The sequence below is a fragment of the Mytilus trossulus genome, chromosome 6, assembly GCF_036588685.1.
Source record: "Mytilus trossulus isolate FHL-02 chromosome 6, PNRI_Mtr1.1.1.hap1, whole genome shotgun sequence".
Lineage (NCBI taxonomy): Eukaryota > Metazoa > Mollusca > Bivalvia > Mytilida > Mytilidae > Mytilus > Mytilus trossulus.
In genome coordinates, this window is record NC_086378.1 from 44595300 (window position 1) to 44667388 (window position 72089).

At 31.4% G+C, this 72089-nt stretch overlaps 3 protein-coding genes across 3 annotated transcripts; 1 reads left to right on the forward strand and 2 right to left on the reverse strand.

Annotated features, from left to right (window-relative positions):
- Positions 1–11410: 11410 nt before the first annotated feature.
- Positions 11411–13673, reverse strand: LOC134722730 (GTP-binding protein GEM-like). The gene is made up of 4 exons (XM_063586352.1): positions 13160–13673; positions 12658–12740; positions 12045–12222; positions 11411–11676 (listed from the first exon to the last, which is right to left on the reverse strand). Exons 1-4 carry the CDS (start codon positions 13671–13673, stop codon positions 11411–11413), a joined length of 1041 nt encoding a protein of 346 aa, XP_063442422.1.
- Positions 13674–31702: 18029 nt separating this feature from the next.
- On the reverse strand, positions 31703–43673 carry LOC134722731 (uncharacterized). Its single transcript, XM_063586353.1, has 10 exons — positions 42962–43673; positions 42404–42486; positions 41802–41979; positions 41100–41363; positions 35305–35390; positions 34585–34695; positions 33321–33549; positions 33033–33115; positions 32443–32620; positions 31703–31984 (listed from the first exon to the last, which is right to left on the reverse strand). The coding sequence occupies exons 1-10, from the start codon at positions 43671–43673 to the stop codon at positions 31719–31721; spliced, it is 2190 nt and encodes a 729-aa protein (XP_063442423.1). The 3' UTR covers positions 31703–31718.
- Positions 43674–50557: 6884 nt separating this feature from the next.
- On the forward strand, positions 50558–51965 carry LOC134722732 (uncharacterized). The gene is made up of 2 exons (XM_063586355.1): positions 50558–51331; positions 51847–51965. The coding sequence occupies exons 1-2, from the start codon at positions 50872–50874 to the stop codon at positions 51963–51965; spliced, it is 579 nt and encodes a 192-aa protein (XP_063442425.1). The 5' UTR covers positions 50558–50871.
- The last annotated feature ends 20124 nt before the right edge of the window (positions 51966–72089 follow it).

Genomic DNA, 72089 nt, shown 5'->3' on the forward strand with positions numbered 1-72089 from the left:
CCTTTTTATCGAAGTAAATCCTTATCTAAATGTGGTTTATATATAGAGTGCGGCTTGGTAGGGAACGTTTTCATTTCGGTATATAACCGTGATTATTACCGTGATTTTTATTATTGCAAGAATAACATTTAAGGCATTAATTTTATCATAATTGCTGCAAATAGAACTTCCACTAAATATTCGGTTTAAATGAGCAACGCCATTTGCAAACTGTTTAAAGCTTAATAATTTTATCTAAATATACCAACTAGAACGTCGACCTTGCTATCGACCTTTGATGTATGGGTAAACTAACTTTGGTTAATATATTAATAAAAAAATAAAAGTTGTTCTTTATCAAATACCGTAATAATCAACAAATACTTGTACTAAATTACTCAAAACTCACCGAAAGCTTTCCTTTTTAAAAAAACACAATACCAAAAGAAGGAGATGTGGTATGATTGTCAACTATCAACCAGAATTCAAATGAAGTGGATCTCAATAAAAAAAATTATGTCGGGTCCTTTGATAGCCATCCATACGATATTGGTTTTACTCATTTATGTAGGCTGTACGGTGACTATAAATGCTTGCAACTATTGTATTTGAATTTTGGTGGCTTATCACACCACATCTCCTAATCTTTAAAAAAATCTGTGTACCACCTTCAACGACAAAACAGGCCCAACATAACAGTATAAGCGGATACATCAAGCGTCAAATAGAATATGTGAAATATTAAGGTATTAACGGCCACAATTACAACAACACAATTTTACATCATTAGTTTGAGATGATTTTAACAAAATTCCAAAATTAGGCTTATTATATCATTCTATGTTTTTATTTTGCATTTTAAAGGAGTGGGTCCAGTAAGATCCCTTTTTGCCCCCAAAATATAGCAGTTTTACAAATTGTTCAAATGTAAACTTTTAGTTATTTATTGGATAGAAGAATGCTTCTGCTACATAAATATGCTCTGTTTTTGACAAAACAATTCACATATATCGAGTACTAACATCATTAAGTCATAATACATGTAAGTTATTGAAATTTTTACAATTCTAGTATTTTAGTTAAATTTTAGACGGTTTCCGTGTAAAACGAAAGTGGCCACATTCGTGTTCATTCTTAATATTGAAGTGTAAGTTGTATTTGATGATAAAACATAACATATATAAAGGTTGAGGATGAACACGGATGCGGCCACTTTCATTTTTGACAAAAACCATCAATACATGTACAAACAACCAATTAGATGGATGTATTCTATCACCAATAAAACGAAGTACCAAAGTAGTCCGGAGGTAGTATGGGAGTTTACATTAAAAATGTATACTCGTTCAGTGATAATGGATGGCATACTTAACTAAAAAAAAATACAAAAAAACTAGAATTGAAAATTATGCAAGACTTACAAAAAAAACAGAGGCTTTGGACAGACTAAAAAATACAGCGGGGTTAAATGTGATTTTGCTATCTCAAACCACCCCTGTACCTCTAACAAATGTAAGAAAAAGCAAACACACAACAATACACAGTTAAACTATGCTCAAAAGAAGTCAATTTGAAACCAGTAGATGTTTGCTATTTTGTTTTATGTTTACCTATTATCAAATCAAGATAGATCATAAGCAAACATGCAATTTTCAGCCAGATCGGTTATGTTTGTCAGCAGTCAAGTTCCATGGACATAGTTTTGTGACTACATAATCCATCAATGACTGCAGATTGATTTTTTGAATTTCCCCCAATATATGTAGTTTCAGAGGAGATGATATTTGAACAACGTAACTGACGATGTACGAAGACGGACGACGACGATCGATGGCCAGTGATCGTGAAAAGTTCACGAAGGCCGAACAGACTAGGTGAGCTAAAATGGTTTATATAGTAGAGAATTGATAAAAAGTAGTGGATTCGTAAACGATAATCAACGAGCGACTTTATGAAAAAAAATCATTGATAGAACAAAAATCTCACGTCAGAGGAATGGGTTAAAATATTTTTTGTTTGACACTATGATATCTTTCAAAGAAGAGCAATATGTGAAAGAACACTAGAATACCTCAGTCTCACTATTACATTAAGAAAATTGATGACAACGATTGAAATGAAATTAATTGGTATGAATGAAAAAAAAAACAGATAGCGTTTGAATAGAAACATAGTCAACATTATTTGTTTTTCCTTTCTTGACTGAAGACATTTCTATTTATCTTTGAAATCAGATATTCGTGGCGTCCTGAATAAAAAGAAGTACTGCAATATATTTTGAAACTACATGATGGTCATTAAAAAAATATATATTAAGAATACCATCATTCATCATAATATTGTCAATACGTAAGCAATAAGTTAATAGATTGATGTCACATCTAAGTTATTTCATAAAGTTCTTTATTAAATGCATATAAATGTCAAAAATAAACAACACCATTCATGATACCAAATTATTATATTAATGTTCATTGTTCCCCAAATAAATAATATTGCAGAATACTTATTAGAAACAAATGACGTGTTCATTAATATATAAGCTATTTAATTGGAAAATACGATAATGTCAACATCTGTTTTTTTTTACTATTTATTAAAAGTATTTTGCACCGGTAGGGTATTGTCAAATTAAAAAATGGTTGCTCCTAGTATTATCATTATTATAAAACTCCTTTTGGTTATAAGTGATGTATTCAAACTCTATTTGAGTATGTGCTTGCAGAACTGTCAAACATGTAACACATAACCAACATATGAAATGTTTTGACATCTATCTGTTCTGACTTGCTCTAACAAATGACCTGTATCAAATTACGACAACAGTAGTATACTAGTGTTCAATAGTAATAAGTCGGTTGAAAGAATGCAAACCTGGGTTACAAACGTAAATCGAGTGAAACAAATCAACTATAAGAGGAAAACAAAAGACCAACAGAAACATTGACGTGCAAAAACAACAAACGCTAACATACATAGAAACGAACTATTTGATATTAACTGAAATGCTTGTGACTTTGTACAAAAGAAGTTAAGCAACAATGATGGGTTGATCGTGGTTACATGACTAGTCAATCCTCCTGCTTACATTACATTGTTAGATAAATTTTGCCAACATGACAACATTATTACGTAGGGGTATTAATCATATGTGGATTCTTAAAAATTCTAAAGAATTTCTGGATAATTTTAAATCTCTGTCTGTTACTGCAATTAGTTCTAACAAACTTTTGATTTTAACACTGTAAACCACCATTTCCCATGTGATATTATAATGTTTTTGAAAAAATAATTGAATGGCAAAATTATTTTATCAAACTTATTCATGACGGAGGTAAATCAAACTGCATATTATTAAAAACAATTATTCTAATGTACATGTTCAAAGTCATATTTCAAAATACTTATTATCAACAAATGAGGTGTTCAATAATAAAATATTGAATTTGAAATATTGTTAACAACAGCATCTGTCCTTTGATAATATATAATTTTATCAAATATTTATCACCGCTGGGGTATTGTCAAATTAGCAAATATTTTCAAGCTGTTTTTCATATCAGTAATTAATGACGAACATCAGCTATATTCATGCTTGTGCTTGCAGAACATTCTTGGATGTTATGTTAAGAGTCCATCGGTCAATTTCTACCCCCCTCCTTTCCAATGTATTCTGCTCTCATTCTAGTTGTTTGTTTAGAATCAACATATGTATTTTGAATAACGGTTGTTCGCTCGACATATGTAGCCATGCATTGTTTGATTTTAAAGATGATATAGAAAAGAAGAGGGACGAAAGATACCAGAGGTACATTCAAACTCATCAAAAATAAACTGACAACGCCATGGCTACAAAAGAAGAGGCATAGAGACAAAAAGAAAAACAGAAAGAAAAAAATCGAATCTCACCAAAATAAGAGGTGATATCCGGTGCTTCAGAAGAGTAAGCAGATCCTAATCCAAATATTGCACCCGTCGTGTTTCTAATGTTATTACAAACTCAGTTAAAAGTCTTGTTCTTTAGGTCATAATAAGTGTACCAGAATTCTTTCTCATATACAATCATTATACAAATGACGTGTTAAGAATATTAATAGCTACACAAACTTTGCACAAACCTAAAACTAATTACATATATAGTTAGAAGAAAATGATTCTTTCTATACTGGTGATTTTCCGAATGTTGCTGAAAATAACAACGAAGAATAACTATAATACATTGTACATGTTGTATGCGTGTATGTTTTTCGTAATTCTGTACTGGAATTTTCAATGTGGAAAAATACATATTAAATGTATGATATTCAAATTTGACAATACACAATATATATTTAATCAGAAGAAGAAAACAAGCTAGACAGAAAGTAAAAAGTTAGATTGTTTGTTTCGTCAAGTTATAACCAGTTGTATAATGATACAGCTAATTACAGATATGAACTATTTTATATTTCTAGTAACAGTCATGTAGTCAAGGATTAGATGCTATCAATAACAACATTGAGATTTCAAAATTTATATATCAATGAACACGTTATTTATTTACATCAATGATTTTGTAATATGTCAAATACTTTGTTTAGTATATATATTATTTGTATTTCTCGTTCAGATACATCAATACATTAATAAAACTTATTTTGATATTGATAATGTTACGACATGTACAACAGATGGTCTATTTTGCAGACCAAATGGTTATACATTTAAAAAAAGTTATACTTTAAGGCCTTGATACTTTTCACACGCTTCAAACACAAACACGGACAAGCAGTCTGTGACCTTGACTTTGGAGATATTTCATTACCTTTTTCAGGATATCTTCGTATTCAGAATACCAAATATTTTCTAGAAAATGCAAGTTTCTTTTTCGGATTTTGATAAATAAACTACCGTAAATTGGGAAATTTTGGCTTCGGGATATTTGGGCTGTTTTCTCTCGAAAGGCATGTGTTTTATTGTTGAATGTGTAATTTTGGTGCTTTGTCCAAAAGCTATGTTTGATTTTGCGACAATAGAAGTGTCAAGCTCATTCCTATTTGCTTTTATCTAACCATTTATTGAAAAAATATCATTGAATTTCTGAAACTAGAAACGGGAAAAGTAATTGTAGTTAAGGTAGTTCGGGGGGTTTAAATTTTCTGGCCGAATGCGCATAAAGTAGCGCATTGATATCGTAAGTCATGCATATTGTCGTAGTTTGCAATAACAATTACATTTTATCATTAAAATAATCCTTTTTATTCAAATACATTGAGAATGAGTTGAAAAACTATTAACTGCACTTTCAAAACATATTAAAGTTTATTGCTCCAATTGTCATTGTAGAAATAGTACTACCGTTCTAAAAAATATTGAACAGGTTCTTGACGTCGGAGAAGACTGAAGAGAGAATAACTCATGATAATTGAACACGTGAACTGCTTTTCATGAATACTGTAATGCAGATCGAAATTATAGATAACGATCTTCAAGTTAGAAGCAGTTTAACCCTTGTCTTACGCTAGAAAATGTCCCGAAAATATGGGAAAGATAGATGTAAACAAATCATAAAAAGAGGGAAAACTGATACATTGTAAGTAAGTACTAATGAATTGAATATAAGGCTCAACGCGCGATTCACGACTCCTGAAAATAATGTGTAAGCTAAAAATTAGCGGAACTAATTTCAAAACAGTATCCGTGGCGAACAACAAAACAATGACCCCCCTTTTTTAAAGCCTGAAATATACATGTAACTAAAAGGCAATGTATAGGCATAGCTCATGGTACTTCTATTATTCATGTAATTGATTTGAAAATGTGTGTGAAAGAGTTTATGTGTGTATAGGTCATCTGCATAGGGGTTGGACCATTTGGGTTTCTGGGAGAAAAGCCAAAGGTCGTGAAAGTAGAAGATTTATATAATATAATATAATATTAATCCGAGATAAATCTGAAATGAGGGACAGTCCCAGCTTGTTTGGAAAAACAGCCGTTGGACGAACTAATATAATATATGAAAACACAATTTTCTTGTTGTAAACCTAGCATATTTGAATGCGAATGCTGGTGATTTTGTCAAGCAGGCACACTTAAAATTTAGAACATTTCCCGTCTAGACAGTATTTTTAATAAATGAATCATTTCAAAAAACAAACTTTCTTACTGATGCATGATGATCGGGATGGAGTGTCCTTCATTTCTTTCTTATCTAATTCTTTATACCATTTATCTCTATTAAGCTTTTTTTTTCATTTTCCATATTTCTTATAATTCAAAACTCCATTATACTTCATTGTTATGTCTGTTTTCTTTATTTACAATGATGTTAGTGAACCGGTTTTCGATTTTGGCGTTTCAATTTTTATTGTTTCAATGATTTGTTGTCGTGTGTTGGTTTTTTTTTGGCATAGTTATAGATATATATGTAGGACTCGGAATCGCGATGATACTCCGAACCATGATGCTCACGCTGATGTGCGATGGTCCATGCTGAGGTACGATTGTTAATACGCTGAAGTGCGATCATGGTGACATTGTGACGTTTACTTGTTGATATCTTCGCTGATGTGCGATGTTTATTAGGCTATAGTGCGATGATCTACCTGTGACACTGAGTCAAAGGCAAGTGTGCATGATCTGTTAAAATGAAAACATATTATTAAGATTTGAAAACAGTATCTCATAGCCTCGCATTTGGAAGATCTTTTAATTTCTGTTTAAAAAACCGGAGACTTTAAATTTTGATTTTTTTAATATAATTTTGATTTTGTCAATTCTCCGATTACCACGCAGTAGCATAGAGTCAGACATAGGGTGTTCAAGGGCGAAACGAAAAACAATCTTTAGCGTGTATGTCTGTACGATAACACTTTAAAGGGTTCATTTCATTTTATCAAATGTTATGACAAAACTTAGAAATAATTGATCAAAACAATTATTCTTATTTATTATTTTAGGAAGCACACGTAGGGAGCAGTCAGGTTAACTTCGGCCTACCATGTTGCAGACAATTAACACTGTAAGCGTAATCAAATAAGACTAGAGTGACGATATTCTTACAGATTAGGATTTATCTCGGGATTAAACACAATTATCAGTTTTATTAACAAAAACATTTCTAATACTTTCAATAATTATTTTTTCTATTAAATTTTCCTCATACATAACGTAAAGCTTCCTTCAAGATAAATTAACATAAATATTTAAATTATATCATTATACTTCATTTCAGTTGTATTTATCGTGCAATTAGTTTGCGGCATAATTCAGAACACTGTATAGCCCATTTGCTGACCAAGTTCATCAAATTTCAGCCTCTTTGCTTTCCCTAAGTTGTTGCCAGAGATGGTTAAACATATTTATGTAACTTCCACCTGCAATGCTCAAAATTGTTATGGACTAAAATGGTTGTTTTCTTTTCCTTTGTGCGCATGAAAATTTCATTTATAAACCCTATCTTCCTGCTTGCAGATCAATATTGTATTGAAACGTTATTTTGGAAAACGTCACAATATTCGAACGTCGTACAAAACCATCGCATTTCGTCGAAAGGACCATCGCACTTCGGCTTAGACCATCGCATCTCCGAGTCCTATATATACATGATATATATATATATCAACAAAATTGTTTTTTGATCTATAAAATAAGTTAGTTGTGTCCCTGAAAACTTAGAATGTTTCCTTGATATAAAACATTCTTAAATAACAGAACAACCAATGTCATATTGGAAAAATCATTGAGTTTCAATGCAATTTTAATTAAAACTATATATGTTTTGAAGTGACGCTGATAACTCTTATTTATACGAAACATGCACCCGTAGTAAATTATATTACAGATATAAGAAGATGTGGATGAGTTCTGATAATTTCTATATATACGAAACACGCACCCGTAGCAAATCATACTATAGATATAAGAAGATGTAGACGAGTGCCAATGAGACAACTCTCAATCCAAGTCACAATTGTAAAAAGTTAACCATTAAAAGTCAAAGTACGGTCTTCAACACGGAATATTGGCTCACACTGAACAACAAGATATAAAGGGCCACAAAATTGACCAGGTGAAAAAAGTAGTTTTTAAAACGTCAAGGCTACAATTTACACCAAGACTTGAATATTTGAAAACCAGAAATGCGGAATAGACGCTTATGAAACATATTTAACATGATAAACCGCCTTTGCTTGGTGCAGTATTTCTATTTGTATCGATCTGATGAGTTAAGTATTTTTAAGGGTTGGAATCGCGCTAACATGTTTAAACCCGACACATTCTTTATGTATGTGTCTATCCCAAGCCAGAAGGCTGTTATTCAGTGGTTGTCGTATGTTGTTGTGTTACATATTTGTTTTTGTTCTCTTTTGTAAAATTGAGAATGGAAATGGGGAATGTGTCAAAGAGACAACAACCCGACCAAATAAAAAACAACAGCAGAAGGTCACCAACAGGTCTTCAATGTAGCGAGAAATTCCCGCACCCGGAGGCGTCCTTCAGCTGGCCCCTAAACAAATATATACTAGTTCAGTGATAATGAACGCCATACTAATTTCCAAATTGTACACAAGAAACTGTTAGTTTTCTCCTATGAATTTTGTACATTTGTGTCCTTGCAAACTGAGAAAATTTTCTATATATAAATCGTTCTTACTTTTCAAGGCAACACTGAATGTTAAATAGATGAATCATTTAAAAGTGGACAAGGCATTTTGTGTTCTAAAATTTTGAATGTGAGCAGCGCTTAGCAGCCTTATATAGACTACATGCTCGTATGGAGCATTACTTCAAAAGTATGGTAGCTATTTGGTTGCAACATAGAGTATCGCAATTGTTCAATATTTATTTTTATAAGAAAATATATTTAACCGTTAGAGCAATTACACCAAAAATGGAATACAACATTTAAAAAGCCATGAGGAAATGTGGGCGCCAATTGTGGTCAATATGATGTCAGCTTTTCAAATTCCACAATATGCAAAAAAAAACCATGGCTGCTTAATAGAATAAAATTGAGAATGGAAATGGGGAATGTGTCAAAGAGACAACAACCCGACCATAGAAAAAAACAACAGCAAATGGTCACCAACAGGTCTTAAATGTAGCGAAAAATTCCAGCACCCAGAGGCGTCCTTCAGCTGGCCCCTAAACAAATATATACTAGTTCAGTGACAATGAACGCCATACAGAAAACCATTTGACAATAAAACAAAATACATTACCGAGTTGATCCTGTGTTAAACGAAATCCACGTAAACCGATCTTTCATTATTAAATCCTCCGTTAGTAAGAATTCACAAATATTGGATATTAATAAAAATTCACAATGGAAAGTTTCTACTCAAATTGCAAAATCAAAAGCTGCAAAATATTGAACGAAGGGACAACAGCTGTCATATTTCTGACTAGATATAGTAATTTTCCTATGTAGAAGTTGTGGATTAAATCCGGATTGATAGCTAGCTAAACCGCCCACTGGTATGACAGTTTCATTATGCTGACACCAACAAGTGAACAAAACCATAAGACATAAAAAATAAAAAATGTAGTAAATTCATCGTTTAAACTCATTCAACAACTTCGTTTAGTTAGTTACCACACACAACGTCAGTGTTTTATAGTTTCTCATTCATTAAATGAATATCAAAATTAGGCAACTTTCGATAGAAATGAAAATATGTTAAAATCAAAACATTTCGTTTTTACCCAAAGTAAAATAAGTCGGTATTGAAGATGTCGACAAGTACACATAAATCGATCTAAACCTTGTCACACACTGTTACTCTTTATAACGTGTCTTGGATACCAGGCGTACATTATATGTTATTCAGGTCTCAGACAGGGTATATACTGTGACATTCCCGGCTTAGAGTTTATATCCCCTGAGCCGAAGGAGAAGGGGATATAAGCCTTAAGCCGGGAATGTCACAGTATATACCCTTTCTGAGACCTGAATTACACATATATTACGGATTACCCCTGACTTAATTTTCCAGTGCATGTTTTTGTTCACAACACATATATAAGTTAAAACCCCTGATATGTTCGGCATACGTGAAGGATTTTCTAATTTGCTGTGATCATAATTTTATCGTGTATGTAATAATTTATAATAACACTTTTAACATTAAATTTGAGTATTAAAAGTGTAATTTGGGTGTTTTTATATCAAAAATGTAGTATTGACTGAAGCACGTCATTATTTTCCCTCTGTGAGCCTCTGACAATCTAATAGCTTTTGACTACGTCACATAGTAACCGGTTTTATGATGACATTTTTGAGGTTCCAGTTGGTGATAAAAACGTCGTATATACCCCGGCAGTTTCCTGAATATACACTGACATCTCTGTGTTGTTATCCAATCACAAACCTCGACACATTTGTTATCCGTAATATAAAAATATATGGCACATGTACTTTACGTATGAATAAAAGTAATGCAAAAGATATTAGACGTCCATTCAATTTCATTAGTCGAAAACAAAAGAGGGACGAAAGATACCAAAGGGACAGTCAAACTCATAAATCTAAAACAAACTGACAACGCCATGGCTAAAAATGAAAAAGACAAACAGAAATACAATAGTACACATGACACAACATAGAAAACTAAAGAATAAACAACACGAACCCCACCAAAACTAGGGGTGATCTCAGGTGCTCCGGAAGGGTAGGCAGATCCTGTCAATGCCATGGCTAATAAAAATACAAAAAGACAAATAAACAAAACAAAAACATACAAGACTAAAGACTGAGAAACACGAACCCCACCAAAAACTCAGGGTGATCTTAAGTGATCCGGCAGGGAAAGCATATACTGCTCCAGATGTGTCACTCTCCGTGTTGTTACCCAGAAACAAGTCTAATTCGGTAGATCATTTCAGGTAACTAAGTTATATCTTTAAAAAAAAACAAGCACATGATCTAGTTTGTTTTTTATTTGATTTTTAATATTTGCATTCGTAATAATGTAACAATATAGGAAACAGCATAACAATATTTTATAAAAAAAATATAATGGTTAACAATAAAATAATATTGCACTACTATTGCCAAAGTTGCATAGATATGATAATAACAAGAGTGTACAAATCACTAAAGGACATTGTTTTAAAGTAATAACAAATTTTGCGTTTTATAAGTAGTTCGATCAAAACATGAGGTACATGTGAGATGAAATAAGGAAAATAAATATTGCGAGTCACGTTCAAGTTAACACAAATGAGGGTGAAATACCTGACCAACAAATATCTATAAAAATAGATCGCACAAAGAAGGCACTTCTATGTAACTTTTTTAGCTTGTTTCATATTTTTTTACTACAAATCTCAAAACATAATATTCTCAAACTTATTTGCATCCTAATTCAAAATTGATGATTTAATTATATGTTTCTTTTAACAATGCTGCTTAATTAAAATAACGATATATACATTTTGATAACACAAATCATAGGTCAAATAGATTTTCACATTGTGAAAACGGTTTTGATGAACGTCTTAAGATTTTACTGAACAGTCTTTTTGCTCCTTTAAAAAGAGAATGCCTTTTTCCTGAGCCTTGTGTCAAAGTAGCTGCTTTTTGAATTGCGTCTGGATTCAGCTTCAGTTTTATTTGTTTTAACAATCCAACTAGTAGCTCGTCAACTTTGTGGTTTAACACAGCTGATGTTTCGATGTATTTACATTCAAATTCTTCTGCTAGCTCACGTGCTTCTAAAAAGAAAATAAGTATTAGACTTTATGTTAATATTGTAGAAAAAATAGTCTATCGTCTTTATTGCATGTTATTTATGAATGCCCATTATGTTCAATTAGTCGATATTTACTGATTTAAAATATGCATATTTGTTTGAAAGTATTATTGACCTTTAAAAAAATTAAACTATAGTGGAGATAACTCATGTTATTATGATAAACAAAACATAGTCAGTGCTAGATGTCTTTAGATGATTGTTTTGGCTCATTTTCTTTCTTTTTTTCAAATACTCGGCTTTAAGCCATCTTATGAAGGAACATCCGTAGAGCGTCGAACTTATGAAATTTATAACGTTTTATTTTTCATTGTTTTAATGACATCTTACCTTCTTTGGTGACCTGTCGTTTCCTGACTAAATCTATCTTATTGGCCACTAATATTATTGGTCTATCACTATCAATTTCATTCCGTAGATATTGTAGAAAACCCTCTGCTAGTAAGAAAGAATCGCTATCGTGGACGGAAAACACAACAACATAGGCATCTGCTGGTAAATCATCATCCTAAATCGAATAATTCACAAATATAAGTTTCAACATTTTGGTTTTGATGAAATTAAAGTTTTTCACTGAATAAATTGTCTTTCTTTAAATTCGTACATGTTTTGAGGGTTTAACCCAGTTTTTTTTATATCGGTTTTGATATAATTGAAAAATAAAGACTGAAAATATCGCTTTTATGTGTTTTTTAAGACACTTAAAGTGAACGTCATATTACATGTATTATATATAACGCAATAAAGTGTTGTGAATTTCTTAAAGTTCATGAAAAAGAATCACTTTCGTGCTAGTTTCTAGAACATAATTCTTTTGTCATTCGATCAGTAAATATTGATATATTCCTGTAATTATAAACATTACAGAAAGTCACGGTTAATCGGAAATGAAAATAAAAAACACAAATAAAAATGAAAAACAAAATATTAGCAATATACTTACATCAGTGGATAGAAAATTTATAAATTCAATTGTTGATTCCTCATTGTTGACAACAACGGTCAGTTTTCTCTCGTCAAACTCATCTACAAATGAAATATAAAATTGTAAGACGAGGGGAGATTATATGTTGTTACTTTCAATGATGTGTTTGTACAATGTGCTGTCATTTGAGATTGAGTAATTTCTTCGTCACTTTTGAAGATTCAGGATGATTGAAAATATTGACGCATTGCATTGAAATATGTCTTTTAGTGACGATTCTGATTTTTTATTGATGGCTTTCAAAATATTTGTTATATGTTGCTGTCTCGTTGGCATCTCTTCCATATTTCCTTTTTATTCGTAGTTATGTGCTCTACATATAATGTAAATTTTTTCTAATGCTATTGACAACTCAGTTTTCTTTTTAAATATTTAAACTAAAGTACAGCTATAGATGTTGATTTAAAAAAAAGGTTCGTTGATACTTTGTTTTCTGATTTTAGTAAATAAAATCACTTACCAATATTTGATTCATTAGGCGACATGTACTCTGAGCTCATAAATCGGTTCTCTAAAGCTGTTTTACCGACACCTTGAGCTCCCATAATTGGTACCCTGTAGTATCCAGTTGAACAAGATGATGCACAACTCCAAGAAGACGAGTTCGAACTTGCGTTAGAAGCATTACTTGTTAGTCTTGATCTATAGCTAGATGACACTGACGAACCACTGCTCTGTCTACGACGGAATGGAAGACTGTCATTTAAAAGTTCATCTGATGTCATTTCAAAAGACCGTCTTTTAAAATGCTGTGTTGTGCCATTCACATGTAAGTCATTAGAATATCTTGGTAATGTGTCCATAGGAAGATTAAAACTTATATTCCGCAAATCTTTGTTTATATCATCATATGCATGCTTCTTCTTTTTCTTTAAAGAAGTTGTATGAGAATCCGGTTCCGATAGTCGTTCATTCCTTACAACTGATGATAACTCTCCCGAGTAGACACATCTAGTTGTATCGATAAAATGCATGCCGTTGTTATCTCGCTTCTCTATATATATATCTTTTATCATAACTTAACACAATTAAAATGTTGCACTATAGCAAAGTTTCCAAACAATCAAAAGGACTTTTTATTTGACAATAATAAACAAACCTTCTTCAATGACATACAAAACACTGATGTTCACGATTTCGAATATCATGCGATATTTATACTTTTTCATTGAGAAGGTTAAGTGAGCACGTGATCTTACGTTCTTAAAGATGTTCATGTCAGTCATCGATTGGTTAATCGGATTTCTTTCTTAATAAACTGATTCCATGCAGCATAGAGTATATTGAGTTGAATAATATATGATGATCTGTTTGGATGACGAAATAAGAACAAATGTTAACGCCATGTAATATAAAGAAATATATTTTTATGTATAGCTTTGTTTAACATAGGTGGTGTCAGAATAAAATGATATATGAAATAAATCGATTGTGTATCGAATTTCATAATGTTTTATTCATTCTAAACATGCAAATGGTTATCAAAAAAATATAGAATCAATAAAATAAGGCAAACGTATAGTAATTCACAACAAACTATTAAATGAAAAAAGATTGAAATAACAAGTGACACTGAAAAAAATCATGTTGCATTAGTTTGTGTGTGTAAGTTTACGGGTACATAAAACTGTCAAACCTGAATGTTTCCTTTTTTTATTCTCTTTTTTTTTTTGGAATGTTTTTTTTTATTTGATTGACATTATAGCTGTTGTCAATTTTGCGGAAAACCACAAAGTCTTTCTAGTGTAGTCATGTACAAGGAAAAAAATGAGTTGCAGAGTTTTTTTTAGTCTCTGTTAGATCGTTTTACATTTGTGTCAGAGAAAAGGCGTCTAAGATGGATCAGCGGTATATGATATCTTAGATAGAATTTTCCTATACTATCCCGATTTAACTACTGTTTATTTTCAAACATATGAAAAACAATTGCAGGTCACCGTGCTATTATTCAAGCTTAATACCAGCAAAATTGCCAAAATTTACTTAGAATATTGATGAAAAAACACATTTTTGTGCATGAAGCGATCCATGAGATAGATTTTTGAGATAAAATTCAACTTTTGATCTTGAGTGCTGTACAACTTTTTACTTTTTATCACTTTCGATCTTTTATATCTGGGCGTCACTGGTGAGTCTGGTGTGGACGAGGCGCGTTTTTGGCGTATTGAATTTAAACCTGATGTTTTTTGTTATCTATTAATCATGTGTTTCTTTGTCTACATGTAATACGTTCTCCTATTTATTTGTATTGTATTTCTTTAATATTATGTTGTCATTTCAATGTTATATTTAACATTGCAATTAAAGTGCGAGGTTTGGCATGCCACAAAACCAGCTTCAACCCACCATTTTTTTGTCTTGTACCAAGTCAGGAATATGGCCATTGTTATAATATTGTTCGTTTCTGTGTGTGTTACATTTCAACGTTGTGTCGTTTGTTTTCTCTTATTTTTGAGTGAAATTCTCATTGCGATAAGACATTTCACGGTACTTGTCTATCCCAAATTCATGTATTTGGTTTTGATGTTTATTTGTTATTCTCGTCAAGGATGAATCTTTTAAGACCGACCATTGCAAACCAAGTAAAAAGTAAACAGGAGGAAATGTGTGACCGAAGAAAAACTTACCAAAGTGAATTTAAGGATGAACAATCAGTTGTAGTCCGTATTACCGTGACAAAAAATAAATGGACACCAGGGACGATATCAACAAAAACTGGACCTGTTTAGCGAGTTTAAGTCGATCCTACAACGATATGGAGGAGACATGCCGATCAAATTATTGATTCAAACATTTCTAGCACTGAGCAATCGATTTCAGAACAAACTACATTGGACAATCATACAAGTAGTGGACATGTCAACCCAACGGAAAATGAGCACCGTCCACAAAAACCTGAAGAACTTAAATGAAATCAACCAACAACACTAGTAAAGCGTTATCCAACCAGGGAAAGAAATTCCAACAAGTTGAAAGATTTTATATATAATTGACGCACAGTGATGTGGGCATAATAATCCCACGTGCATCAAATGAAACGTTTAGGGTTCCGTATTTTAGTGTTGTGTTAATTATATGTCAAAGTAAACGCAGTTAATGAATTAGTGACTTAGAATAGACAATACCGAACAGTATTCGCATAAGACAGTATTCATTTTATTTGCATAAGGTGCTATATGAACATTAATTAATACTCAGAAACTATTAAAGTGATGATAATGATATCAGACTTTTAAAGATAACTTGTTTCAATTTCTATTTTATTTTATATCTAGTCAAATTTAAAGTATTCATTTGAAAAAAATCTAGGGAAGAGCCTAATATCAAGTACTTAGTGTGAACGCCAATAATGTATGAACGTTGTTACTAAATAGTTGAACAATTTAAGCCATGTGAATATTTTGACTGAATTAATACCAACAAAGATGTTGAGAAAAAAGTTTCTATTTCGATAAATCAAGCACTTCTTTATGGTAACGACTGAGAAAATGTCATATTTTGGATTGGATGGTTTATGATTTACTAGTCAAAAATGATGTCAAGGTTAAAGTATAATTATTTATAACGCTTTCCATAGATCAAAGCATGTGAATATTCCTTATATTCATTTACAATAAAACAACAATATATGAAGCTGTTTCAATAATTTATTTGTTAAGGTCGGCTTGAATTCATGAATTGTAAGGAATAAATAAGGGGAATTATTCAGTAAACGTTTAAAAATAAGTCAGTGTAAAATTTATATAAAACATGTGTCTCATACTTTTTAAAATGAAGTGAAAGTGAAACAATTTTATTTTCTCAGTAAACAAAGTAAAAATATATGCTAACTTTAAATCCTTTTGACTTTCTAGAGTACATGTAACGGCATCATCGATATCTGAAGTGGTTACGTGTCAACAATCGCAGTAAACCTTGTGTGAATATATAGAAAAGATCTAACTGTTTAATCAGATTATTTAAAGCAAGAAAACAGCACTTTGCACTTTGGTTTGTTTTTAGCATTACCATGACGTTTAAAAGATCAGACATTGAATCCCGAAATGTAGACATTTTTCGATCAGTATAATTGTATGGTTGATGTTGTAACTCTAAATGAAGGTATTTTCTTTCTAAACAAGAATACTCATGTCAATAAACGTAAGGCAGGTTGTATACATATTATATATTTCAATTCCCATCAATTGATATGATGTTCTGAAAGATATTGAAATTTTACGTTTTGATATTGTTATTGTCTTTTATAAACCTTTGATATCTTTCCCTACACGTTCGTTTTTTTACTGATAAACGATATTCATATTGAAACCAACGATGTCCCTTTATTGTCGACTTGTTACTTTCATTATATGACATTTGCTTCATTTTTAATTTTTTTTCAAAATACAAGTATAAGTATTTTCTACCACAGGAATAGATGTTTTAAAGAAACATACGCCAATCAAGAATCTAATTAATAGTAATCATAGGTACCAGGATTATAATTAAGGTTGTCTTTTCCCTGAAAGTAGAAACACTAAGATACAGACAATGAACAAAACCTTGTTACCTCTACTGACGAGGCAATAAAATATTCAATGTCAAAATATGCATTGACAAGTAGTTGTTAGAATTAAAAATGATACCAAGCTAATATGTCTTCCCCAGGCACGCATTGTGTCTACTAAAGATTTATCAGTGGCACTCAAATTGTTACAAAAAATCTTAAATCTAAAACATTCCTTTGTGACCAATGTGTTATCGGAATTTGTTGAAAAGTTATGATTAGAAATTATCTATACTTATATCGTTAAGACGTCACAATTTAACGTGAAACCTGAAATAACAAGTTTTTAAATAAATATTCACTTTGTACTTGTTTTCTACCTGGAATTGTATTTTGGGCTTTGCTGAAGATGTTAATTTTAACAAAAACAATATATTGATGTCAGAGTAATATTTCTAGACTAATCTGGATTTGTCTTGATTCACCTACCTTATGAACATTTTACTGTTTAGTGCATCCAAACAAAAACATTTTGCATACGTTAAATGTGAAAATAAAGTGTAACGTTGAATGTCGGAGGTATTTGGAGAAAAATAGGATTTTGCTAAATATGAAAACATGTTTTCTGGTAAAGGTGAATGCATATCATTGATTTATTATTAGTTAATTATGACCTAACACAGAGACACCTGTAGGTATGAAACTGTTGACGGTTGACATATCAATTGGGTGGGTTTTTTTTTCAGATACGGAACATATGACGTATTTTATTTTAGATTACCTATGTATTACTGGTAAACTATTTAGCCAGGGATTTCGGTACCACAAATTACCTAAAACCTTTACTTAATTTTTCCATAGATTTGGTTTTGAAGTTTGTTTGTACCTGAAGAAAACAAGGATAAAACAACGCAACAATAATACAATTTGTTAAAAAAAAATATGCAAAATAGTAAAAAATTGTACAGGAAAAGGAAAAGTGACAGAAATAGATACCTTTGTGCGAAAATTCAACAGCAAAGTTCGTGAGTCCTTCATATGAAATTCATAATATTAATCAAAATCCTGAAGGGAAACCATTATGTTTATTCAAACGCATATGATTAATTGCCTTTTAAGTCCCAGAATTCTTTATTAGTTTGATTTCGTAATTCTACCAAATAGTTTGATTTCACATTAAAACAAAACAAGTCTGTCAATCTAAATTCTTATATTGAACTCATGTATTTGCTGGGTAATCCTTAAATCATAATCGTAAATCAAAGAGGAATTCCTTCGATAAAGATGACAATAATAAAATTAACGGTACCAATTGTCTTGCACCAGATGCAAATATGACACGATGATCGATCTTTCACTTGATAAAAGTATATTCTTTTTTTCACGATTTTGCAAAACTTTCTGTCCTATTTTACCGATCATTAAACTGTGAGATTCTGCTTAATAAATTCGTTTATAGCCACGCCTTACATTTTAGTAATAATGTATATGCAAACAAGGTGAACATATTTCACTAAAAAAACTCACTCATGAAGATATAAAAGCGTGTTATCATTGTTCAGTTATATAAAAAAAACATTCTCATTTCCACCATGGAGGATATAGATTTGTTACAGTGGGGCCCGATTTTAATTACGCAAAGTTCGAATTCTGAAGTAAGTGATAAAAGGGAAAGCGATATTCTAAGTAATTTCAATTTAAAACAAAGCGATGATGATTTTGAAAATATCCATTATCAATTTATACATGGTTAATCACACAGCAAAATTCCTCCAAAAGATACAGAGTCAGAACAAGAAAATTCAAGTCAAAAAATATAAATGGGGTTATAATGTGTTCATTAAAACTCGGCAAGCCAAGCGCCTTTTACGTCCAATATCAGAAAATTTAGGGAATCCTCCGAATTGTTTGCAAAGGTATTTGTTACGCATGGACAACAAAACAATGTCCACTTCGTGATAATGATTCATTCCCGAGGCAAAAATAATAAATGGAGGTAAAAATTCGTTCAAAAGTATTTATGATCTGTTTTTCTTAATACGGAAATATGTTCATTATCAAAAGTCATCTAGTATAAACTTCTTAACGGATCCCAAATTTCTTCCGCCTAGACGAGTGTTAGATGCTGTAATGAAAAAACGGGCAACTAAATGTTACGGTGCAAACACGAGTAAGCAGGCTGATGTGATATCGGTATATGAAGAAAGGGCATTATATGGTAAGGATATTCAAGGCGTGGCTTATCTCCAACATCTTTTAAAGACGTTGTTTTTTGTGGGCATTTGAAAACCCAGAAAATAGAAATAAATATATTGTTACAGTATATGAAAAATTCAATTCACTTTGGTTAGTCCAAGGTAACTTTCTTAAATAGGGCGGAGTACATAATTTTAACGCGTTAGAGCTATTTATCATTTAGTTTAAAGATTTCGTTGGCTTGATTGCTTTTTTTGTATAAATATGTACAGGCAGGAGCCACACTCATCTATTGATATCAATTTTAGTCAAAATTCTAGAGCAAACGTTTATATAAACAAAACAAGCAAGCCTACCAAACCTTTTAACTACATGAAATAGGATAATACACCTAATGCAGTTTATTTTTCAATACTTACAAAAAGAAACTTGACAAATGGTATTCTTAAAACGTGAAAATGACAATAGAGGAGGGACAAAAGATACATGTCACAGGGACATTCAAAATTATAGATCGAAAATAAACTGACAACGCCAAAGGTATCCATCTCCCCAAATTTTAAATACGAATCCCTCTCTGGGTCGTTTTCTTCATAACGGTAATGAAAATTTAATCTTGTTAAGAATGTACGGTACAAACAATGTAAAGAAAACAAACACAGACAGCAGAAAATCGGTGCAATGTTGTGTTATGTTATTACCTATTCTACTATAACTTCGATTTAATTTTCGGGAATTAAAGTCCTCTCTGAGTTTGCTCATGCGCATACATTTTTAAGGTCACATTATATTTCGCTAAAGAAACGGACAACGACCCTATGTGGGGTCATGTAACGAAGTCAATGTTTGTAAAAGTTTAAGATTTATTAATCTGATCAAACAATAGAAGCTTATACCGTTGTCATAGAGGTTGAATGATGTTATTGACCAAAGCTTGTTTTAAGTTTTAAGGCAATCTTTTGAAAGCAAAAGGTGTATGAATTTTATCATTCAAAATCAGCATACCAAATACACACAAAAGAGTGCGTTTCCTTGTATCTACAAAGACCTCATATATTTGTTTATATTTGTTGATGGTTTTATTTATTGATCTTCATGGTGTTAAAACTACAGTGCATACATACATTTTCACAATACATAAGTGAATGACATGATATCTATGGCATTGTTATACTATTGATATTTTCCGATAAGACGTATTAAAAATTTACCAGTAAAGGATACTTTGGAATACATAAAATACATATGATCATATCAAAAATAAATTTAATTAGATAACCTCCATTGTTAATGTTTTCGTATAATTCTCAAATCGAGTATATGCTTATAATATTTACATTATTAAGTGTTAGGCAAAATTCGTCCTGGTAGATTACATTGCAAATTATCTACATGTCGTCTGTCTTTATAAAGAGGAAGATCATAAAGAGGTCACTACAAAAGACTATAATTTGAAAAGTATTAACATAATAATTGACAAAACACTACACACAATTTATGATTACACATCAAGAACCTTACCAGCACAAACTAAGGTAATCAAAAGAAATAAAAACAAAGATAAATGAGTTGTATCGACGGACTAACCGCCTCCTGCTCAAAATGCAACACTCGCCCTACAATTTTGTACTTAGGCAAAACGTCACAATTGTGAATAGGACACACTAAATAAAATATGTCATTCAGTTGACGTTGAGACACCATACATTGAATCGGTCAACCAATCCATGATGATCACAGAATTGAAATTGAATTAGATTAATCGACCATTTTACAATTGTTTAGGAAAAAATTTCTTGCTTTAATTTCAGAATTATTTTAATAGCACTAGTCCAAAACGTATTAACATGATTAAAAGGACATTTATTTTATCCTTAATAACAAAACAGAGTTAATACCAACGAAGAAATTTTCAATCTCAGTGTGTTTGTCAAAACGTTCGACTCTTAGTGTTCCTTTTAGACATTGACAAAAGTTTCAAAGAACTATAAATGTTGCTCCGTTTGTTATTGTGGATTTTTGTCAAGAAATATATGTGAAACACAGTATCTTAACCTTTACTTATATGGTTTTCACCGTTGAATGGCTGTCACACTTGTAAATATCAAACATTTATAATTCGTTTCAATTAAGAAAGGGTTTTAAAATTTGTAATTTTATTCAAGCGTTGTTATAACTGTTCAAAGTGATACCCTTTAAAAGCTATATTTTTCTATTTGTGTTTATACATTACGAGTATTGATCAGAAATGCATTCTAATACATGTGATCCTCTGAGCAAAGACATTGCAGTTACTATCTTTGAAATCTTATATGATCTCTAACTAGATCTAACAAGAATCACTGTATCAAAACAAAAAAGAAATTAAACAGCTGTATCTTAGAAACCACAAAGTGCAAATGCTAAAATAGACTGTATGAATTGAATGCTGTTGTATTGTCTGTTCACATGAAAATGTATTGAAACTCCTACCATCTCCGCTCTTTAGGCGGTTTTGTCTTAAATATAGTTCGATGAAATAAAAGACTTCTTAAAGATCTTTTTTCATTCTTGTAATAATTTACGTCATTCTAATGCATACGTTTTTTACACAGTACATCATCGGAAACAAAGAAAAAATCAATATTTAGATTAAAGATGAATGAGTAGAACAACCCTTTATCTTTCTTTAGCAAAAATATTAAACATTTAACGGACATATAAAGCATTTCTATATCTTTTATTAAAATTATTAATGCGCAGCTGTGCGTTATATCATTATGTTAGTATTATATGTTTTTTTGCACAAAACACATGTTGAGAGTGAACGACGATAATGTCACAGTCTGAAAAAAACAAGCAAACTACTCTTAACTCCTATTATTGTAAATCTGAATATGTCTTTTGATTTTTCAATTTGATTATGAACTTTCCGTTTTGAATTTCAGTATTTTTGTGATTTGACTTTTTTTCTACAGTTAACCTGATTTGCATACATGTTGCGTTACCATAGATTGATTTAAACCTTGACTAAATTCTTTCAAAGATTCACCGATTCAGTTTAAAAGTTTTGAAGTATGTATCTAGAATTCATATAAAAAACGAGATATCACTTACTAAATTGCAAGGTATTATATTTTGAAAAGCACGTTAGTTTTTGTATTTGGTGGCATTTGATGTTAATGGTAGGTTTTTTTTCATATAATTTTCTATCATCAGCAGATGATAGACCCACGGCAGCCCTCGATGGGTCGGCTACGTACGCACCGCGGTAGAGACCCGCTTGAGACCCGCGGTAGTCCTCGATGGGTTGCCTGTTGAAAAGCTTGACATATTGTAGAGACGCACTTATTTGGCAAATAAGACTTACACAATGCTTTATTAAAGGCAAACAAGACATATACACCACTGTGGTTGCAACTGGCAAAGCAGGATACTCTTAACCATCTGGAGCACCCGATATAATGCCCGGTGTTTGATTTCTTTCATTTTTCTATGTATTGTTAAGAAAACTGCTGTTTGTCTACATTGCATCTTGAAATTAGTTTGCTTTATATTGTCGGTTTTGCTTAGGTATCTTTTTTTAATGATTATCCGTTAAACTTAAGAAGCTGTATTTTATTACTTAGTTCTGCAAAAAATACTAATCTTCTGAAATATAAGATTTTAAAGCGTGTGTTTAAATTTCTGTTCAGAAAAAAATGGTAATATCAAGTAACAGTACCCCGTGTAAAACTGTTATTGTTGGCGCTAATTTCAAACTGTTAAAGCACGATAATCATTCGGCATTATCGATACACATGATAAATGTCACAGCTAAATTTGTTTATATATGATCAAATATATTGAAAAGTGACGACACCTTGTACAAACTGAGTAACGTTAGCGCTGGATTCGAACAGACAAACTACGATAATAATTAAACATTGGATGACAGATTTACTTGTTAAAGATTTTAAATACAATCGCCGGTATTCGAATTTGATATTCGCACTATATTTAACTGTGAAATTGTTGGACAATGACCAATTGTAGCATTTCTTAATGCCACTTTTTAGGGAGGAATTATGGCAAACCTTTTACACTTATCTCCTTTCTCCAAATGTTACCATACACTTTTTATCATTATTCTTTATGTATTGTCCATTACAATATGATGGCGCCCGTAACACATTCGAAAGGACTATTTTAAATTCACAACTTGGAATAAAGGGTGAAGTACACGTTTTTTTCAAAAATAACCCTCTATCAAGAAGATTCTATAGGATCGCATGCCCTTGAATATCGTAGCAACAAGGATATATATACTCCATATGCCGGCGTTTTGAGTATCTTACAATTACATCATTGTTCAATTTTTTTTTATGTTTTACCCATTTTGTATATGTTAACAGTTCTGATGCTGAGGTTAAATGGCATTGCGTGAAATGAAAGCACATTTGAAATCGGTCATATATGCTTCACAATTGCATTAACTCTTGGGAAGTGAGTGAACTTTAAATTCATATGCAGCTTACTTTGTTTGCAACAATTAAAGACAGGTCACTGACATTATGTCGAGCTAAACTGATATGTGTAAAACACGATCTTCTTTGCAAAAAAGCAACGTTGCATCCTTCTTCCTTCGATCTATGTGTTTACAATTTCGGATTTTTTATACAAAAATATGATGAACTTATAACATAAGGAAGTTGACTCTCTGTGTTAAGTTGATTCTTCGTTCAACGATCTATATCAGGACATTTTTAGATATAATTTAAAGCCGTTCGCATATGGTATTCAAAATGTTAATCTGATTATGCAGAGGACGTTTATTATGATTTCAGATTGTTGACGTTCATTTCGTGAAACAAAACTTGTCTAACAAGGATTTTGGTCAATTATGCTTATGTCTACACTTTCAACTATAAACAGTTGTCAGTTTAACAAATTCCTAGTGAATATAAAATTACAGATAACTGTTTCTATATTTGGTGTGTAGTAGATGATTTAAATATCTTCATCCTGAATATTGGTATAACTTCAGATTTCTCTCTCGATATCAATACTTATAAATTACCGAATTCGGACAACGTACGGGCAACTGGTGAATGTTGTCTATACGAAACAAACAACCATTCCAATAGACTAGTTCAATTTCTTTATCGTACATTTTAGTAAATTAAATGCATACAAAATAATAAATGTATTACTTGTATTTAGCACCACTGGGTTTTGTTAAATTAAAACTGTGTTGCACCTGGTAGTCGCTGTTTGATTTAACTAATATCGGTAATCAATGACACTCCAAAACTCTATTTGAGTAAGTGCTAACTGAACTGTCGAATCATTGAATGACGGTTGCCACATGAAGTGCAGGATTTTTCTCCCCTTCAGGAACACCTGATATCACCTCTAAATTTTGGTGGGTTTCTGGTTGCTTAGTCTTAAATTTTCTATGTTGTTTTTTTAACTATTGTGTGTCTGTTTGTCTTTTTCTTTTTTAGCCACGGCGATGTCTGTTTGTTTTTTTTATCTATGAGTTTGAAGGTTCATCTGGTATTTCTCAACACATTACCGATAAGCATGTACAATGTACAATGCATCGACAACTGGCTGTTTACTTGCTTTTAGTATTGACCTGTACCAAGCAGGAATTAAATAGTTGTTATTTGTTCATTTTTAAAATATGTTGGAGATTTCGAGATGACGAATGTAAATCCAAACCAATTGCATATACTTAACAACAATTATATTAGTGTACATGTACCAAGTCATATTGCAAAATCCTTATTATCAACAAACGAAGCGTTCATTTATATGAAATTTATTAAATTTGAACAGCATGTGTCCTTTGATACTATGAACCATATTTAAAGTATTTGGCACCGCTGGGGTTTTGTCAAATTAGCAAATATTTTCCACCTGTTTTTACTAGTATGTTTTTTTATCTATTATCTGTAATTAATGAAAAACATTAACTATATTCATGCGGGTGCTTGCAAATCTGTCCAAACATTCAAGTCATGAACCATACATGTAAAAGATAATAGTTCCTCTTAGATTTTATGTTTAACGTAAATTTGTCAAATACTTGCCAGAAAATATCAATGTGTTTTATTCTCAATCTCGTTTTACTTATTGATGATGATGAACTAAATTTGTATTTTGATTGTAGTGTGTTTGTTTTTTCTACATTTGCTATAGCAGATATCTAAGAAAAAAAGTTTAACCCCGTCGCATGTTTGAGTCTGTCATAAGTCAGCAGCCTCTGGCCTTTTTTAGTCTGGTTTGATTTTTTTTATTTTAGAGGTTTTTTTTAGGCCCCACTTACGATAGTAGAGGGGCATTATGTTTTCTGGTCTGTGGGTCCATTTGTCCGTCCGTTCGTTCGTCTGTTCGTCCGTTCGTTCGTTCGTCTCACTTCAGGTTAAAGTTTTTGGTCGAGGTTGTTTTTGAAGACGTTGAAGTCTAATCCACTTGAAACTTAATACACATGTTCCATCTGATATGATCTTTCTAATTTTAATGCCAAATTAGAGTTTTTACCCTAATTTTACGGTCCACTGAACGTAGTAAATGATAGTGCGAGTGGTGCATCCGTGTACTTGGGACACATTCTTGTTCTATATATTTCAGTGTTTAGTATAACGTTTATTATTACTGAACTAGTACATAATTTTGTTTAGGGGCCAGCTGAAGCACGACTTCGGGTAGGGGATTTTTTCGCTGTATTGTAGACCCATTGGTGGCTTCCGACTGTTTTTGGCCCTTTCGCCGGGTAGTTGTCCATTTGACACATTCCCCATTTTCATTCTCAATTGTATTGGACAATTGTTTTCCGTATGTTTTGTTTGTTGATGTAGTAGATTGTTTGATTTTGTATGATTTCATTGACTTCCTCCTTTTTCCCAATTTTATTCGGTGCTTCGGTTAATACCAAATCTTCTCACTTCACAAATTTAAGTAATTTCAAACGATCTTTATTTGAGTGCATTGCAATGACGAAACATGAAAAATTATGTATTATCAAGATGTGATATTAGAGGACAAAAACAAGTCATGTTGTTTAATTGATCTTATCAACAAATGACGCAGTCATTATTATATTAACTATCAATTTCAAAATGACATTAATGATTGCATCTGTTTATTTTCAAATTATGGAATTATGTAAATTATTTTGCACCGCTGGGGTATTGTCAAATTTAATTTATTATCCACCTGTTTGTAGCAGTATCTAATATGTGTTGGTCATGACGATTGAAAAGTTTATTTATGCCTGTGCTTGCCGAAATGTGAAAAAAATTAAGCATATTACCCACACATATAATGAATAATACTTGCTCTTAGGTGTTATATTCAACAACAATCAGGAAATTCCCTTGACAGAAGGGGTATATTGTTTCTTAATTTTTTTTTAGATTTAGTTTTTTCGTCTAAATTTGCATTTTGAATGTAACCTTCATGGTTCGCTCTAAATTAATTGACATGCGTCCTTGATTATGTAAAAGTAAATGAGTGTTCTTAAATATTTTCTAATGGTCAATCATAACAAATGACGTGATTAGAAATACCAACAGCTGCACAAACATTTCATTAAACACATAGGGTGTAAACAACCTTTATAATTTATAATAGACATAATTTAGGTTGAAATAGGTGCAGGTAACATACTGATCATGTTAGTGACTTTATAAACTGTGTTCTTTGTTCAGTATCTCCTCTACGAACCAATGCAAGAGGTGTATGTAGTTTGTTCTTTTTTCCGGCACATTCCATCTAAAATTATAGCAAATACGTGAAGGCTCTACGCTTACTAAAACGAGTATTCACGCCACTCCTTATGCATGTTATGTCCTTGGTGAAAATTTGTCTTAATAACAATCCTTCAACGACTCCTTCTTTTCATATTATATATACACAATGTTTTTATATGTATCTATCTATCAACTAAATTAGTGTTGTCCTTGACAATTGAGATCATTATCCATATATAAACCATTCTTAGTTTACAAGGCAACAATAAATGTTTAACTGGAAAAAGTGTTCAAGGCTTTTGGCCCTCGAAAGTTTTTATTTTATTATTTTTATTTACATTAAACGCTCGTCTGAATCATTACTTCGTATGAATGGAAGTTATTAAAATAATATAAAGTATGATAATTTTTCAATATTTTCTATTGGAAAATATTTTAAACCGTAAGGACTTCTATTTACACCATCACTGGAGATGGAATAACAAGTAGCAATGCCCGAATTGGTGCCGAATGTTGGCAAATGTTAATTAGGTTTTTCGAGTTAAAAAAAATATGCCGAAAAACGCTGCTTAATAGCAAAATATTTGAACGTGAAAAAAAATTAACAGAAGTGATCCTGTGTCAATAGAAAGCATACCTGTTTTTGTTGTAAGAACTTATAATCGCTAATTATAAGGAAGAAAATTACAATCATTCTTTAACGTATACTTGTTTGTAAAAACTGATTACGTTTTATATCATTAATTCATATTCTATGTTCCTATTTCCTATTTAAAACTAAAGTGTCAACAATGTTGAGGAATGCAGTTTGATGAAGGTCACATTATAACTTTTAAGACATCTGACCAAACAGTAAACTAAAGGACATAATTATAAGAAATTGTAACACTGGATCTTTGAGGATAATATATAAGTTCGAAAACGAAGGCTATGTGGTGTTATATTATTGATCATGCAGCTGAATATAATATGCATTCGAGTGGAAAGGGTGGCTTGTTTTAGTTTATTTTAGTTTAAACTTATTTATTCATAGTGAATTGGGAAACAAGTTATTGCAAGTTATATTATTTCCTGTCCAACTAGCAGGTGCGAATGCTGCCTTGTAGCGGCATTATTCTGCCCTTTTTGCAAGGGTGTCTTATACGTTCTACAGATGTGAGTATCTCTTGATAATGGTCAGCCATTTATTGCCCCCTTCCGACGGACTGTTGACGTTTCTCCATGCCATACTTTCAAATGGTGTCAAGGTTTTAGCCGAAAACTCAGTTCCTGAAATTTCCTCTCCTTTGGTGACCCTTTGTTCAAGGAGATAAATCTTCAAATTAGTTCTATGTTTTTAAAAGTTTCATCAATGCATTTTAAGCATTTGCGTTCAAATTGAAATAAATAATTAATATCCGTATAGGCGACAATGATAGCTTTTTTTTAGATACCGACTTTATAAAGTTGTTTTTGTTAACGAAACCGTGCTAGAATTACAGAAAAGTTATTCGGACAGTATTTTTTGGTCTAAAAATATAGGTTCGCGTTGCTTTTCTTTACGTATTTTGTACTTATCTCCCATGCCTATCAATTTTGCACTTTAAATTACGTGTCTCGTCTTAGCGTTAAAAAGACATCTCATTTCCGTTAGGGCTAAGGAAAATATTTGTTTGGCCTATTCATATGATATAATGCAGAATGCACGAAGTCTCTAACAATAAAAAATTACGGGCGTACATATCAACAAATCAGGATTAGCCATACTCTTAATTCTGTATACCGTGTTATGCTCATTAAATGGCTGCGCCCATACAATCTAATGGTGTATTGTAACCTATACGGTATTCAATACATACTAGAATCATGCAATTCATAGTGCGTTAGATGCACAAATATATATGTCACACATGAATCAGCTTCAAACCGTTCTGGCATTACTCTCTGAAATTTCACCCAAAAAAATCAGAGGTGACACTAGTCGAAAAATGTAAGAAAAAAATCTGATTTTTGTAGTAAATGTGGTACTGCTAAAAAAAGCCTGAAGATAATGTCCACTTTCTCCGATGATTCTTTATATGTCATCAAGAACTGATTATATCGATACCACAACCGATCTAATATGTAACTTCTACGGTGAATTTTGAGCAACAGTTTTAAATGAAACCATTTTCGTAAAAAAACACATTTTTGATACAGACTATCAGGAGCCTGCAATTCAGTGGTTGTCGTTTGTTTATGTGTTACATATTTGTTTTTCGTTCATTTTTTACATAAATAAGGCCGTTAGTTTTCTCGTTTGAATTGTTTAACATTGTCTTATCGGGGCCTTTTATAGCTGACTATGTGGTATGTGCTTTGCTCATTGTTGAAGGCCGTACGGTGACCTATAGTTGTAAATGTCTGTGTCATTTTGGTCTTTTGTTGATAGTTGTTTCATTGGCAATCATACCACATCTTCCTTATTAAATAGCTATTCAAAATATGAAAAATGTGTAAATATTGGTGTTTAAATATCGAAAACTATTCATTAACTACAGAATGGCATGTCAATTCTAATTTTCTTAGTTTGCCATTCGAGTGAACATTTCAATGTTTGGAGGGTACCATTTCTATACATTTTCGCTAATTTTCGTAATTTTAATAACAGCACTTGTGTCGAGATTGTCATGTTTAATAATCTATTTTTTTATCCAAACTCTGGACGTGTACATGCTTTCTTCAAACAAATCAGCAGAAGTTCAGAAAATTATATATTCCCTACACAGTAAGTCAAAAGTCGAACCCACCCTTGTTTCCAAGGTAAAACGCAATTCAAATTTGAAACAGACTAAAGCTTAAAACTAGTTAATCAATTATTCATTTATCACAAAAAACTACGGTTTAACATCAAATTTGAAGTAAAACTACTGTTTTTGAAACTTTTTGAGCACTCTGATAAAGCAATGTCGACTCTTTATAGATTGAAATAAACAATTAATTTTCCCATAGGCGACCATGATAGCTTTTTTTTGAGATACAGACTTTAGAAAGTGGATTTTTTTAACGAAACCTTTCTAGAATTACAGAAAAGTTATTCGAACTGTATTTTTGGTCCAAAAAATATAGGTTCGCGTTGCTTTTCTTAACGTATTTTGTACTTTTCTCCCATGCCTATCAATTATGCACTTAAAATAACGTGTCTCGTTCCAGCGTTGAAAAGACATTTCATCTTCCGTTAGGGCTAAGGAAAATATTTGTTTGGCCTATGATATAATGCAGAAAGTCTGTAATTATAAAAAATTTCGGGCGCACATATCAACCAAACAGGATTAGCCATACTCTTAATTCTGAATACCATGCTATGCTCATAAAATGGCTGCGCCAAAACAATCTAATGGTGTATTGTTACCTTCAACATATTGAAAATAGTCTATGTATCTGAGAAGCTTAGAAAATATTTTATAAAAAATGCTGACAAAAACGCACTGCTAATTTTAAGAGTTGTTTTCTTAACCTGGGTCTGCCACATTAATTTTTACAAGTTCAGTTGACCCATATGTTGAAGGTTTACTAGTCCTGAACATTTTAAGTCGTTTTAATATATCATATCTTAATGTTTGCTAAACAATACTGCTGTGATAATAAATGGCCACGTTTTAAATATTCTTTATACGGAGATGAGATTACACAATTCGCCATAATGATATCAAACGATGATTGTAAGGTTCAGTTCCACATGCTTAAAGCAGCAACATAATGTATTAAACAACAAAAGATGTATCAAAGTCCGCTTATGTTATGGTCTTTTATAGTTATTGTCGAGTTTGTTCTCATATTTTTCTTATATGGATCTCTATATACCAGACGTATATAAAACGTTCACCAGATGCACGTTTCGTATGAATTAAAGTGGGTGAAAGCTTAAGGTACAAGAGGGCCATTCAAACGTACAATGTATAAGTAAAAACAAACCGACAAAGGCATGGCAAAAAAGCCCAAAAGACTCCGGACGGGTAATCAGATCCTGCTCCACATGCGGCACCGTCATGTTGCTCATATAAGTTAGCCAGTAAAAAGTATAATTCGGAAGGTCACATTCAGGAACTAAGGTATATCCTAATCTTTTTAAAAATAAAACATGCTCATCTTTTTGTTTGTTTTTCATTCATTTTTTAATATTTCATTCGTAACAATATAACAGTTTAACAATATTTCATAAAAAAAAACAATTCATGGTTAACATAACACAATTGCCATAGTTGGTTGCATATACATGATAACAGCACATGATTGTACAATTCGCAAAAAGATATTTAAGGAAAGTTATAACATATTAAGCATTTCAAAAAGTATTCATTTAACACTTGAGATCAGATAAAATAAGAACAACAACAGTTTAAGTCCTTTTAAAGTATGCACAAATAATGGCTAAATACCTGACCAATAAATCTACCAAAAAAAAAAAAAATAAGGCACTTTCACTTAACATTTTTTTTACATTCCTTTGCTACAAATCTTAACATAATATTTTCAAAACTATTTGCATATGAATAAGACATTGATGGTTTAATTATATGTGTTTTTAGTATTTTCGTTTACGTTTGTTTTCCTGCAGACTTGTATAATGTTCATATCATTTAAATGAATATGCAAAAAAATCAGAGGTTAAATAGATTTTCACATTGTGATAACGGTTTTGATGTACGTCTTAAGATTTTACCGAACAGTCTTTTTGCTCCTTTAATTAGAGAGTGCTTTTTTCCTGTCACTTGTGTCAAAGTAGCTGATTTTTGAATGGCATCTGGACTGAGCTTCAGTTTAATTTGTTTTAACAATCCAATTAGTAGATCGTCAACTTTGTGGTTTAACACAGCTGATGTTTCGATGTATTTACATTCAAATTCTTTTGCAAGCTGGTGTGCTTCTGAAATAATAATAATGCATAGTTAAAACATTATGTTTATCAGACAGACTCATGAATTTCTGTCCATAATATCAGTCGCAATATCTTTAAAAAATAAAGAAGATATAGTATGATTGTTAATGAGACCACGCTTCCATAGATACCAAATGACACAAAAATTAACTACTATAGATTACCGTACGACCCCCAATAATGAGCAAAACCCAGTCCGCATGGATAGCTATTTAAAGTCCTAAAATAACAACTGTTCAAACAAGAAAACTAACGGACTAATATATGTTTAAAATGTTGAACGAAAAAACAACTGTTTAACTGGACTTTGTTCAACATGTTGCAATGATACATAATAAATTTTAAATGAACATATTTCCAAATAATTTCATTTACATTTATACAAAAGGATATAAAAAAAATAATATAAATAATAAATTGTAGTCAGACATGACAGGACATCTTACCTTCTTTGGTAACTTGTCGTTTCCTGACTAAATCTATTTTATTGGCAACTAATATTATTGGTCTATCGCTATCAAGTTCGTTCCGTAGATATTGTAGAAAACCCTCTGCTAATGAGAAAGAATCGCTATCGTGGACGGAAAACACAACAACATAGGCATCTACTGGTAAATCATCGTCCTAAAAAGCAATTAAATATATAAGTTAAGCATTTTGATTTTTCCATGTCTTGATGAAAAAGATTCGTGAATATTTTGATTACATTTTGGAAGTAAAAACCAGTCTTCAGATATAGATTTTGATATTCGTGAAAAATCAACAGTTGATTTCGTGTTTTTGTGTGTGTTTATGATATAGCACAAATGAACGTCATATCAATTTTAAAGCAATAAATTGTTATGCTTTCTTTAAATTTCTTGACAAAAAATATATAAGTGCTAGTTTCTAGTATATCATTCTTTTTTCACTCGACAAGAACAAATATAAACATTATTATCTTCCAGTCACTGTACATCTACAGAATTTCACGAAATCGGCATCGAGAACAAAACCCAAAATAAAGCATAAAACGAAAGTTAAGTAATATACTTACATCAACAGATAGAAAATCTATAAACTCCAATGTGGACTCCTCATTGTCGACGTCAGCTGTAAGTGTTCTCCCGTCTAATTCATCTACAAATGAAAACAAAAGTTGAAAACGAGTGAAACTATTATCTGTGGTCATTTAAATATTTTTATTTATTACAGGCAATTTAAGTTTTCTTTTCAAATATGTAAATTAATATACAGATATAGATGTTGATTTAAAAAAAAATGATTTGTTAAACTCCGTTTGCACAAAAGATATTTTCTGAATCCGATAAACCAGATTACTTACCGGTAATTGATTCATTAGGCGACATGTGCTCAGAGCTCATAAACTGTTTTTCTAAAGCTGTTTTACCAACACCATGAGCTCCCATAATTGGTACCCTGTAGTATCCAGTTGAACAAGATGTTGAACAACTCCAAGAAGACGAATTCGAACTTGCATTAGAAACATCACTTGTAAGTCTTGATCTATAGCTAGTTGTATCGATAAAATGCATGTCGTTGTTATCTTGCATCTTCAAAAATATTTGTTCTGTCATAACTGAATGCAATTAAATTGTTGCACTATAAACAAATTAATTCAGTTAATTCCAAAGCACTTTTCAGTTTACAATATTAATCAAACTTTCTTCAATGACATGCAAAACACTGATGTACACGATTTCGAATATCATGCGATATTTATACTATTTCACTGAAAAGGTTAAGTGAGCACGTGATCTTCAGTTATTAAAAACGTTCAAGTCAGTAATCGATTGGTTAATCGGATTTCTTTCTTAAGAAACTGATTCCATGCAGCATGTAAATGAAGTATGTTGGATTAGATAAAATCTGTTTTGATGACAAAATAAGAACACATGTACAACGCTTTGTAAAATTAAAATAACAAGTTGTTTGTGTACCTTTGTTCAACTTAGTGATAGAGAAACAAATGATATATAAGGACATAATGATTTTGTGTCAAAATTTCAGTCATTTTAAACATGCAAATGCATATAAAAAAATACAGAATCAATGAATCAGGCAAACTTAAGTTGAAAATAAACTGACCACGCCATGGCCAAAATAAGAAAAAGACACATAGATAAATAGTAGTACACAAAACCCAATATACTCAACTAAAAACTAAGAAACACGAAACCCAACCAAAAACTAATATGAAGTGTTCCGAAAGGATAAGCAGATGCTGCTCCACTTTAGGAAGCTGTGTTCGTGTTAGTACGAAACCCGGTAATTATTCGAATTCGGTATGTAAAATTCGGGAAAAGTGGACGGTATTGTATATACAACATTAAGAACATATCTGTTATCATCTTAGAAGCAGATATTCCATTACTATATTGTTTTAACAGGGGAAGATAAAACAAAAGTCTGGTCTGCAATAAGATCAAATGATAAAAAAAAATGTTGGATTAAAAGATTCACAGAAAAAATATAAAAAACAAAAACAAAATAGATCCAGAACCATTGTCGACTGAATTTTTTAAAAGACAACATTTGAAAACCAAAAACTTTAATGCGGTCTGGAATGGTGAACAGTTCTTATTGACCTTATCACTCATTGACATCTCATTACTGCACATTGCTACAAGTTTCAATGGCTGTATAACCAAGTTCTTCACATGTGTCCGCCATTTCTGTTTGTCTTTGTTTGATGTTTTCTTCAAAAATAGTAAGAAATTTTTTGCAGTTCATGTGGGTTTTTTTTATATCCCAATGGATATATTCAGCACGTGCATGTTGATATTATTTGGACTTCAGTAAGTCGGTTTCGCTCTCGAGAGAAAACTACATCTAGTATGGTTATAAGACGAAAGTACGGCAATCAACACTTTACAAACATACGGTCCATATCTCGAGAAGTTTGACCGATGCAATGCATCTAGGTTACAACCCACAAGAACGACGGTGTCCTGTTCTTAGATTGGATATACCTGAATGACTACACATGCTAATCCTATCGTCGCACAAAGTCATATGATTTGTATTTTACAAAATGTATTAACGAGAATATTACGTTGCCTCTTACCGACTTCAACCTTAATCATTCTTATTATACGTTATTATATTGTATCCATAACTAACTTAAAGTTCCGATCGATTAATATGAAAGCTATTCCAGATCTTTATGTAACGAGTGCGATAATGCATATAGTATTTGATTTTAACCTACTAAACTATTATTAAAATAGAAAGACATATATTAAGTGTTTGTAACATTATTTATAAACTGTTATTCAATAATCATTCTACGTAATCTGTTAACAAACTGTTTTTGAACTTTCTGTCTCGTCTAATCTGTAAACAAACTGTTTTTTAGTTATCCATTCCATCAAATCTTTCAACAAACTGTTATCTATAAAAAAAAATGACATGGTTTCTTAAATATTATTACCCACACTGAATATGGAAATGTACAAAATGAAAATTATTTGTGAATAACACCATGTTTATGACACGTTTTTTTGAAAACTATACGTGCTAAAGTCATGCCAAATCAACATTGAACAATCGCAACACAAGAACACAGATGAGGTTATACCAGTTTCATACCTTGCAGCAGAGTTCGCATAAAACCTCCACACGAAAATTAGAGTTAGCATCTTGCAACGCTCTTTAGTTTCGTATTGTTTATATATTTCTCTAATTCTTACTAAATTTATCCCTTTCCTGACCTATTAATTATTTTTATTCAATTAACGTCTGGTTCGTTTGATTCCAGTTTTTCATTGGTCAAAAGTTTAATTATGACGTCAAATTTTGTTTTGTGACGTCATAGGAAAAGGTTACCATGTCTGATGACGTCACGTAGAAAGAACACATCGGTTTACAAGTCGCTCGAACAGACGGAGAAGGGTTGTCTGCATATCGTCTAAAAATCATAAGAGAAACAGTTCAACCACCATATCTCGTCCAATACGATATTTATTAATTCTTAACAGTTACATTTTAAATTCTTAAATTTTTCGGCGGGCCTCGTTTTTAAATATCGGGTCAATATCGTACAGCACTCAATTCAGTGGTACAATTTATATGTACGATGTACGAAGGTGCAATTACTGATATTGAAGCTTATACTTTTATTTTTTTTTAATCCCATTGACCTTTTCATAGGAAAACTACAGAAATCAATTTGTCTGCTACATATCTGTATATATTCCTTGCTATGAATATACATGGACGACTTCAACCAAGGTTTTCCATTCGCTATTTCATTTTTGAGAAACATAAGGTTTTCAGTCTTCCTATTCTTTGAGGCAGTCATTAGTTATCAATGTGAGTTGCAAATGAACCATTAAATAATGCTATTGATATTCTTTGCTATCCTTGCGATGAACATTTAATACATAAGAGACTGCCTTTGTTTGTTTTTAGTCTACGTGTGTTCATGTGACAGCAATCTACTAAACATCAAAGTACACGGAATGAAACAGGAATAGATTACCAACGAAACCTCCAACGACTATGAAAATCATAACGTTTAATCGAGTTTAAAAGACCTTGAAAATCAAGGTTTATCACGGCAAACATATTGTTCAAAGATCAAAACAATGTGATTAAACGAATACATCGACAACGGTGTACAAAAAGGTTGCTGTTATTGTTCTACAAACCATCCGCTTCCAAACGGACACTAATTAATAATGTACATGTACTAGCATATATATAAATAACGAAACACAACTATATTCATGAAAAATATAATGTGCAACAATGGCCGCGGTTACAGAAAGCAAGCCTAAACTTTATTTCTGGAACGATACTTAGTCTTATGAGTTTTGTGTAGGCAAAGTGTGTAACCGTTGTACAAAATATTACTCTTGGTATCTATGTTGTGTTTATTCATTCTTTAAAATTCTTCGATTTTAGAAAATATGCTACACCTCTCGAGAAATTAGTAAAGCTCGAACATATGAAAATTCGAAAAATCAAACAAAGAAGGACAACTGTTATTACTTTATTACCAGTAGTTGTTGTAATTAAAGAAAAACAAGAATAAAGCACAATAAAAAGCAAAAAAAACTACAGTTTCCTTCATTTCAATTAGATTTTTTTCCCATGAAAATAGGCTCTACATTTTTTATTTATACTACTATACTATGTACTGGATAGTTGTAGGAAATACGATAAAACTATTAAAATGTCACTATAAAAAATATATAATAATTAACAACTTATGCTATAGTTTTGGTCATTTTGATAATACATCTACTTAATAAAAAGGACCATTGTTTGGGCCAGCAATGTCGTGATCAACTTCCTACGTTCAGAATTATTATCATGAACCCAATAAAACAAATAAACAAGTGTGCTCTCAGTTTTTCCAGTGCAATTATCAGATGCTGCTCTACAATACTCCACGAGTGAAAACTCTCGATCGCCTACATGTAATGATATCAAGAAAATATGACAGGATCCTGGCAATGACAGTATACCTTTTTTTCTTTTATATAGATAATGCATAACGGTCGTCAAAATTATGATTTCGTTCAAAAATTATTGGGAACAATAATAAACAGTTTACCATTCAAATTCTAAGTTTACTAGCATTTTGTAGGTAGCAATCATTTCAGAGATATTCTAACACAGAAATTTAAAATTCCCAAAAGGAAAGCAGTATTCACCACTTTTAGGAGCAAAGTTAAGTTTTCTGCAAACTTACATTTTTTTAATTCTGAATTTAGGTCGAGATAAGAAGCATTTTAACCAGTATATGGTATTTTTTGTTTTAAGAAAAAATCATTGCATGTATTCAGAAAGGTTTCATTTGCTTATACGAATAGAGGTCGAATTTCACGATTGGCGGTTTGAACCATTCAAATTGACAAAGACTATTTAGAAGTGATTGCATTTCTGGACAGATATCATGTTTTCGTCATCCCAACTATTTTAAAATATCCATTTTTTTAAATACTCATACACTGTTCGTTTGATGTCAATATATATTGATTGTGAATTGTTTAAGCATAAAATGTTGTTGAAGCATCAGTTTTGAAACTGTTACAATGTACTTGGTATAATGAAGCTTATATTTCAACATGTTGTCAACCAACAGATCATGTGACGTTAACAATTTAAGGATGTATTGTTAGGACGATTCAGTCTCGTTGAAATATCGTTCAGGAATCATTTCAAAAATATGTGGTACCAATGGAAAATAACAATGAACTTAATAAATTTAATAATCAAACTATATCTGTGAAAAAATATTTACAATAAGTAGTTTTTGAGTAATTATTTTTTTCAAATTTATTACCAATAAAATCAGTCTTTTTAGCCAATTTTTTTAGAAAATTGGATAGGGGTGCAAGAAATAATTTTACCAGTAACTTATACACCCCATATCATTTGTTTTCTTTTCAAATATCTTAGATAGGTATTGTTTCAATCATTTATAACAAAAAAGTTAAAAAGAATTCAAAAAAGTTTAATTGTTGAGCTGTAATTTTTTATACGAATATATCCCATAAAGGGTAAATTTGATGAAAAACGAAACAATCATCAACATTGGCTACTTTCAACATGTTCAAAGGACCGTGACTTAACAAAAAGTGCACCTCCAAATAATGTTTTCTTCATCAATTTTTTTTACAGCCATATATAATATAAACCCCAAAATCAGGTTAAGAACAAAAGTTTAATTCTAGAAATATTTGGCTTCTCAGAGGTGTACATCCTTGAGATGACTGCAATGTTAAACAAAATGTGTTTTTTTTTTGTCTTCTCAGTTCCAAATTTCATATAAACTGATTAACAAACAGCGATAATGATGGATTGTTCATATACAATGTATGTGTGATGCCTCGTGCACACGGACATTTAATTCGAATTGAATTCGAATCGAATGCGAATCGAATTCGCTAATCGCGTTCACACACCAATTCGAATTGATTCAAATTGGCTAATTCGAATTACCCAATTCGCATTACAAATACGCTTTTGTGAAAACGAATTAAAGGTTAACGTCGTTTGGACAGTGATGCGAATTCGACACGCATTTTAATTCGAATTAGAATAAACATTAGGACGTAAAACGTTTCGAATGCGAATTAAACTAATTCGAATTAGTTAACGCGAATCGAACACAAATTACGTGTGAACTCAGCATCATATTAAGAATGCCAAATGAAAATTAATTGTCTTTTTAATACATTTTAAGATAAAAATTAAAAATTGAAAATTGAAGGAGATGTACCTTTTTTTTAATTATCACCAAAACTTTAAAAAAATAATTACGTCAGACAACAAAGTCTGCATTTGTTAAAAAAAGTTGTCATATTTGCTTTTATTTTTTTGTTACACTAATCAAAGAACGCAACGGAAATGTATGCTTCAATTTCAAGATAAATGAAGTTGTTTACAACCTGTTGATTTTCTATTATCATGGTAGTCATCCAAATTTACATGACATATGGTAAGTTGTCAACGTAAGGACTGACCATCACACGAGTATAAACCACAGTATGGATGTTGCCTTTTCTCCAACGACGTGATTAAAAAAAAATGAGGTAAGTTATTATCTTCCATACGTACAATTAAAGTGATAAATATTTAGTCACACCTATGAAAAGGTTCTATTCACAAGTATTGTAATATCACTAATAACGTTAAATTGAAAATTATTTTCCACGGTTTGAGTTTTTAAACCGGATTTTTTTTTATCTCAATCGATTGATGTCATTTGAGCACACCGGTATACTACGTTTGTCTTTATTTGCCCTTCTTATATATTCCTCTTATCTTTGACAGAATGCATTCTTGTCGATAGTTTTGCTAATATGCTTGGTATATATGCCATTTTGTGCTTCTTTGTTATGTACATGTTTTTGTTTGAGTTCTTTTAGTGATTAAGTTTATAACCAATGTTGACTGCTGTACTCCTATTTTTGACCATTTTACCTAATATGTCTGTTTGTTTTGTTCACACATCGTTGTCAATATAATGAAATTTGGTGTGTCTGTCATACATGTGAGTGGTTTAGCTTGCTTTAAAGCAAGGTTTAATCCACCGTTTTCTACATAAGAAAATGCCTGTAACAAATCAGGAATATGATAGTTGTTATCTATTCGTTTGATGTTTTTGAGCTTTTGATTTTGTCATTTGATTGGAGACCAACGACTTTTTCTAAAATATAACTACACAAAAAATAAGTACACACACAATTACATTAATGATACATTATCTCACTAGTTGTAAAGTTTCGTTCGCAACAGATCAACATCTTATTAAAAAAAAATATCGCATTCCAATCTTAATTTAATATATAGGTAAGTCAATTGAAGGTAATACGCATTGCATCATCTGCGATAAGTATATTTACTGTGGATTTTGATTTTTTAGATTTCAAGTCTATTTTCTATATATTTAATAAGGATCCAAGATAAACGGCTTAAATGATATGAATTACACCGTTACAATTCTGACGTTTTCTAAGAACTATTAGTGGTGTTCAACACGAAACAGTTTAGACGCCATATATTTGCATTCGTAATAATATAACAATATAATAAACAGTATAACAATCTTTAATAACAATTTCAAGGTGCTCAATATTGCAATGCAACATGATACATGTGTAACAATATTTGATTGCACAAATAGTCAACGATGTTGACAGGCAGTGATAACATTTAAAACATTTCATAAGTTGTCACACTAAATGTTAAGTTATATAAAGGAAACAGAAATCTATCAGTCTTTTTATACAATACAAAAATAAAGGCAGAGTAAATGACATCCAATTTTTTAATGATAACGTTTAGCATGTTTAGATCGAAACTATAAGGCACTTAAATGCAAACATGTTAATAATTTTACCAGAAGTCTAAATCCAATACAAAATATTTTCGATAAATAAGAATAAATGATACATGTATGATGATATTGTTTAATGAAGTATGTTTATTGGTGTTTACATTGCGCGCAATCACATGATTTACTTGTATCGTGTATATATATAACTGCATGTTATTGTTGAAATATACTGGAATTGAGTAATGCTTAATTAAAATAATGATATAACTCATCCTCTTAACATATTACAAATTAAAGAAGAAATAGATTAAAGAAGAAATAAATTTTCACATTGTGATACAGGTTTCGCGTAACGTTTAAATATTTTATTTAAAAGTCTTTTTGGCCCTCTTAATGTATCATTCTTTTTCCCTTTTCCCTGTTTCAAAATAGCTGCTTTTTGGATGGCTTCTGGATTTAACTTTAGTTTTATCTGTTTCAACAATCCCACTAGAAGTTCGTCTACTTTGAGGTTTAACACAGCTGATGTTTCGATGTATTTACACTCGAATTCTTTAGCAAGCTGGAGTGCATCTGAAAAAAGTAAGACAAAGGTTTAAAGTCTATGTTTAACAAAATCTAAAACTGAAATCTATCATATTTGTCGTAAACTTTCTGTAAACTATTCTACTTTACTGTGTTCGAATAAATAAAGTCATGTGTAGTGCACTCGACCTATAAAGGGTTTACTTTTATAAATTGTTACTTGGATGGAAAGTTGTCTCATTGGAACTTATACCACATCTTCCTATATCTATATATGTTTACAATTATCATATACATTAAAAACAAATGATAGCATGACATGATAAAGTTGAGAATGGAAACGCGATATGTGTCAAAGATACACCAAACCCGACAAGAGAGAAGAACACAAAAACATGAAAAAGAGCCACCACGAATATGATTAACTAAACGTTAACATAGTAACTATGATGATTATGCAACACATAAAAAATGTGGACATCTTACCTTCTTTGGTAACTTGTCGTTTTCTGACGAGATCAATTTTGTTGGCTACTAATATAATTGGTCTGTCACTATCAAGCTCATTCCGAAGATGTTGTAGAAACCCCTCTGCTAGTGAGAAAGAATCGCTATCGTGGACAGAAAAGACAACAACATGGGCGTCTGTTGGTAGATCATATTCCTATAGAAAACAATTTAAAAATATTAGTTAAAGCATTGTTGTTTTCCCTATTCCTGCTGAAATAAATCAAGGAACTATTTAGGTATCAATGAAATTCTTCACCTACTTAATTATCAAACAAACATTTGTATTTACGTGAATATATTGTTATGTGTGACAAAGCAAAGGTATATATCGTTCTGTGTATTTTCAAGATGCAACAAATAAACGTCAAATTAGTGATGCTTTCCTAAAATGTCTCGAAAAAACAGTAATACTGATTTAATCTGGTTTATCTTCCTTTTGTTCATTCGGTAAGTCAAGTGTTATCCTCTCAGCTGGAATGTGTATACAATGCAGCTAGTATCATTCAACGGTACAAGTACATCATTAATAATACCAAAAATAAAACATGAAAAGGAAAAAACAATATTTGTAAACCTACCTTAATGGATGATAAATCAATAAATTCCATTGTAGATTCCTCATTATCGACGACGATAGTGAGTTTGTTTTCATCGAATTCATCTGCAAAAGTAAGATGTAAACAAAAGTTAAAGACGAGTTACAATACGTCAATGATGGTGTAATATGTCATGTGATTTTGCATATTGACGTGTTTTATCATTTGTATAATGTGGTGTTGATGGCATTACTTTGATTATGGTTGTCTTATTTCGTCAGTACTTTTACAGATTGTGTGTATGACGTATTGCATTAACACCTATTTACTATTGAAACTCTATAATGTCCTGCCAATGTCGTATGTTTTTTTAGGTCATGTAATTGCTGTCTTCCTTTGCATGATTTCTATCTTTTTTCTTCATTTTTTACTTTCTATATACTGTATTTTTGATTAAATTATCTAGGTTTTCATGTCAAATAGTTAAAAACGAATGAAGAACATTATTTGAAATAGATGCTGATTACAAACAAATTATTTGAACTCATTTTGGACGACATGTATGTTTATTTTTTTTTATAAATACACAAATTAACATACCAATATCTGATTGCATAGGTGCCATGTACTCTGAGCTCATAAACCGATCTTTTAATGCTGTTTTACCAACACCATGCGCACCTATAATTGGTACTCTATAGTATCCAGTTGAGCAAGATGATGAGCAACTCCGAGAACTGGCATTAGAAGCATCACTTGTAAGTCTTGATCTACAATGAGATGAAAATGACGATCCACTGCCTTTTCTACGATCAGATAGAAGAAATTTATAGTGAGATGACACTGACGAGCTACTGCTTTTTCTACGATCTGCTGAAAGAAATCTATAGTTAGATGACACTGAAGAACCACTGCTTTTTCTGGAATCAGCTAGCAGGAATCTATAGTGCGATGACACTGATGCACCGCTGCTTTTTCTACGATAAAAAGGAAGACTGTCGCTTAAAGGTCTATCTGTTGTTGTTTCTAAAGATCGTATTTTTTTAGATTTTTTATTTATTCCATTAACAAACAAGTCATTTGAAGATTTTGATATTTCGTCCAAAGGAAGATTAAAACTTATATTTCGCACATCTTTTTTTATACAATCAGGCTGCTTCTTTTTCTTCAAAGAACTTGTTCGCAAATTTGGTTCTGATTGTGTATCTTTTCCTATTACTTGTGTTAAAAATTTCGGGAGAACACATTTTGTTTTATTGAAATATTGCACTTCGCTGTTAACTTGTACCTCCGGAAATACATTTTCTGACATTGCACGATACAACTTAATGCACTGTAGTTAAACTAGATGAAAAAATTCCTTATCTTAAAATCCAGGTTTCCATCTACACTTATTCACACATCATTTTAAATGGCATACAAAACATTTAAGTAAACTATTTCGAATACTATGTATCATTTATACCATTGAAAAATCACGTGATTTTCAGTTACGTAAATGTTTATGCAAGCAATCTATTGGTTAACTCAGATATTTTTTAAGAAAACTTATTGCATGCAGCAAATATAGTGTTAACTTGAAAAAAAGCTGTTAGATTAGAAATACGAAGACTGTTGGTTTGTAAGTTATTCCAAATAATACCTGCAGTAAATTTAATTGCTCAAAATGTTAGAATTATTTTGCATGTAGTTTTAAAATGTGTTAATCTTTAAAAAATATTATAGAAAAGAAAATCAATGAGTTATAAGGCAAACTTACTAGAATTCACAAACGCAATTGTATAAAACAAATATCATAAGTCTTACAAGTCTCATTGCGAAAATATTTCTTTTTACAAGTAAACCTTTTTTTCCTGCTTTTAATTTGTAGTTTTGTTTTCTTTTATTATAGGTGTTTTTATCAGTTTTTATCAGTAGTAAATGATTGTGTGCGTTAGGTATGCAACAAATTTAAATATTATTACATGAGACTAAACAAATCGTATATGACTACATGCTGACTATCTAAACAGTACTGAATGGACCTAAAAAAATTAGAAAACCATTCACCACATGCGAAATTATGAATTTTGCATTTTGCAGCAGCACTTTATATACTGAATAAATAGAAATAAATAGTTATAAATACAATGGAACATTCTTATCATATGTAAAGCAAATACTACGTATAAAATGTTCTGAAGTCGGATACGCGAATCAATGAATGTGTTTGTAAATAGATGTTTTTGTGTTCTGGTAAATTGTTACTTTTAAAATTGTTACACGATGATGACGGCTGTACCCATATTTTGACTCTTTTATTCATTATTTCTGTTTAGTTCACGCATTATTGTTAATATAACGGAATTTTATGAGACTGTCATCAAAGTGAGAGGGTTAGCGCTATAAAACCAGGTTTGATCCACCATTTCCTACATTTGAAAATGCCTGTATCAAGTCAGGAATATGACAGTTCTTGTCCATTCGTTTTTTATGTGTTTTGCCATTTGATGATGGACTTTCCTATTAGATTTTCCTCTAAGTTCAATATTTTTGTGATTTTACTTTTGAATCATTGTTCTGTTTAACTTAATGAGATACTATTTAAATAAAAAGGACCTGGTATTTTGACTTGACTAAGTTTTTATTTATAAATGTGAATAAGTATCAGGGTACTTGAATATTTATATTCAGCAGGAAATTACAGATTTTTCAAGACCACATTTTAAAAGTTCATTGATTCAAACATCATAAAATGTTATCAAAGGTACCAGGATTATAATTTAATACACCAGAAGCGCGTTTCGTCTACACAAGACCATAAGACTCATCAGTGACGCTCATATCAAAACAGTTAAAAAGCCAAAAAAGTACAAAGTTGTTTTTAATTTTAGTTGTGTTTATATACGATGATCATTTAATGTTCTGATTGGTAAGGAACGGCTTACAAATCGAACCGAAATAAAGTAATATTTCATTTATATTACTGTATGGTATTGCTTATGTGGATCAAAAATGTCAAAGGTACCAGGCTTAGAATTTGATACGCCAGACGCGCGTTTCGTCTACATAAGACTCATCAGTGACGCCCCGATCAATAAAGTAGGAAGACCAAATAAGTATAAGGCTTAAGAGCGTTGAGGACCCGACATTCCAAACAGTTGTGCCACATTCGGTTGAGGTAGTATATGCCTGGGATAATAACATCCTAGTAATTCGAAAAATTCATACTTTGCAAACAGTCGATTTATAAAAATGACTATATAATTGATATTCATGTCAACACCGAAGTTCTGACTTCTGGTCAGGCGATACCATCGGGTTTTCCAACCGTTTTAAACGTTCATCAACCAGATCAAACTTTTGCAAACAAAACTACTATAATGGAAAATGGAACTTGGGAATATGTCAAAGAGACAACAACCCGAAAAAGAGCAGATACCAGCCGATAGTCACAAATGGGTCTTTATCGCTGCAAGAAAATCACGTACTTTAATAGACAATCGAAAGGTATATATGTCTTCAATCAAGTACATTTATAACGTACTTTACTATCTAATATGATACCAAGGAAGATTATGGAATAGAAATAAGGTCCATATAGTTTTTTTGCTACCAACCAGTTAAATAATTTAGCTGACCTTCGAGAATATATACAGTTCGTTGAGTGGAAAGGCAACTGACAGTTTTCTGCAAATGCAAAATATTAAACAGATGTTTAAATTTAATACCCATGCGTCGAAAAATTATTAGGCCATTCGAAAGAACAGTTACAATCTCCTGGTCTAAAACTGTTCTTGTTAAAACAAGAAGGTATGGTTGCTTATAGGGAAATGATCTACAAAATACAACGTTACAAGGATAAAGACAAGTACAACAAAGACTCCTGCAATGAGGAAAATGTATTACGTATGATAAAATTGAAAATACAGTAATATCAGAATGCAAAAACCAACCTAAGATAGGAAAATTCCTCTTGAGTAGAATATCGAAAATAAAAGAAGTGATTGCCTGTTTGAGTAACACCATTATTGCAAATACCAATTAAAACAGAAATTAAAGACAGGTTTTCTAGATAACGGATGTCAGTTCCTAAACATGTTATCTACACTGTTTATTCATACTTAAATAATGAGTTCGCTAAGATAGGGTTAAAAATGTACTCAAACATGTTTGTACAAAATATCTCATAATTCACTACATGGGGTAATTTCACTGTTATTGTTGTGATTTTGTTCACACTTTATAACATACTGTTTGTTTTGGGCCAGTCATATATTGGGTTATTTCGATATGATCTACTGCATGGTCTGTTGTATTAGTTTTAAAAACAATAGGTTGGTCATAATTTGCCACACGCACAGCACCAGTGACAAATACGTAGAAACAGATGTACAAGGTTGATTTACCGCTACTCTAATAACATTTGCCAATAAAAATTATAACCATTGAACACAATATTGTTGTTTTTTTCTGCCAAACCTTCCATCCCTGCACCTGAAATGAAATAACTAAAAGCAGAAAAATCTGTGTTTGAATATGTTGTATTATATCTGATCTGTAACTTCAAATTTCAATGTAAACGAGAGAAAGAAGACAAAATAAGAAGTCGAAGTGAAAATGAACAAAAACAGTCCATGACACATTATCTTAATGAAATAGTATACACACAACAAAATTCGAGTTTTCCCACGTATCCTGTCTAGATAAGTAACTGCTGCTTCATTAGTGGCATCGTTCCTCCGACAAGATGACGTCAATTTAATCATTTATCTAAGAACTCTACATTTGATTACTTCTTTGTCATGAGCAAACGTATGAAAATATATCGTTATAGGAAACTCAAACTCATATTATATCAACTCGAATATATATTCAGTTAAGTAACTAATAGCTAAAGTACCAATTTTTGTCATACATGTTAAATGATCAATCTTTCTGTGTGTCTCTGATACAAACTGGAGATATGAAACATACTGTACAGTAATTTTCAGTGTAGCACCTGTTTATTTCAAATAACTAATTAGCGGAATGATTCTCATAATCTTTTTTTTCATTTTAGTAGGAAAGTAGCAACTACAAATCTATATTGTTATTGTTATGATCGGATCAGATGAGACGAAATCAAGATGTTGGCAGGTTACAAAAATATATAATCAGATTGTACGTCCTTTTGTTATTTTCAAGTAATCAATTATTTTTATGTTTCTTTTTTTTTTTGGAAATGTTACATGATCGTGCAGGAAGTATTACTATGATTTTATCATTAGGAGCATGAGACGAGACAAAATTAAGATGAATGCAAACGTCAACAAACATTTTTCTATCTTCTAAGTCCGTAATAGTTTTTCCATTTAAGTATTGACTGATAAGTAAACTACGTGCATGCTGTTTTGTCAGTGTAGATGAAACATTTTTGAAGCGTCATCTTGCCAAATTGTATATCATGTATAAATACAAATTACAAAGAAATTGGCAGCGTACTCAAACTGATGCATTATATCTCAGAAATTTCATGAATTAGCATTTTTAGTGGGTAATGCATTGATTTTTTAAATGCGGTATCACAACTTAATTCAGTTAATCTAAATATGATTTTGCCAGTATAAATAATTAAACTCAAAACCGTAAAAAATTATGATGTCAACAAACTATGCACACATGTTGTAAGAAGGTTTGTCTTGTTTTTTTCGATTTCTGTAATTATTCTATGCAATAACTGTAAAATAATCCAGGGTTTTTTGTTGTTGTTGTTGTTATTTTTGAATGATGTGTTCACGTGGTATCCGATAATCAAATTCCATACAGAAAACTATATGTTGTTTACTAGTGCAATTGTATGTTTGCCTCATAAAAGTAATAAAAACTCAATAGGTTGGTCATTATTTCCCATACGCACAGCATCGGTGACAAATACGTAGAAACAGTTATGGACAAGGTTGATTTGTCTCTTTCTAATAACATATTCCAATAAAAACTATAATGATTGAAAACGATATTGTTGTTTTTTGCCAAACTGTCAGTCCTTGCAATTGATGTGTTCGAACTTTTGATTTTGCAATTCGATCATGTTGATAATTTGGTTCTTTCTTTTTTTTTATTTCCCTTCGAAATCGATATTTGTGTTATTTTACTATTATTTAACACCTATAAAAGTGTAATTTTTTTGGAACTGTTACATGATCGTGCAGAAATGATACCAATGATTTAATCATTAGAAGCAAGAGACGAGAAAAATATAAGATGAATGAAAACGTCAAACAACATTTCTCTCTATTCTAAGTTCGCAATAATTTTTCCATTTGGTATTGACTGATAAGTAAACTGCGTGCAAGATGTTTTGTCAATGTATATGAAAAAAAAATTGAACGTCATCTTTCCAAATTGTATAGCATGTATAAATTGAAATTACAAAGAAATTGGCAGCGTACTCAAACTGATGCATTATATCTCAGAAATTTCAAGAATTAACATTTTTTGTGGGTAATGCATTGGTTTTGTAAATGCGATTTCACAACTTAATTCAGTCAATCTTAATAGTTCCATTATTTATAATTTTGCCAGTATAAATAATTGAACTCAAAACCGTTATTAATGATGATGTCAACAAACTATGCACACATGTTGTAAGTATGAGTTTGTTTTGTGTTTTTTCGATTTTTCTGTTATTTTCCTATGCGATATCTGTAAAATAGTCCTGTTTTTTGGGGGGTTTTTTTTAATGCTGTTTTCTTACACACAGGTGCATGTGGTATCTGAGAATTCAAATTCCCTACAGAAAAATATATTTTGTTTACTCGTAATTGTATGTATGCCCCATAAAAGACTCCATTGTAAAATTGCTAAACAAATATTTTGTTTCTCTTTGTTTTGAGTCAGGTTCTACTTGAAAAAGTTTAATAAAACTCCCGTAGTTTGCTCACGAACTTAAGGCCTTGTATAATTTATGTTTTCTAGAGATAGTGCCTGTCTTTCAACAATGTTCAATTACTAGTAGTCAGATTTTGCAAGAATGAAAATTCATAAATAAAGGATAACGGCTAAAACTTAATGATACGAAATCCACACATGCTATTGACAAAACGCCGTGTTTATAAATAGAGCGTTTATGACTTTTATTCAGCTCAAAATCAGAGTGCCAATATTTAGGAAAGTCTTAAACGACACTGCAAGATCAAATAGCGTCAATTTAAACTGCGAATAGATCTTAAATAAAGAGCAATATTTCCCACATTCTTTAATGAGTACGTAAGTTAACCAAATGACTCCATAGCACATACAAATAGACATTCATGAATGAATATTTTTATTTGTTTTGAGTAAATGGAGACTTTTTCTTCACTTTCAAACTTAAAAACAGTATCTGTCCTTAGACATGAAGTCTTTTTGTGGTAATTCTACGTAGGGTATCAGAAGAGATTATTAAAGCACTTTTCAAATTTCGCATTTGGTCTGGTATTAAATAAAATGAAAAGTGTATATGGCAGTTCTACGTTGAACGATCGCTTTCCATTAAGACAGTAAAGAACCCATTTTTCCAATAATGGTACATGCAGTTTGGGCATTTTGCACTGTTATTACTTAAACAAATATAATGTTATGACTTGATGTGAGTTTTTATAACTTTACCATAAACCGAAAAAAAACTCAGTGGTTTACAATTTATTTCAACATTCAACACACATGTAAGTTTTAAGTCGTGGAATGTTCAATAATGTATGAAGAAAGTAGAATCACAAAAATACTGAACTCTGACGAAAACTCAAAACGGAAAGACCCTTTTCAAATGGCAAATCAAAAGCTCAAATACATCAAACGAATGGATAACAACTGTCATATTCCTTACTTGGTACAGGTATTGTCTTCTTTAGAAAGTGGTGGAGGTATATTTTGTTGATAAAATGTGTTAATCATAACTAATTAAAAAAATTAATGCAAGTACCAGCTACGTTGGAAAGACAAAGGCAGGTTTTGTGTTAACGGATTCCTGGTTCTTAACATATAAGTGTTATCTACACTTTTTATTCATACTAAATACCATATTTGGGTGAGGAAAGGTTAGAAATATGCTTGAACATGTTTTAATATATATCTCATAATTCTATACAGGGTGTGATTTTACTGTTATTTTTATTATTTTGTTCACACTTTATAACATTATAACATTTTATTAACCAGTTAGTATAATTATAAGCTTAACTGTCCTATCATTATAATAGGTGTCAATACATTATTTTACCCAAAATAGTCACCCCGGTCCATTATGACTTTTACCCGGTCCATTATGACTCATATCCGGTCCATTATTGATTTGTTGCCAGTCCTTTATGAGCACGTGCAATAATGTTGATAAACCAAAAAAAAATGGCTGACATCAGTGTCCGCTTCGATTTCAATTTTATGTTTTGAAAAGATCTGTGCAACTTTTCTGTGGAATTACCTACAAGTCCAGGACTGCGTAACTTCTTTTAGCAACATTTTGCGTGCTATATTTAGAACCGGAACTCTATAGACGCAGACGACAGTACAGTATGGCAGGCCTAGTTCCTGCAAAAATATCGGACAGATACGCCAAGAATGGCGAAGACATGCTTGATGTTTTGTCTCATGACATAATGAGGTACGAAATGCTTGCAGAGAAGGAGACGTTCGACGCTCTTACCTCCGTCCTGCAAGGGGAACAATCCCATGACAATGTCGAGCTACATGAAATCGAAGTAAACCGCTTGAACAATGACAACAACAACAATGACGAAGGTGATCCGACGGAAACACACGAGCAGCGTGACACAGGAAGCAGTAGATTTAGATCAGTTTCCAATGAGGACACAGACGAATTTCTCAGGAAAAATGTAAATAAAAACACGGACTACAAAACAAGATCAGATGTTAAAACTTTCTACACCTGGGCACAGCAAGTAGGAGAGTTTAGAGAGCTGCAGATGATTCCGTTTAAGGAACTAGATGCTATTTTAGCCCGGTTTTACTTAGGTTAGTTTAAAAGTTTTTTACTTCAACTTAAAGACTCCTAAAAATATGTTACTATGGTAATGATTTTTGATAAAATAGATTTGTACATGCTTTAGCCAGCTTCGTGACGGCTTACGGATAGGAACATGTATACTGAATTTTTTAGTCTGTCCAATATCATTCAGGACATATTGTTTATATTTTGTAATATCAGTCTGTCCGTCCTATACTAACTTTTGAATTTCAGCTGAAGTTACGCTTGTATGTAGGCTGAATCCTTGCAAACAGCTAGTCAGATCTTCATTGAATTGTGTACACTCATTCAAAATAAGAAAATTAAAATGAAAATTCAATACAAGTTAACAATTTCATAGCACAATTTACCGTGTGAGACATCTGTGTTTTCTTGTTGATATCAATTGATTTTTGTATGATACATGTATATTTTTTGTATTTCATGTAAATTTTGTACATACAGAGTGAGGATACAGGCTGAATGGGGTTAATGTTCACTTTTTTTATGTTTCTATTTAAAGGTGTAAGGAACAAAGAGGGACAGGAGTATGAACCAGACACGCTTACAGGATTCCAGAATAGTATTGAGTATTGGAGTCATAAATCTAAACATATTTTCTGGGAAGAGGAAACGGGATGACTTTTCCAGCTCTCAAGAGTCTTAATAATTATCAGACAAGTTCCTAATTCAATCTGTATTTGTTGTCCTTGTTGAAAAATTTTGTTATCAGTAAATAATTAAGAAAATATACAATTCCATTTTTATTGCCTCAGAACTGGTTAATAAAAGTATTAAGAAATGGGTAATTTAATAATGGACTGGTTATATATCCTCGGTCCGTAATAACGGCCCGCGGATTACTGTAATGGCCCTCGGCGTTGCCTCGGGCCATTACAGCAATCCTTGGGCCGTTATTACAGACCTTGGATATATAACCAGTCCATTATAAAATTACCCATTTATTAATACAAACATGTTCTTGGATTAATTTGCACTTCTCATAAGTGCAAATTGGAACCACACTTTTTTTTGTCGTAGAGTCATCAAATTTGGCAATAATGTACCTCTGGGGATAAATAACACAATACAAAAAAAAATTTGGGGTGGCTCGCCCGGTTCGGCAACTGGAGTGAAAATAGTGACAAAATCCTGTAGGATATTTTTTTCTCCCATAGGATTTTTAAAAATCCTACAGGATTTTGAGAAATCCTATAGGATAAAGTCATAATCCCATAGGATATTTTTTATATCCTACAGGATATTTAAATCCTAAGGGATTTGTAATCCCTTAGGAGAATAAAAATATCCTATGGGATATATTTTCTCCCTTAGGATTAAAAAAGTCCCTTAGGAAAAATAAAAGCATTTCCTGTAGGATATTTTTTATCCTACAGGATATTAGTCTAATAAAATAATCCCATGGGATTAAAAATATCCGATAGGATTAAGTAATATCCTAAGGGATTTCATTACAGAAAAAATATCCTGTGGGATAAAAAAGAATCCTAAGGGTAATAAATAAATCCTAAGGGAGATTAAAAATCCTAAGGGTAATAAATAAATCCTAAGGGAGATTAAAAATCCTAAGGGAGATTAAAAATCCTATGGGAGATCAAAGCAACTCATAAGAGAGAAAAAAATCCTATGGGAGAAAGAAATATCCTATAGGAGAAATAAGTATCCTATAGGAGAATTAAATATCTTATTAGGGAAAAATCTATTTGTGAACAAAACCAAAAGAACAGAGAATAGTTCTATATGTTTTTGTAGTAGGTAAGGATATTATTTTATTGGAGCAGACCAAATATTCCCAGATATTACTGTTTAAGAATTATTAATTTTTCTACCAATGATACAAATTACCGATAAGTGTACTTCAAACATGGAGCTTGCATTGAGTTACTGCTACTGGTCCGTTTGTTATTTTGTGTTTATTATTGCCATTTGCGTAGTTTCGTCTGTTACCTATTTCTACATCTAACTCTGGCTTCTTTTAAATCGAGTTTTCTCTTGTTTAATGCATTGTGGTTGTTTATTCCTCATTTGCTAAAGGAATAGGGGCCGGTTGAAATATCAAAAGTCATGAGTATACATTCATCGCCTGACTCAAAGCAGAAACCTTTATCCTTTGGTAATCTCATGTGCTTTTTTTCAATTTAAGTTCAAAAGTGCATTTTAGTGTTTAGTGTAGCAACCATTTCACTGAACTATTATACATTATTGTTTAATGACCAAAAGAGGCCCGCCTCTATGTGCGGAATTTTCTTTCTGCATAGAGGACTCATCATTTTGAACTCATCAGGGTTCCTGTACTCAACCGACTTGTTAGGTACTGAGACATGACTGTGACACCATCTGAATAAAAACTGTGAATAAAATCAGAAGCAATTTTAAAACAACACATGGTGTTGGGGCTAAGAATACCACCAGCTTTTCATTGAAAGTAATGACAAGACAGAAACATGTGTCCAACGGGTATATCCAATACACTACAATTACTTAAACAACTTTGAGAAATCGTACATAAGTGTTTTTGATTTTTATTGAGTATAGCTTTCTTTCCGTGAAGATATTTTTATTGTGGAGATGCCTGAATAGATTTGCCAGTAACCATACTTCTTCGATTGTGTCCTCAATATGCATGTAGTATTTGCAACTGAACATTTACATTAACTTTCAACAATAAATTCTTCAACAAAATTTGACAATAACTGAAATTTTATGGAACTAAAAACTAGATGTAACTAAAGACAGTATTGTTCACCTAGGTCTATGTGCATCCCTGACAACAGACACATCAACATGTAAGGCAAGAATATCATTCGTAACTAAAACTTTAAAAAAAAAATATATTATTGCTGATAATTTCAGAGATTTAAAGGACAAATCATTGTGCTTTAATTTGTTTTATTATACTTCATGTCAAAATGCCAGATTTTGATTGGCTAAAACGAGGGTGTCAATTTACTCTATTACCCTTCATGGAGACGCTTGATCAAGTGTGCGCTTTATCAAATACGACTCTATCCTATGCCAAATACTCTATCAACCTTCACAGAGACGTTTGATCAAGTACATGCGCGCTTTATTCAATACGACACTATCCTATGGCAAATACTCTATTACCCTTCACGGAGACGTTTGATCAAATGTGCGCTTTATAAATACGGATTGTTATGTACAAGATGTCACAGTTTATTACTTTATATTTTAAAAAATCGACAGTAATAACAGAAAATTCAGTATAATAAATTAAATAACACATAGCTGAGAGGGTGATAGAGCAGATTGGAACCCCTTGAAAAAGCATTGTCAACCTTGGCTTCGCCGCGGTTGACAATGTTTTCTCGGGGTACCAATCTGCTCTATCACCCTCTCAGCTATATGTTATTTATATATTATTTCTCTTCCTATAAATATTTTCGTGTGCATGGCTTTGATGGGCGCCAACTCTTAAATTAGAATATGGTCAGCTTGTTAAAATGTTTATTCATGTATTAAAAAGTTTTATCAAGAAAATGTAATAGAAATGTCGACAATAACAAACTGAGATATTCTATGCTGAAAATAGATATAAATATAATTAGTGGTATGAGTGCTAATACTACAGTTGATTTGGCAATGGAGAAAAAATGTTCCTATCCATCAAAAATTTTAAAACTTTACTCTGTGTTCTCTTTGATTTTTTTTTTTATAAAAACCTACCTTAATTTCCAAGTTGTGGTCCCTTACGCAGAATTTTGTTGAAATTTGAAGACTATTAAAAATTTAATAGGTCAAAGAATAGCCTTCAACATTTGAGGCTTTTTATAGCCAAGGCTCCGTTAAGTTTAAACATATTTTATTTAAAAATTGAATAATTCAAAGAACAGCCTTCAACACGGATCCTTGGAAATTAGAAAATTTGCAATTAGAGGCCGCAAGAATAGTAACAGGTCTACTAATATTTACAAAACCTGAAACTTTATATTCTGAGGTTGCCTGGGAATCTCTTTTAGAAAGAATAAGGATGTAGTCGTAATTGCGTGTCGATATCTTGTCAATCGTACTGTTGTTTTATCCGACTAACTAACTTTATACGGAATTTTTTTGCATTTTTTTAAATTACCATGGTCTGTTTTTAAACTGTTAATATTGGAATTAAGTAAAAAGTCAAAGTTGAAATCATGAATAAGTGTTCCGTGAAAATTGTTTTCGAAAATCTAATTTGTTCATAATTCTTTAAAGTAATAAACTTATTTCAAATAAATTCTGATCTTCCCTCATCTGATCACCAGCATGCCTAAAGGTATTACTTCCAAAGGTATTGTAAGGGGTGTGAGGTGACACGTCCAGGTATTCAAGCGATTTCCTGTCGGACTTGCAAGTTCATGCATCGTTTCACTTCTGCAGGTAATGATCAGTGTACACGGCCGATAACTTATAACTTTCCATTTTGAACTATCAGATGTATAATATACAACTCTGTCTTACTTGTCATAACTAAACTCATACGCTTGTTTATAAATAACATTTCTGGTGTAAAGAATATAATTCATAAAAATATAAATAATACTGAAAAAATAAGATTTGATGAAATTACAATCTATTTAAATATTTTTTTCCAAGGTTGAATTTGGGAAAATGTAATATATACTCGATGTCAATAGTGAAGGACAGATTGGAACATACCAGAAAAGTGAAGGACAGATTGGAACATACCAGAAATATTGATTTAAAAAAATGTACGCACTTGTCGACGATTCGTTTATACGACTGGGTAGAAAGTTACGGAACTATAGCGCAATTTAAAATATATACATGTATATGTTACAGTAAATAGGTGAAATTAGGAATTACACGTAATTACTAAACATTTCAGTAAATACCTGTAATTACTAGCCAATTTAGTAATTACATGTATTTCCTAGTTGTTTCAGTGATTACTGGTAATTACTGATTTTTTGGGTCATTTTTACAGCTATTTACTAACTTGATGTTTTCGTTTAAAAAAAAAAAACATAACTCAAGATACCAAATAAGAAAGTAAAGGGGAAGGGATTTTAAGGGAGCTTACTTGAGGATGTAGGAATATAAGGCACATCAAAAGTGCATACTCTTTAGTGTTTGTGAATTGAAACTGGAAAATGGTTGTTTTATAGGTCTTGAAACTCCGTAAGTATATGCATGCAAGACAATGATATCAATCCAAAATTGATTTTCATAATTTTGTTAAACTAAAATCTCAATCATGCACTGTGGTTTAAAACTTTAGAATAACTTTCTCCAAATATCTTTGATTTCTATCAAACTTGGACAGAAGCTAAACGTTTATGATCATAAGATAATATCCAAAAATAAAGATTGTACTTTTTTTCCTATATTACTTATAAACATGATAAATGGACTATTTTTTTCCCATTTAACATTACATACACTCTGCAGTTAAAGTTTTTAAAACATTAGATTTTATAAACCACCCTGGATTTTTACCCAACTTTAACAGAAGCTTCTTATAGTACTAGTCAAAAGATAGTATTTTAGAGGAAAATTTTAATATTTTTTCCTCATTTTTGTTGAGCCTGCGATTAACAGCAAAAGTAGGCGAGACTATTTGTTCTGCAAAACCCTTACAATTTTAATAGCTTAATACATCGATAACCCATCTTCAGCTAGGGGTTGAATTGAAGGTCACATGAATACGTACTAGTATTCAATGAGGTCTAAATATTCACTCGCAAGTGCACAACTCATCAACCTTGTTTCTCAGCTAATTTAACAAAATAGAACTAGATTGGCTACTAACAGTGAATTATAATTTCACTATATCATTTTTATTAATGATTTAACAACCAAAAAAATATATATTTATTTTTTTATATCTCGAAGCTCATGCACGTAACAGTTCATTCCAGGTCTTAACCTTCACAACGTTATCTGAAATTTATAAGGTAATAAGTCTAAATATTCTTCAAACTCAAAGATTTTTTGAAAAAAGTTAAAACATAATGCTTTGGGAGAATTTTCCATTTCTGATTTCCATGTCTGCTGAAATTGGTCAAAATTTTTCTGTATAATGCTCAACTTTAACCATTTTGAATTAAAACTAAAGTTACTCTGATTTAACTAAATATTTGAAAGTCCATATTTATTCAAGATATTTTGAATACAAATCAACCATTCAATATTTTAAGAGTACTAACTGATCTTCTAGTTAGTATAACCATAACTTTTGATCATCTGACCATAATACAACATTGTTTTAGCAGTCAGTAAATAGGTGTAAAAACTCGTTTTAAAATTAGTAATTACTGGTAATAACTGGGCCATTTCAGGAATTACTTGTATTAACTAAGTGCACCGGGAATTACCTGTAATTCCTAAATTTTAGTAATTACATGTAATTCCTAATTTCACCTATTTACTGTAACATATACATTAAACATAAGAAAAAAACATATATTTTGAATAAATTGGGGTAAAAGTTTTGTAAATAGACTAGTCCACGTATGCCAACAGTATGTAATCATCGAATGTCGATCGACTATTGTATACCAAAAGAAGAAGAAGAGAACCAATTTGATTTAGATACAGCAGGAACATGTTCACAGGATACAGGACGATGTTTAACTTGCTTTGGTTCATTAAAATTGTGGACATAGTAAAATCACAGATTTATATTGACGTTATGCACGGTATTGGTGCCACTTAGCGTTACACGACGTTCCTTATAAAACAACGATTTTGACGTTGTTCTACGGAAAGTTTCAAACGTTGACCTTATATTTTACTCATGTGAAAATGCCGCTTAAAGAACAGAGAATTTCGATGTTGCTTCTTTATATGGTTTTATTTTTTTCAAGCGGGTGCAAATGCAAAATTCCATAGAATTAAAATAGTTTTTAATATTTGAAAAGAATTGTCTGCAACAGTAACACACAATAAAATAACAGTTTTATGTCTTGTAAAATGATTTAAATATATAATAAAGATGTGGTATGATTGCCAATGAGACCACTGAACACAAGAGACCAAATTGACACAACAATAAACAACTATAGGTCACTGTACGGCCTTCGACAATGAGCAAAGTCCATACCGCATAGTCTGTTATACAAGGCCCCGAAATGACAATGTAAAACAATTCAGTCGAGAAAACTAACTGCCTTATTCCTGTTACAATATGAACGAAAAAGTCTGTTTTGTATATATATTTTTTTTTATCTTCGAAATGTTTTAAAACTTTCAAATGTGAGGCTCTTATTTTATCAACACTTTAATTCTGGGACTATTATACTAACGTGAATATAATAGTCCAAGAATTTTATCTTTTATTTTTCTTAAACAGTGACTTATATATTGTAGGCAAATAATTAAGAAAATTCAGGTTATCAAGGAATTTTCACATTTTGTACATAAATCAGGCCGTTAGTTTTCTCGTTTGAATTGTTTTTACATTTGTCATTTCGGGGTTTTATAGATGACTATAAGGTTAGGGTTTTGCTCATTGTTGATTGCATATAGAAATAAGATTGTTATATATGCCACTGGACGAACATTAATTGTGAATATTTTGATGGGAAACTAGTGAGTATCAAAGTTCCAAATTAATTTCGGGATTTATTTTCTTTCTCGGTATTCAATAACAGAAAAAAAGAATAAATTGCTTGTCCACTAAATATGGGTATTCTTGTTAAACATCGTTAAAACGATGTGTGTCTAAGGTGAACGCCACAAGAACCGTGTAATACTAGTACGAGAGTATAGCATGTAAACATTCCTTCTTAATGATATGGTTGTTTTGAAAATATTTTCATACAACTCATGTCGGCGCTAACATGTCCTTTAGTAGTTATTTTTTTCTCCCAAAAATCCAACTTCACGTTTCCGCATTTTCGTGCATTACTTTTCCGAAATTAGTAGCGGCGTTTTTACGTTTCCGCAAATTGGTATTACCAGAGACATATAATATTATATTATTTTCCAGAGAAAAAAAAATGACGATTCCGGGGAAAAAAAAAATTACGTTTCCGCAAATAAATATCTTACTTTTCCGGAAAAAAAAATAATTAAGGTTTACCTGTTGATTGAAATAATAAAAAATATATATTTATTAAGTTAAAGGTCATCATAACAAAGTCTACAGTAGTACATATACATTCACCGTTTACTAGTTTTGTATTTTGTTCAAGAAGGAATTCCATCTTTTCCTTTTCATATTTCTGAACGTTTTTTTTAAGTTAGAGTTATCATCTTTATGCAAAATTGAATGATTTCGTAAACTAGTAGTATTACGTTTTCTGTGTCTCTTAGATTTTTTTAAGAATACATTCTCGCATGCTTAAACATGATAAAGAAAGCACGTCAACTGTTTGACTCGTGAAAATATTTTTCAACTTTTTAAAGCTTCATCTGTGTGATCGAAATTGTCGAAAGATTCTGATGAAAATTTTAATAAAAAGTGATGCAAGTACAAGGGACCAGACGATATGATATAATTGGCACTAAGGAATGAATTATAGAAGTAAACTATTTCAAAATAAATAATTCAATATTTTATATTAATAATTAATAAGAATTACAAAATTAATATTTTATCGACACGTGCCACGTTCAATATTGATTACAATCTGTGTAATCGATTGAAATTCATGATCATTCAATCATGGACCGTTTATCACGCACGTGTGTACAAACAGTTTGACTATGAATACGTTTTTGGCGACCGTTTTTTCGTCATGTGTTTGGTATTTCAATTGGTTAAATAACTTTATAAAACAAATTGGATATCAATAGGTCAATCGAAAAAAAAAATCCATTTATCATAAAAAGCTTCACAAGTTCCAAGAAATGGTTTGACACGAAATAAATATATGTATCTGCTTTTAAGCTATTCTATAATATATATATATATATATATTATAACGTTACTTAAAACTGCGGAAAAACCCTGAACCATTTGTCGATAAAAAACGGACGAACGAAATTGTAAAAAATATATATTATCTTTAAAATTTATTAGTATATTTATTCTAGTTTATTAATCAAAGGTTGTGCCTTACTAGTTTATAATGTCGTGGACTGTATGCTGCCACATTCGAGACGTATTTTCTAACGGTTCATTAAAAAAGAGGGTCAAGATGGGGTCGATGAATAGAGAATAATGGGTTAAAAGTGCCGAATAAAGGAAAATAAATAATGACTACAGAAACATAGAGAAAAAATAAGGAAAAGAGAATGACGAAGTGCTTATATATAAAGAACACAGAAAAAGACTGATCAATAATAGAATTAAGGACCCCCGTACAGGTCCTCATAAAATTGACTCATCTTATTTTCACACCTAGCAGTTTCTTGGTATATACACATAGTGGTGAGCGTACATCTTCAATGTTCAATTAGGTGTGAAATTTTAATCTGGTAAATGAGATTAAATATAAAAGATGAATATAATGATTATTTCATTGGGCATAGGACATTTGAGCGAAAAAGAAAAAAGCACATAGGGTCATTTGAGCGCTGACTTCATAGGACATTTGAGCGCCGGGATATTAACCTTACCTGAGTTTTCAGACAGGACATTTGAGCGAAATTTTCCCTGATAATTTTAGTGCTTTGTTTACAATTAAAAGATGTTTTAATCTTTTTGTTGGTAAACTCCTGTTTTATGACTGTGCTTTGTTTTTAGTGCTTTGTTTTTTACAATTAAAATATGTTTTAATCTTTTTGTTGGTAAACTCCTCATTTAATGAACTATATTCGTAAGAAAATGTGGTATGATTGCCAATAAGACAATTCTCTATCCAAGACTTGTTTTCGCTCAAATGTCCTACGCTTATTCTTATTTTTGCTCAAATGTCCTAAAATTTAGGCGCTCAAATGTCCTATACTTTGGCGCTCAAACGTCCTTTTTTTTTCGCTCAAATGTCCTGTCAATGCGCTCAAATGTCCATTGCCGATTTCATTATAGTGTCGCACATTGGTCTAACAGTTAAAACAAAGATCGATAGCCAGCCTTCATAAAATTACGAGACACTAAATTTACAATAAAATTAATTAAAATATATACAATTATGAAATAGTTACAACACACATCTTTATCAATGAAATCCAGGATTTTTTTAGTAAATCTTTGATGAAATTAAAATAATATCCACATTTAATATAAGCAGAGACATATAATACATATGTATTATATGTCTCTGATATAAGTAACAAAATTTACGAATAAAATCTTTATTAAAATGCTAATATTCTGATGATAGATATTATAATAAAATTATCTTTGCAAAAGAAAATAAAGGTATATAAACTTGGGATTTTATTTGAAACACATCACAGTAACCTTTATGTAAGAAACAAATATGCACAAAGAAAGACAAAAATAATACTGAAGATATATTGTTTGTAAATCATAATTTCATGAACACTTTTTTCTTCTAATAAAAAAACCTATTTATTGTACGAGCTTAAAACTTTTGTATGTATTTACAGTTCATATGAGCACTGCGTCTTTTCTCTGTGTTCATTCTGTCATTCCGTTAGATATCACTATAAAACTTAGGATGGCATCATTCTGGTGTAGAACTATTAAAACAGAGAGCAAACTGTCAAATATCCTTTTAAGACTTATGATTAAGCTACATGAAAATAATCCTACCAAATTTAAATGGATTCAATATGTAAAATCTATATTTGATGATACAGGTCTAAGTTTTATATGGAACGATCAATTAGTTGTAAATATTGATTGGTTAATATATATCTTTATTCCCAATAAACCATATACATAGGTATAGAGAAGACATGCAATTATGTACAATATTTACAACAAGACAGAGAAAACAAAATAGTTGCTAATAAAATATCTGAAGTCCATTTTGGTTAAAAAGTATGGTTAAACAGCGATTAACAGATCATTACTATCAGCATTGGTTCTCGCAGATACATAATGCATCTAGGGGTGAATTCTATTCTTTATTCAAACTCGAGTTTGGTTTGGAACCGTATCTATTGCGATTATTACCCAAGGACAGATATTACATTTCTATACTTCGATGCTCGAATTTGAAGTTACCTATTGAGACGGGTAGATGGGCGGGGATTGCGAGGGAAAATAGAATATGTACATTATGTAATGAGGGAATAGGGGATGAGTTTCATATATTGTTTACCTGTAAATATGCTGATGTTTCTGCTCTTAGATCAAAGTTTATACCAAATTACTATGTAATGAATCCAAGCAAGAACAAGTTCACTGGCTTGTTGTCTATTTGTAACGTACAAGTTCAAAGGAATTTATCAATTTTTGTGAAGAAAATCATAAAATACTTTATTTAATTATACCAATTGTCTTTTAAAATATACTATGTATTTGTGTTCCGTTTGTCCTGTCTCGCTATGTATTATCTTAATATGTATGTATATATTGTCCTCTTGTACACAAGTATGTGTCTGAGGTTATGAATAAAATCTTGATTATTCTTGATTATAGTCAAAGTTAATATGTTCACGTGATGTTTGAAAAAGTTCATATCGGAAGTCTGTATATAAACGGGACAGACCATTAACACATGTATTTTGTTTTCCACACAGTTCGAACTAAAAAATTTACAAAGTCTATCATTAAATGGTATCTGCGGTATGGAATATCGTTCCGTCTTAACGGCTAGCGAAATTATGATTTCGCAGATAAAAATATGAAGATGTTAAATAAAAATATTTAAACCTTTCTCACAGACTTTTCCCCAACGTGTACAATTGGATTACATTTTTGTGACTTTCGTCCTACTAATAAAAACATGTGCGACTTTTCCCTCAGCATACATGTAAATCATGTGATTCGTAGAAATACTGCAAAGGACCTCCTTAGTTCACTAAGAACAAAAATGTGCACTAAGAACCTGATGGAATGATACTATCACAACGGATATGGCATCTAGAAAAAGACTTTGTAAAAAATCATAAATCAAATTTTATAATTATGTCATTTTTAGGGTGCGTCGATCTAAACACTGCTAAGGAGTCCTTAGTGCACTAAGTACTTATAACATGCCACTAAGGACTAGATGGGGTGCTGTTACATGCAATTTCTTTTCATATTATGGTAGAGAATGATATTTAATGCATAAATTTCAATTTTTGTAGAAACATAATCATAGATGAATAAGATATTCAACATTATTTAGACACGTGCCCGTATTTCTTTGATGTGCCGAAAGTCAATGAACCGTTTGACACGTGTCATATTACATAACTGATTACACGGGAATCATAGTATTTGATGTGTTTAATGGACAACATTGGTAAAAAAAAAAGAATTGTTGTTGAAATACTATTAATGTGTTTTTTTCAGAATGAAGAAGTATTTTTTCTCAAGTGTATTGAAGGTTTTTTAATTTGATGTTCATATATTAATAAAATAAAATGACAGAATACGGGCGACGACGAACATGCGTTCGAACAGGTATGGAGCCGAAACACATTATTTTGTTTCTTGTGGTGCACTTTTCAAAATTTATTTTCTTATATGGAGACGTTAAGCAATGTATTACTGGACAACACGTAATCAATAAGATAATAAACTTTTTACTACATGCAACCACCCTTGTGCGTTTGCGATGGTACTTTTTCAAAATTTTATCTTTTTTTTAATTTACATATGAAGACGTTTGAGCAATGTATTTGGGGACAAAAAAAAATCCATCTGATAATAAATATTTACTACATGTAACCAAACTTATTTAATGCAAGCTACAAGAAAACAGACGGATTTAGACAGAAATCATGTTTTTGTGCGTATGCTATGGTTCATTTTTAAATTTTATTATCATATGAAGAACACGTTTGAGCAATAAATTTCTGGACAAAAACGAGTTCAATACGATAATAAATTTTTGCAACCAATATAAAAAATGATGTTGTAGGGTTGGTGAAGAGACAACTATTCACAAGAGACAAAATGGCACAGAAATTAATAACTTTAAGTTACCCATACGGCCTTCAACAGTGAGTAATTTTTACAAAGCACTCTCAACATTATATCTTTAACTTTAAATTAACAAATGCAGGAAATTATTCGTAAATAATATACTAAACACTGTGGAACATTTTGAAAAACATTTCTCTTTCATATATTAGAAATAAAACCTAATCTGACTAAAATTCGGTAGATGATTATTTTAAACTTCTTTTACTTTTAGAAGAAAAAAAAAGACAAATGTCTAACAATTTCAAATTAATAAGTACCGCCTTTGTAAACTGATATCAAACTGGTTGAAAACTAGTGGTTTTGATAAATCACAAGGACTCCACATGATTTTTTATCAATTCAATCGTTTTTCGTACTAGTACGTAAAAAGCAGTAATAGAAAGTGGACAAATAAAAATCATGATTTATAGGGTTTTTTTCGGAATTTACTCATGTTTTAGTGAAGCCACTCGTAACGCATCTTTGTCGGAATTAAAATAAAAACAAAAAAGTTATAAATATATATATTCATTTTGTCTTCATGTCTCTTACATGAACATTTTACCAAGCTGACCACACTCCTACTTATTAGTTGGCGCGCATCAACATTAAAACCTATGGCAAATAACTAGGAATCTCTGGGGTGGTGTTCTCGAAAGTATCCTAGGATTAGTCCTAAGTCATAGATAAGACCAATTTAAGGACGGACTTAAGATCAACTTAGGACACTCTTAAGTTGTGTCTCGAAGCTATCTCAGACGAATCTTATGTTAGGACGTCCTAAACATATCCTAAGTAGAAATTTTAAATCGTTAAAGATATTTGTTGATAAAACATTTATTAATGACGAAAACATTTAATAAAATCGTTTACGAATTTTATAATAACATGTACAGAATAAATTGCATAATTACCAATGTAATTATATAAAAATAGATTGTTATTTGAACTGGAAAACAATTTGTTTTGAAAAGAGAATTAAATTTTTAGTATAATCGTATCGTGAATCACGAAGTTCAAAGTTTAAAATCATGCACCTTTTCTTTATTTACGAGTTAATAACCGATGGTGCGTTTCATTTCATGTTCATTTTCACGTAAAATAATGAGCAAAAAGCGAAATCCAAACTTTATTACACTAGGATGAAGATAGGATGCTCTTAAGACACCTTGTTGGGTGTCCTAAAGTTAGGACGAAAAATGAGATATATCATAAGTTAAGAGAGCTTCGAGAACACGACTTAGGATAAAGACTTGTCATAAGATAGACTTAGGACACGTCCTAATCCTAAGATAGCTTCGAGAACACCACCCCTGATGTACAGTAGTTGTCGTTTGTTTATGTAATATATACGTGTTTCTCGTTTCTCTTTTTGTTTATATAGATTAGACCGTTGGTTTTCCCGTTTGAATGGTTTTACACTAGTAATTTTGGGGCCCTTTATAGCTTGTTGTTCGGTGTGAGCCAAGGCTCCGTGTTGAAGGCCGTACCTTAACCTATAATGGTTTAATTTTTAAATTGTTATTTGGATGGAGAGTTGTCTCATTGGCACTCACACCACATCTTCCTATATCTATGTCGGGAAATAAATGAAACAAAAGCAAAATTATTTGTCCTTTTAATCATTTTAACTTTTAGATAAGAACAACACATTTTATTTTGATAATCAAGTATTAATCTTTTCGATACAATTGTCAATTTCTTAAATTAAAGAATATATGATTGTTTAATCAGTTGTTATATTATTTGGCACGTGTCAATCGGTTCATTGATTTTCGGTATATCAGAGAAAAATGGGCACGTGCCTAGAAAATGTTGAATATCTTTTTTATTTATGATTATTTTTCCATAAAATTTGAAATTTATGCATTAAATATCAATCTTTAACAGAATATGCAAATATAACACGTATAACAGTAGTCCTTCTAGTCCTTAGTGGCATTGTATAGTCCTTAGTGCACTAAGGAGTCCTTAGCAGTGTTTAGACGTACCGCATTTTTAGTTAGAAAGTTATCAAATATTTTCTCGACACGTGCTTCAATCAGTTGATTGACACCTTTAGTGTAATTAGTAGAAATTCATGTTCGCTCAACCCTGCCCCGTTTATAATCCGCTTGTATATATCGATTTTAACATGAATATGGTATTTCAAATTTTTCTCTTGTTTTTTTTTCGTTTGTTTGTTTCTGCCGTGTTTATTCTGTCTGGTAATTTTTTTTACTTCTAAGGTAATAGCGTCTTCTCAAATATTTTCAGTTTTTGGAAATGTTTATCCTTTTTTTTTAATTTTAAAAATACAAATAATTGTACACACTTCACGGAAAGTTGAGGTTTAATACTTGGTTGCTTAACGTCCAGTGGGCTATACTTCATTTATTTTTCTGATGTCAGAAACCATGCCTCACCGCAAGGTTTTTAAAAGGATAGAACACAGGCAAATGCAAAATGAGTGGAATAAACCTGATACAAAACATTGCAGTGTCAACTCTATATCTAAATTTGAGTAAGAATTGAAAACAAAAACCAATATCTTTTGGTAGGAAATTAGATATTAATTTATCTTAACGCAATTGCGATGCTCCGCTTTATTCTAAAACTATGAAATTTTTCCAGCTTATATTACAAATGACCTGTTTTGTAAATGTGTGTCAGATATTGTGGATCGGTACGTCTAAATAACAACACAGGACTTCCTGTACGAATAGGGACATAAAAAGTATACCCAAGGCAAGTTAAAGATATGCATCCGGCACTTTATTTATTTCAAAAAATATTCGTGTATTGAAAAATTTGTGTAAATTAATTAGAATTATCAAAATGGATGTATGTTCTCCAAGTTGATCCCCAATCTCTAATTCTTGTTGCTCGTTTTGTGCAAACTTGTCATGCGCAAAATCTGTATGTTATTATATGTAAAAATATCTTTCCTTGTACCATTAACTTGGTTTTATAAGAAATAAAGAATCTTGATAGAAAATTTAATTTTTGATCTTATACTTTTTGTTTTGATAAAATCAATTCAATATTTGAGAAGCTATTTACAAAAACGTTAAATACACTTTTCGTTTTGTTTCAACTTTATAATGAAACTCGTCCTCAATTTCACCTAATTTTACATAAAGTATATAAAAAATATAATAAATAAAACGTTCTCTTTAAATATTTTGCCATCTACCAATTTCAATAGACATTTTTTTAATTGTGTTCCAAGTTCTAAATCTACAAAAGAATAACTATTTTTGTAACATTGAATACCAAAGAAAGCTTCGCAAGTTAAACTGTTTTTTGGCATAATTGTTTCTATTCCCCCTTTTCTGAAACTCCTGATTTTCGCCATTAAAACTCATCCTTGTCCCGTATGACATTTCCTGAAAGATTGGAAATCTGAAATAATTATTTTATTAAGCTTATATCTTTATTGCGGTAGCCTATTATTGAAAAAGGGTATAATTTTAAATTTTATGAAGTAAGATTCATACCACCAGAGACATTCAATATACTGGTAAACAAAAGAAACGACACAAGGCAATACATTAATCATATTACATAAAATTAGATACAAAAGCTTTGCTCATTGTGGAAAGCCGTAAGGTGAACTACATGTATAGTTGTTAATTTATATGTCATTCGTCTCTTTGGCAATCATACCACATCTTCTTTTTTTATATAAATTTGCGTTCATCAGCTTCATGTGAACCTTGGTGGAAAGCATTTGTTTGAAGTTGTCTCATTCACAATCGAACCACATCTACTTTTTATTCTGTCAAAAACCGGGAATTATATCTGCAATAGGCAGTGATTAAAAAGCAACAGCATAAAGCATCGTAGTGGCCATTTTAGCCTGTTAACTAATTTTCACGTTGGTAGGAATAGGGGGGGGGGGAGGGGGGGCTTCACTTTTTCAGCAAGGTTAAGTCGAAAGCCGAGCTGATGAAGTCAAGAGTGGACAATATTTCTGTGCTCAAGTCTATCCTTTGGGTTCGAAAAAAGGGAATAAGAGTAAATATTGATGAGACAACAACCCAACAACACAGACAATCAAGATATTGAAAGTTTTTTTTACAGTCATTTGGTTTGTTTTTATAGAGAGATCCCTATACACCTTATCAAGCCAAAAAAAAACAACGTCCCGGCATGTTTAAATGAAGTAAGGAGCTAATTTCATATTACCTGCCATTAAAAATATCACAAAAGGCACATACATATTTTGTGAAAAGTTTAACCATACCATTTTTATAATATCAATTCGTGGAAATCAAACCAAGTACATGAAATAAAAATCAGTACAAGGAAAATACTTCTCTATTTATTAACGATTTAGTAGATACATAATGAACGTTGAATATGCCTTATATCCATACCTGCCCAGAGACAAATTCAAGTTCCAAATGTTATACTAAATATGAACCCTGTTCTAGACTGATAGTGTCGAGAAAGATTTTTAACGCGCTAGTTCACAAGGTAACACTCCGCATTAAGACATCATTTAGCCACTCGAGCATACCTGTCTTTTTTACAGATATATTATGTAATGGAGGAGAGGTGTAATTAAATTATTAATTCCACTTGCTTAGCGGAGGAACAGCAATTTTAAATGTTGACATATTTGGATTGACCAGGCCGGGATTTGAACCCACGATTTCCCGCACTAAGTGCAAAAACATAACCAAGAGAAATCTGAAGCTGTCAGAAAAATATAGTATCATACCAAAAAAACTAAAGTGCAATAAATAATCCAATCTAAAAGAACTTTTATTTAAGCCATCAAAATGCATTTCACCAATTGATATTATTGAAAACTGTACGTGAAAAACGATGGTCGATTTAAGCATAGATTTCATACACAGAAGACTTTTGCGCATTTGGTACTCTTGCACAATTAATTGAGGCAGTTCTGTTTTTTATTCAATATATCCTCATTTTGCATTACCATTCCAAGTTCCATGTCCATTCTCTCAGTCGACCTTTCATATTTGCTATGAAAAGCCTACCTATTGTATGTATAATTAATGTGTTCTCGTTATGAACATACATGAAATATTTGCCACAGGACGTAAAACAAACAACATTTATTAATCAGACCCATTAATAATTAATATCATGAAAACCATATACGAAGGCAAGATTTGCAGAATCCTATAAAGTAATATTTCCATGTATCCGTTTCGATAATTATGGAAACTATAACGACCCTTTTCAGGGTTGCGTTCAATATCTTAGCAGCTACGTAGTGCGACGTATTTATGACTATTGAACGAGTATCTAGCTTAGCTGCTATTAATATCTATGTAGCAGGTAGGCTAGCCACCCGTTTAATAGTCATAAATCTACATAGACCTACATAGCCCTATATAGCCGATAAGATATTGAACACAACCCAAGGTCGTGTTCAATATCGTAGCGGCTACGTAGATGGGTCGAGTTCAATATCGTAGCAGCTACGAAGTGCTACGTAGATTTTGACTATTGAATGTGTAGCTATAGACTAGTCTTAACATAAATATTGATAGCAGCTACGTAGCCGCTACGATATTGAACCCAACCCTGGTATCAATATCTATTTAGCAGCTAGGCTAAATACAAAGGTTGAGTTCAATATCGTAGCAGCTACGTAGTTATCAATATCTATATGGCAACAATTGTTAACGTTTGTAAAATACCAACAAAACTGACGAATCCATCTTAGATGACAAAACATATCAAAATTTAATCCTATGGGAGAAAAAATAATCCTATAGGACAAAGTTAATCCTAAGGGAAAACAAAATATCCTACAGGACAAAATTTATCCTAAGGGAGAGAAAAAAATCCGGTAGGAGAAAAAAATATCCTATGGGAGAAAAAACATCCCACAGGACAAAATAAATCCCTTAGGAGAAAAAAATATCCTAAGGGACATTAGTTTCTGACAAAAAGTCTTTCATGATAATCCTATAGGATAAAAAAAATCCTATCGGATTTAACACTTTTTTGTGAAATCCTACAGGATTTTAAATCCCATAGGATATTAATTTTATCCCATAGGAGATAAATTTTCCTATAGGATAAATAAATCCGATAGGATTTATATATCCCATAGGATATTTAAAATATCCTACGGGATTATGACTTTATCCTATAGGTTTTCTCAAAATCCTGTAGGATTTTTAAAAATCCTATGGGAGAAAAAAATATCCTACAGGATTTTGTCACTGTTTTCGCTCCAGTTGCCGAACCGGGCGAGCCATACCAAATTTTTTTTTGTATTGTGTTATTTATCTCCAGAGGTACATTATTGCCAAATTTGATGATTCTACGACAAAAAAAAGTGTGGTTCCAATTTGCACTTATGAGAAGTGCAAATTAATCCAAGAACATGTTTACTATAGTTTAGCTTTGGTAGGGCCAGTCATATATAGGGTGACTTCTATATGATCTACTGCATTGGATGTTCTATGTGTTATAAAAGTAATAGGTTGGTCATTACTTCCCATACGCACAGCATCAGTGACAAATACGTAGAAACAGCTATGGACAAGGTTTATTTGTCTCTATTCTGATAACATTTGCCAATAAAAACTATAATAATTGAACACGATATTGTTTTTTGCCAAACTTTCAGTCTTTGCAATTGAAGTGTTCGAGCTTTGATTTTGCCATTTGATTATGTTGATAATCAAGTTCTTTCCTTTTTTTTTTTATATCCATCGGAAATCGGAATTTTTGTTATTTTACTATTATTTAACAGCTATAAAAATGTTACTTTTTTGGAACTGTTACATGATCGTGCAGGAAAGATTTCAATGATTTAATCATTAGGAGCACGAGACGAGAAAAATTGAAGATGAATGAAAACGTCAAACAACATTTTTCTATATTCTAAATTCGCAAATATTGTTCCATTTTGTATTGACTGATAAGAAAAAGGGTGTGCATGATGTATTGTCAATGTACATGACACATTAAGTATGCCACATTTTTATAGCGTCTCCTTTCGAACTGTATATCATATGTAAATTGCAATTACACAGAATTGGCAGCGTTCTAAAAACTGGTTCATTATACTTCAGAATTTTCAAGAATTGCTAGTTTAGTGGGTAATGCAATGATTTTGTAAATGTGGTATCACAACATAATCAGCTTCTCTAAGTATCATTTTGCGGGTATAGATAATTGAAAAGGTAATACTGTGGATTCATTTATTTTCGTGGGTACCAATTTTCGTGGATTGGGGAAAAACAAGCATGTTCATGGATATTGAATTCGTGGTTTTGATGCAGATTACAAACAAGCCTATGGCAAATTTGTCATTCGTGAAACATTTAATTTCATGGTTCACCTATAACCACGAAATCCACGACAATTGGTATCCAACGAAAATTAATTAATACATAGTAAATGATAATGTCAACAAACTATGCACACATGTTGTAAGTATCATTTCTTTTTTTGTCGATTTCTGTAATTTTCCTTTGCAACATTTGTGAAAGAAATTGTGTTTTTTTTATCAGTTTATTTTTTTCTCAAATGCCGATGTTTTTTCTTTACACATCGGTGATATTCTATTCAAATTGCATACAGAAAAATATATTTTCAAATTGTTAATTGTTTTGAAGTGCAATTGTTTCAGAGTCAAACTAAAAGTACACCGAAGAGGATATGACTGCCATGCTGGACTTTTTAATTGACAACATATTTGTTGAATTTGGAGGTTTGTTCTTCCAACAGACTATTGGGATGTCAATGGGTACAAATTGCGCTGCTCTACTATCAGATTTGTTTTCGTATTCCTATGAAGCAGAATTTATCCAAGGGCTTGTATGGAAAGAAGAAAA

Coding starts and splice junctions, on each gene's coding strand:
- LOC134722731 (XM_063586353.1), bottom strand. CDS start 43,673: ATGTCAGAAAATGTATTTCCGGAGGTACAAGTTAACAGCGAAGTGCAA. Junction 34,696..35,304: donor AGACAGAAAGTTCAAAAACA/GTTTGTTAACAG, acceptor CTATTTTTGAAG/AAAACATCAAACAAAGACAA. Junction 32,621..33,032: donor TAGATTTTCTATCTGTTGAT/GTAAGTATATTA, acceptor ATTGCTTTTTAG/GACGATGATTTACCAGTAGA.
- LOC134722730 (XM_063586352.1), bottom strand. CDS start 13,673: ATGCATTTTATCGATACAACTAGATGTGTCTACTCGGGAGAGTTATCA. Junction 12,741..13,159: donor GCCTAATGAATCAAATATTG/GTAAGTGATTTT, acceptor TTTCATTTGTAG/ATGAGTTTGACGAGAGAAAA. Junction 12,223..12,657: donor TAAATTTTCTATCCACTGAT/GTAAGTATATTG, acceptor TATTCGATTTAG/GATGATGATTTACCAGCAGA.
- LOC134722732 (XM_063586355.1), top strand. CDS start 50,872: ATGGCAGGCCTAGTTCCTGCAAAAATATCGGACAGATACGCCAAGAAT. Junction 51,332..51,846: donor TTTAGCCCGGTTTTACTTAG/GTTAGTTTAAAA, acceptor TTCTATTTAAAG/GTGTAAGGAACAAAGAGGGA.